The sequence below is a fragment of the Oncorhynchus masou genome, chromosome 14, assembly GCF_036934945.1.
Source record: "Oncorhynchus masou masou isolate Uvic2021 chromosome 14, UVic_Omas_1.1, whole genome shotgun sequence".
Classification (NCBI taxonomy): domain Eukaryota; kingdom Metazoa; phylum Chordata; class Actinopteri; order Salmoniformes; family Salmonidae; genus Oncorhynchus; species Oncorhynchus masou.
Window position 1 is genome coordinate 15,414,208 of NC_088225.1, and position 70,235 is coordinate 15,484,442.

Here is a 70,235-nt window from a genome sequence, read left to right on the forward strand (position 1 = left end):
AACATGTTCAATTTGGTTTAAATAATGCAAAAACAAAGTGTTGGAGAAGAAAGTAAAAGTGCAATATGTGCCATGTAAAAAATGTAAAATAAAAGGTCATTTATAAATAATCTCCACAATAACAGGTGTTTTCCACTGTCCTTTGGATAAACTTAACCCTATCAGTCCAGAGAACACAGCAAAATGTAGCTTTTCATTTAATTGACATCCCTTTTATCTGCATATCTGCTCAGAACATGAGAACATATGAAAGCTTTTAACATGAGACTTCAATATTCCAAGGTAAGAGGTTTTAGGTTGTAGTTAATATAGTATTTATAGGACTATTTCTCTCTATACCATTTGTATTTCATATACCTTTAACTATTGGATGTTCTTATAGGCACTTTAATATTGTGTAACAGGATAGCTTCCGTACTTCTCCTCGCCCCTACCTGGGCTCAAACCAGGAACACATCAAACAACAGCCACCCTCGAAGCATCGTTACCCATTGCAGAGCAAGGGGAACAACTACTCCAAGTCTCAGAGCGAGTGACGTTTGAAACGGTATTAGCGCACACCCCGCTAACTAGCTAGCCATTTCACATCGGTTACACCAGCCTAATCTCGGGAGTTGATAGGCTTGAAGTCATAAACAGCTCAATGCTTGAAGCATTACGAAGAGCTGCTGGCAAAACGCACGAAAGTACGTTTATTATTTCAGTGAAATACGGAAGCGTTACGTATTTTATCTAACGGGTGGCATTCATAAGTCTAAATATTGCTGTTACATTGTACAACCTTCAATGTTATGCCATAATTAAGTAAAATTCTGGCAAATGAATTTGCAACAAGCCAGGCGGCCCAAACTGTTGCATATACCCTGACACAATTTCACCTGTTTAATATTGCCTGCTAACCTGGATTTCTTTTAGCTAAATATGCAGGTTTAAAAAATATATACTTCTGTGTATTGATTTTAAGAAAGGCATTGATGTTTATGGTTAGGTACAGTCGTGCAACGATTGTGCTTTTTTCGCAAATGCGCTTTGTTAAATCATCCCCCGTTTGGCGAAGTTGGCTGTCTTTTTTAGGAAGAAATGGTCTTCACACAGTTCGCAACGAGCCAGGCGGCCCAAACTGCTGACTCTGTTGACTCTGACTCTGCAAGAGAAGTGACACCATTTACCTAGTTAAAATAAATTCATGTTAGCAGGCAATATTAACTAAATATGCAGGTTTAAAAATATATACTTGTGTATTGATTTTAAGAAAGGCATTGATGTTTATGGTTAGGTACATGTTGGAGCAATGAGAGTCCTTTTTCGCGAATGAGAGTCCTTTTTCGCGAATGCTCACCGCATCGATTATATGCAATGCAGGACACGCTAGATAAACTAGTAATATAATCAACCATGTGTAGTTAACTAGTGATTATGATTGATTGATTCAATGATTGTTTTTTATAAGTTTAATGCTAGCCAGCAACTTACCTTGGCTTCTTACTGCATTCGTGTAATAGGCAGGCTCCTCGTGGAGTGCAATGAGAGGCAGGTGGTTAGAGCGTTGGACTAGTTAACTGTAAGGTTGCAAGATTAAATCCCCGAGCTGACAAGGTAAAAATCTATCATTCTGCCCCTGAACAAGGCAGTTAACTCACTGTTCCTAGGCCGTCATTGAAAATAAGAACGTGTTCTTAACTGACTTGTCTAGTTAAATAAAGGTGTAAAAAAATAAATAATAAGAAATTAATTTAAAAATCGGCCAAATCGGTGTCCAAAAAAAGACAAAAATGTCCAACTGTTATGAAAATTTGAAATCGTCCCTAATTCCGATTATTTGGTAGACCTCTAGTGGAGACAATCACAAAGACAGGTGAAACAGATCAGAGCGTGACAGTCAATGCACCTTCCTCGTGTGTGGAGTTGGGGATTTCATTTTATGGAAATGCCCCAATTCACACCAACTGGCAGTTTAAAGAGGTGTGGCCATAATTATGGAAATTTGGGCTGGTTTGCCTTTCAATGATTCTTTATAACCTCTACCTTTTTAACTTGCTAAAACTTGTTTACATGATAAGAGTACAATTTGAGGAGAGCATAGTGTACATGTCATGCATTACATGTACATTACAGGTGCCATTGTAGCTACATGGATTTCTCAGTCCATCTGCAAATCTTTTTCCAGCATGACAGAATAGGATTGGGTTTTAATTGGTCTCCAGCTGATTACAGGACCCTTCAACGAGTAGACCCCATTTTCCCTTCCTTGACTAGATAAATAACCAACGGCCAGGGTGAGCACTGAGAGACCAACAGCTGATGTCAAGGTGATTCCTGTCCAGACCAGAAGAATGCAGCACAGAATGGGAACTCTGCTGCATACCAGAATTTATTTCATGCAGAGATGGGAATGAGTGGTGTTCCCATAGAAATGTCATTTGAAGAAGCCAGCTATTTATTAAACAATATTCCATGTATAAATCCAATAATGCTTAAAATTGGAATCCGTAGCGGTGAAACCTCCACGTTCATTTGTGATATTACAACAAAAAAGATGTTACTTCAGACAATGAACCCTGTTTTTTTTCGGCAGACATCATTGCACATCGCTGCACGTGCAATAGCACAGCAGAGCATGTTCTCTGATGTAGTTGTTTACCTTGATGTGGGAGCTCCTCCGCCGTCTGAAGGTCCAATGCAGTCCTTTCATCTCAATATCAAATCATTTCTGGGTCACAATTAAGTCCATTAATGTGGTTGTTTTCAATTAAAATGGTCAAAAGGGGAAGTAATTGCTTCTTAGCAAAGGGCAATTTTGCAAATAAGATTTTTGCTAGGACTGTCTGGGAGTGGGGAGAGGAAAACTGAAAATTTGCTGTTATTGGCAGAGAGGTTTGGAACTCTTTTTCTTATTGGTCTGTTAACTCATTTAATGCATGTTGACGTCACCATGGAAGGCCAAAACTCCATCCCACCAAAACAGGCTGAAATTTCAGGTAGTCTTTTCATACAGCTCTTACACTAAAGGGCATTATCATAATTTTCATAATTTCACAGTATTATTCCAACCTCATAGTGTGGAAATATACACTCACCGGTCAGTTTATTAGGTATACCACTCCATTCACAAAATGGATCGCTCCTACAGACAGTGAGTCATGTGGCCATAGCTTGTCATATAAAGCAGGCAGACAAGCATTGAGGCATTCAGTTACTGTTTGATTGAACGATAGAATGGGCAAAGTGAGTGACCTAATCGACTGAGCGTGGTATGCCAGGCGCGCCGGATCCGGTATCTCAGAAACGGCCACCCTACTGGGCTTTTCATGCATGACAGTGTCTAAGGTTTACCAAGAATGGCGCGACAAACAAAAAACATCCAGTCAGTGGCAATCCTGTGGGTGAAAACAGCTCGTTGATGAGAGAGGTTGAAGGAGAATGGCAAGAATCGTGCAAGCTAACAAACGGGCCACAAACGGACAAATAACGCTGCAGTACATGGTGTGCAGAACTGCATCTCGGAACACACAACTCATCGATCCTTGTCAAGAATGTGCTATTGCAGCAGACGACCACAGAGGGCTCCACTCCTAACAGCTAAAAAGAAGAAGTGGCTCCGGTGGGCACATGATCACCAACCCTGGACAATTGAGAAGTGGAAAAACATTGCCTGTAACATGGCAGCGAAATCAGTTTACTTGAGTGGCCTGCTCAGTCCCCAGACCTCAAGCCAGCATCTTTTGGATGACATGCAACGTGCTGTTTACAGCATGATTTAACCGCCGTTGAATCTGCAGCAACTGCATGATGCCATTGTGTCAGCGTGGAACAACATCCCTGTGGAGCGTTTCCCACACCTTGTAGAATGCCCTGAATAATTCAGGCTGTACTGAAGGCAAAGGGGGGTCCGAACTGGTACTAGATGGGTGTACCTAATAAACTGGCCTGTATATTCTTTATATAAAGCACAGAAAAATCATGTTTTTGCCTGCACTGGGGCTTTAATAAACAAAACAAAAACAATAATAAATGCACCTGGGGCTGCCAGTAGCCAGTGGTGTATTTAAGTAAGTTTTACTACTTTTACTACTAGACTATTTATATTTTTGCGAAATTGTACTTTTACCTCACTACATTCCTGAAGAAAATAATGGACTTTTTACTCCATACATTTTCCCTGACACCCAAAAGTATTCATTACATTTTGACAAGTAAATGGTCCAATTCACACATGTATCAAGAGAACATCCCTGGTCATCCCTACTGCTTCTGATCTGTAGGACTCACTAAACACAAATGCTTCATTTGTAAATTATGTCTGAGTGCTGGAGTGTGCCTCTGGCTATCCGTCAATAAAAGATTTAATACAAAATGTTGTGTCTGGTTTATACTTTTACTTTTGATACTTGAGTACATTTGAGCAATTCCATTTACTTTTGATACTTAAGTATATTTAAAACCAAATACTTTTAGACTTTTACTCAAGTAGTATTTTACTGGGTGACTTTCACTTTTACTTGAGTCATTTTCTATGATGGTATCTTTACTTTTACTCAAGTATGACTGTAACTTTTCTACCCCTGGCAGTGGCGCTGTTTCTACAAGTGCGGAGCTCGGCTTTAAGAGTAAAAAAATATGTTTTGAGCAAAATAATTTTTTCATGTTGCCCTCTGATGTCATCGGCGTCCCACCTTGATTAGGGAAAAATGGAGGAGCAATAGAGAACATTTGTGCCATGTCGGAGGACACCTGGACCACCTATGGATATATGCCTTTTGTTAAGAAAATCAGATGATAAATGAGCTGAAAAGGTTCTGTGGGTATTCCACTAAAACCCTACTTCTTCTCTGATCCAGACTTGGTGTCCTTAATCTTCTCACCTGTGGTGCTACGTAGAATGATGCCAACACAGCTTACAAATGTTATGGCAAGAGGATGAAGCCAATTTATACTAGGAAGTGATTACTAAACTACTAAAATATCTCCGTACAGTACGTACATCCATTAAAAACATTTGATTCAAAATATGGAGTGTATAGAATATATGAAAAGCATATACACTGAGTGTACAAACATTAGGAACACCTACCCAATACCCCCCCTTTTCCCTCAGAACATCCTAAATTTGTTAGGGCATGGACTCTACAGGTGTCGAAAACATTCCACAGGGATGCTGACCCATGTTGACTCCAATGCTTCCGACAGGTGGTGGACCTTGATACACACAGGAAACTGTTGAGCATGAAAAACCCAACAGCTTTGCAGTTCTTGACACACTCAAACCGGTGCACCTGGCACCTACAACCCATAACCCCTTCAAAGCACTTAAAGCTTTTGTTTGCCCATTCACCCAATCCATGTCTCAATTGTCTCCCGGTTTAAAAATCCTTCTTTAACCTGTCTCCTCCCCTTCACCTACACTGACTGAAGTGGATTTAACAAGTAAAATCAATAAGGGATCATAGCTTTCACCTGGATTTAACTGGTTAGTCTATGTCATGTTTTGTACACTAAGTGTATATTTCAATATTACCTATATTAACACTAAACATTTTCTTTACGACTGAAAATACATACATGTATGTGACTTACCAACAATATTTCATAAAAAATGTAAGTAATATAAACAAAGTGTGTTATTGATATACTTAATGTAAATATGTTACTGCAATTGTTTGTTCATTAAATTGTTCATACTCTAAGAACATGTGATTTTTAAAGCAACTGTAACATTTCCATACTTTATGATAACCAATGTTACCATGAACAGTGTAAAGACTTGTGTCTTACATTCAAGTATTGTACAATTTGTTTTGGTCTTATGGGTAATGCCATTTAACCTATCCCTCTACAGTATGTCAGAGTATTAAACCTATTGTCTTTGTCTGTTATGGATCATTCTGACCTGACATGATAAGTCAAACATAAATACAGTATTAAACATCGACAGTTGCTCTGCTTGACACCTGCACTTTAAAAAGGGGAACAGGCTATTTAGCCCTATACAAGGTTGACAATAACAGAACTGCCCCATTCTGTTACAGGGAGTAGAGTTTGAGCTGCTCCTCCATGTCTCCCTCAGTCACCTCCCCTAGTGCCTCCTGGTTCTGCATCAGCAGGAGAAAGATGGCCGCCAACTGATCGTTTTGCACCCTAGAACAGATACACACCGACATGATGGCATCACTTCCAATGCCTGGGTCTATATGACACACTTACAAACTCACACTCATCAATACACACAATAGATACATATAACAGAAACTCAGTGTACACAAACAACACGTGACATCCCAAAAAACACACACATGTTTGTTATCTATGTGTGCGTGTAAGACATACACATACAGTGGCTTGCGAAAGTATACACCCCCTTTGGCATTTTCCTATTTTGTTGCCTTACAACCTGGAATTAAAATGGATTATTGGGGTGTTTGGGTTATTTGATTTACACAACATGCCTACCACATTGAGGATGCAAAATATTTTTTTCTTGTGAAATAAACAAGAAATAAGACCCCAAAAAACAGAATTTGAGGGTGCATAATTATTCACCCCCCTTCCCCCAAAGTCAATACTTTGTAGAGACACCTTTTGCAGCAATTACAGCTGCAAGTCTCTTGGGGTATGTCTCCATAAGCTTGGCACATCTAGCCACTGGGATTTCGCTCATTCTTCAAGGCAAAACTACTCCAGCTCCTTCAAATTGGATGGGTTCAGCTGGTGTACAGCAATCTTTAAGTCATACCACAGATTCTCAATTGGATTGAGGTCTGGGCTTAGACTAGGCCATTCCAAGACATTTAAATGTTTCCCCTTTAACCACTCACGTGTTGCTTTAGCAGTATGCTTAGGGTCATTGTCCTCCTGGAAGGTGAACCTCCATCCCAGTCTCAAATCTCTGGAAGACTGAAACAGGTTTCCCTCACGAATTTCCCTATATTTAGTGCCATCCATCATTCCTTCAATTCTAACCAGTGTCTCAGTCCCTGCCGATGAAAAACATCTCCACAGCATGATGCTGCCACCACCATGCTTCACTGTGGGGATGGTGTTCTCTGGGTGATGAGAGGTGTTGGGTTTGCGCCAGACATAGCATTTTCCTTGATGTCCAAAAACCTTCTTCCATATGTTTTGGGAGTCTCCCACATGCCTTTTGGCGAACACCAAACGTGTTTGCTTATTTTTTTCTTTAAGTAATGGCTTTTTTTCTGGCCACTCTTCCGTAAAGCCCAGCTCTGTGGAGTGTACGGCTTAAAGTGGTCCTATGGACAGACACTCCAATCTCCGCTGTGGAGCTTTGTGCTCCTTCAGGGTTATCGTTGGTCTCTTTGTTGCCTCTCTGATTAATGCCCTCCTTCCTGGTCCGTGAGTTTTGGTGGGCGGCCCTCTCTTGGCAGATTTGTTGTGGTGCCATATTCTTTCAATTTTTGAATAATGGATTTAATGGTGCTCCATGGGATGTTTCTGATATTTTTCATAACCCAACCCTGATCTGTACTTCTCCACAACTTTGTCCCTGACCTGTTTGGAGAGCTCCTTGGTCTTCATGGTGCTGCTTGCTTGGTGGTGCCCCTTGCTTTGTGGTGTTGCAGACTCTGGGGCCTTTCAGAACAGGTGTATATATACTGAGATCATGTGACAGATCATGTGACACTTAGATTGCACACAGGTGGACTATATTTAACTAATTATGTGACTTCTGAAAGTAATTGGTTGCACCAGATCTTATTTAGGGGCTTCATAGCATAGGGGGTGAATACATATGCATGCACCACTTTTCAGTTTTTTTTTTAATTTCGAGTTATTCAAGTTATTTTTTTTCCTTTCACTTCACCAATTTGGACTATTTTGTGTATGTCCAATACATGAAATAAAAATACATTTCAATTACAGGTTGTAATGCAACAAAATAGGAAAAACGCCAAGGGGGATGAATACTTTTGCAAGGCACTGTAGGTGTACATAGTTGGACTGTCAGGCCCTGGTCGAAGTATATTGTGTTTGTCTGCATTTATTTGGTCAGGCCAGGGTGTGACATGGGTTTTTTGTGGTGTGTTTTGTCTTGGGGGTGTATAGCATAGTCTATGGCTGCCTGAGGCGGTTCTCAATCAGTCAGGTGATTATCGTTGTCTCTGATTGGGAACCATATTTAGGCAGCCATATTCTTTGAGTATTTCGTGGGTGATTGTTCCTGTCTCTGTGATCACCAGATAGGCTGTATAGGTTTTCACGTTCCGTTTGTTGTTTTTGTATTATTTTGTTTTTCATCTTCATTAAACATGTATCAGAAATACCACGCTGCATTTTGGCTTCTCTTCCACCGGACGAAAGCCGTTACATGGACACTGTGTGTCTTCTAATGTTCTAATAAACACAGCTATAAAACATCTCCTGGGGTAGACAGGTGCTTCACAGTTTATTATGGTCATCATTCACATACTGGACCTTTACAGGCTGCCCAATAAAAACACCTCAAAAGACCTTCTCGAGGGCTTCAATCTCAAGTCCCACTGAAGTCAGCATGTACCTGACAAAGGCACGTCAACTAAGGCAAGTCTTAAACATACAAAGCCCTACCAGTTACCAGAAATCATATGTCGAGTGGTGCAATGAGAACGGCTATATTATTGCTTATGTACATAGAGATATTTGAAGGTATGATATCATCATCAATCCATGTATGACCTTATCTGGCTTACATAGAAAAATGCAATACATGACATACTGATTAGCCTTGTGTTATATGTAAATGTACTACAAAATGTGCTACAAAGTAGGTGAACAAAACTCAATGATGAGAGGATTGTACAGCATTTAATTAGATGTGCTGATATGGAAAAAATGGTGGATTATTGGGTGGATTCATGGGTGTAATGATTAAGAGGCTTAAACAAGCATTGGTTTTAGACAAACTGGCTTTTACTAGTCAAGAGTTTACAAAAGCCCAAAAACATAATGTTTAACCAAAACATTTCAATCTTTCTACAAAAATCACTACGGGTTGTCATACACATATTCCACTTTAGCCATTCTAACTACCGAGCTCCAGTCCCATATGAAAAGAAGCCCATTCATTGTCAGTGTGCATTGGTTACATACTTATAAAGTGACAAAAGCCCCAGTGATCGTCAGAGTCAGGACAGGAGTGAGATATATGGTTTTCTCAGCATTCAGAATGCTATCATTAGGCTATTCGGATGTTATTGATTGGCATTTGTTACATTACTTAAAGTGTCTGGGACTGGCTCACAATGGACAGTGGCCGCACAGACCAAGACTTGGGTAGAGGGGGCCTTTGCATGCAAATCACTTTTCAAATCACAGTTCCATATTTTAAAACAATGAAAAACAACACAAACCTTCCCTACCCCTTCACCCATAATAGCTATTTAAACACATCCTTACTGTATTGGTATTGCAATGGTCATCCATTTCTTCTAAACCAGTGGTTCCCAACCTTACTTTTTTGGGGAACTTGTTTTGCACACGCCACACGTCATACTCTGTAATAAGCATGGATGTATTATCTTCAAACGTTCCTTTGCGACTATCGGAGTCTCAGAACCCAGAATGAATCATTCCTGCTCTAATCAAAAGGATAGGCGCCACTAGTAAGACAGCAGATAGAAAGCGAAGGGGGCGGGGACTAAAGATTCACATAGGCACTTGTGTGTTTGGTGTAATGCAGCATGCTATTCACAGGCAGAGTTGAGCAATAGCCTTTAATTCACATCCTTCAAAAGTAAGAAAGAAGGAAAGAAAAGGGGAGAGGACAAAAAGCAACACATATTTTCCATATCAACAGCAAAGTTGCCGGACAATCAACAGAAGAGATCGCTCTTCTCAGCAGAGGTTTCAAAGGTTCTTCTTCAGTGATCACTTTTCACAAAACAAAGTAAAGAATAGAAAGGTGTGGGTGTAGAGTCATTCCGTTTCTTCATCGCCTACTCAGCTGCACTGGAAAAAAGAGAGTACTAATATGTCAGTACAATGTGGTACAGTTTTATCTATTGACAAATATAGCTATTTCATTGATTTTATTAGCCAGTTATTGTTACTAGCTTAAGAGTCAGAAATGTTAAGTAGTTAAAGTATTGGAATTGGAATTGGAGTATTGGAATCAAGCTCGTGATTTGGAAAAGAGTGAGATCACTCACCATTGTCAGGGTTGTTATTTCAGCATGCATCAGGGTTTAGTAAGTTTCAAGAAACCTAAAGCAGACAGTGCTCTTTCCAAAGGTTGTTCAAAACGCACCCGGAAAATAGCATACCACCATAGAATACCCACCACCACCACATATCCCCCTCCCCCACCACCTCCAAGTGGTGTACGGTGAAGTTGCCCCTAGATGCTGATTTTGAGTCAGTTTAGCATGCTCCTTGCTAATTAGGGTTGTGAGAGGGGAAGCTAATCCTAGATCTGCACCTGGGAGAAACTTCACCCCGGAGCACCACAGAGTATCCAGGCAGGTTAGATTGCAATGTGTGAGATGCATGCCATTTCAAAGGTTAGTATGTCCTAATTAGTGCAATGTAACAAAGAGACCAGATTATCATATGCTTTCTAAATAGCTGCAGCAGGCATGTGAATGTGACAGCTTAACAATTAACTATGGAAACAAGCATTCCTCCCCTAGCAGCCTGGTCTCATAGACTAGACGTAACATACTAAATGTATATCTGGGACACTCCACTTATATGTTACGTTTCGTACGGCCTTTGCAGACTGTACAATTTTGGCCGTTTTATGCCACAACTTTGCCGTCCCAGACAAAATTTCCACGTGGCGGACAAATTCTTAGGTCATAAACGATTGTCGGAAGTCTTGGTTCGTTCAGTGTGACAGGGTCTAGGTCTGCCGATTAAGTGCCGATTAAGTACCGCTACATGCAATTGTAGGCTCCGAAAAAGTTCTAGCGGTGTCCACATAGTTTGTCCTTTATCGCGTAGTGTGGCTGGTGTTATCAGATGATCCCGTTGACTGACCAATAAGAAGACGGTCTTCATTGAGTACGCACACAACAATAAAATGATTGTGAATAGTCAGATTAATTTAATTGTTTGAATTAAATGTTTAGCCTTCAGATGTGTCATATAAACAAGATTATTTACAGGGAAATTGTTCTTCTTGCACAGCACGTGCAAGAAGAACGATTTCCCTGTAAATAATCTTGTTTATATGACATATCTGAAATTAGGCTACCTGGTGAGATTTCAATAAATGCACAAAATCGGCAATCAAATTAAACGTTAGGACATATAAAGTTTGTATGTGAAAACTATTTCTAAGATGCCTACTTGAATTTATTCAGAACTCACTTCACTCACGCATAAGCATTGAGTGAGGCTTGCGCTGCTGGTGCTGGCACATGCTCAGATCAAATACACCGCTGCAGGCAAATTGCAGAATGTGACGACAGAACTGAAGCAAATCATACAATCTGGCCAGGTTGATATCAAGATTTTAATTTGGTAACGTCGCACAGTGTAATGTGATAATCGTTAAAGACTGAATCTGACACAGAGTCTGGAAATGCTGTAGCCATTTCCTGCAGTCAAATGAAAAGTGGCCTAATGGGTGGAATGTTATTAATATGTTTTATAATTTAATAATGAATAACCTGAAAATCTGGTGTTTCTTTGTCAAACGGTTTTGATATATTTCAGTCTTCTGTGATGTATTTAAAGTGCAATATTGGGATGCAAACTCAAAACTTTATACATTTCAACTCTATATCTGACATGGTACAGGTGTCTTCTTTTTAAAGCCCATAACAATGTGTGTGATTTGTATATTTTGGGGCGGCAGGTAGCCTAGTGGTTAGAGTGTTATGCCAGTAACTGATCAAATCCCGGAGCTGACAAGGTAAAACTGTGTTGTTCTGCCCCTGAACAAGGCCGTTAAACCCACTGTTCCCCAGTAGGCCATCATTGTAAATAATAATTTGTTCTTAAACTGACTTGCCTTGTTAAATAAAAGGTAAAAAAAAATCAATTTTTAACGTTGGTGTCAAAGAAGTTTTGTTTAAGACTACCAATAAGCAATCTGTGTGGCCCTGTGTCACACCCTGACCATAGTTTGCTTTGTATGTTTATATGTTTTGTTTGGTCAGGGTGTGATCTGAGTGGGAATTCTATGTTGTGTGTCTAGTTTGTCTGTTTCTGTGTTTGGCCTGATATGGTTCTCAATCACAGGCAGGTGTTAGTCATTGTCTCTGATTGGGAACCATATTTAGGTAGCCTGTTTTGTGTTGGGTTTCTTTGGGTGATTGTTCCTTTTCATGTCCTTTTGTCTGTCGTGTGCTAGTTTGCACCAGTATTAGGCTGTTTCGGTTGTCGTGTATTGTTTTTTTTTTTCCATATTGATTTTTGTTTACTTCAGTTTTATTAAACATGGATCGTAATAGACACGCCGCATTTTGGTCCGACTCTCTTTCACATACAGAAAACCGTGACACCCTGATTTAGCCCACTGCAGTAAAAGGTTAGTTAAGGCAAAAACAAAAGTAGGGTTGTTGGCCGGGGTGGATGGGTGGGAGTATAACGCGAATGTCTAGCCACCCAAAGGTTGCGTTTTCAAATCTCAGCAACAACTCTTGCATTTTAGCTAATTAGCAACTTTGCAACTATGTACTACTTTGCAACTACTTAGCAAGTTAGCTTACCCTTCTCCTAACCTTAACCCTTTAACCTAATTCCTAACCTTAACCCTAACCTTTAGTTTAGCTAACATTAGCCACAACAAAGCCACAACAAAGCCACTCATGAGTTACTTCTCATTTAGAATGTATCTTGTTGTACTATAGTGGTAGCCATTTGCAGTTATCCTTTCTCTGTCCTGGGTTCAGTTACTTGGGCCGCAGAGAGGGGAGAGGTCAAGCTTGTCTTCATATGTAAACATATCTTTTAAACCGTGTGAAGGGATGATTGAGGGGGAACCAATTATCTCTTGGTTCCACAATGTCTGTGTGCCAGTCACTGTGTCTCTGTGATCTTGTCCAGGAGGGGTGTATTTGATATATGCCTGTTGATGAGGTTTTGTTTTATGGTCCTGAGTGGTACCAAGAGCGAGATAAGAACATAGTTTAGGAGACAAAGCTGAACGATAATTTATAGCCAATGTGTGTCTTTGCTATAAACTGGTAGTGGTGTGGGGGCTGTGCTTTGGCAAAGTGGGTGGGGTTATATCCTTCCTGTTTGTCCCTGTCCAGGGGTGTCCTCGGATGGGGCCACAGTGTCTCCTGAACCCTCCTGGCTCAGCCTTAAGTATTTATGCTGCAGTAGTTCATGTGTCTGGGGGCTAGGGTCAGTTTGTTATATCTGGAGTACTTCTCCTGTCCTATTCGGTGTCCTGTGTGAATTTAAGTGTGCTCTCTCTAATTCTGTCTTTCTCTCTCTCGGAGGACCTGAGCCCTAGGACCATGCCTCAGGACTACCTGACATGATGACTCCTTGCTGTCCCCAGTCCACCTGGCCGTGCTGCTGCTCCAGTTTCAACTGTTCTGCCTTATTATTATTGGACCATGCTGGTCATTTATGAACATTTGAACATCTTGGCCATGTTCTGTTATCTCCACCCAGCACAGCCAGAAGAGGACTGGCCACCCCACATAGCCTGGTTCCTCTCTAGGTTTCTTCCTAGGTTTTGGCTTTTCTAGGGAGTTTTTCCTAGCCACCGTGCTTCTACACCTGCATTGCTTGCTGTTTGGGGTTTTAGGCTGGGTTTCTGTCCAGCACTTTGAGATATCAGCTGATGTACGAAGGGCTATATAAATACATTTGATTTGATATAAAGGGTCTCAGTTGCAATGTGTAAGGACTCTCAGATAATTCATTTATAGACACTGAATTAATCTGAAAGTCACAGGGTTGTGATAGAATCCCTGAGTCTGTTGCCTCTAGATGTAACAATGTTGTAATTGAAGATAGGACAGGCATACAGTAATACACATTCTAGATAGACCTACAGACACTGGTAGGCTGAACATAAACAGTTTATGAGCAAAACATTTGTTGGGAAGATACCTATATTCCAGTGAGTCGGCCTTATTGCAATAATAATGTTGATCTTTATTTGTCAAGTAGAGACAATAAACGTGGCTTGCAAATAGTGGCCTGATTTGCCTTTTCAGGCTACACAGATCAAATGCTGTCACCATCTGGCTATTAGCTAGCTGGCAGTGCATTATACACTGTACAATCTTGAATAACTGTCTGACACTCTGACTTGGCAACATATCGTGGTAAAATAAGTCCCAGCCCTGTTCCTCAAACCTTTTCTCAACAACGTGGAATAAAAATGCAATTATAGTGAAAGCATTTCAGCTCACACAGACACAGTAAAAAAAATCCCCAATTTAAGTGTCTCACTACCTCAATATCGCCTGCAGAGGGCCCAATGGTATAGCAGCAAAGGACTAAGGTTCAGGGCTCAGCTATAATTCAACTTCAAAACTGCTCTCTGCAAGGCCCCCTGAGTGTGTACAAGCGCAGCTGTTGGCACAAGATTAGTTCTAATTTTGCAGGTGGCTCCTAAAATCAGAGTGGTCCTGATAAAAGTCCCACCCAACCTCCAAATTATGAAACTCTTTAATACTATCATGGCAGCCATTTTGGGTGTGCAGTAAATGAGTAACTGATTCTCTCTCAGGCATTTGTTTAGCAGGTGCCACGCACCACCAACCAATTCCAAATGGATTCCCCTCTGGCACCAGCATTAAGAGGTAAAGAATGTGCCTTTGTGAATGATTCATGACAGATGTCATCTCAATAGAAGGTGGGGGGGTCTCCCCTGCAGCACTGATGATGACCCACATTGGTGTCCCAGTGCAGTATTTCCCATGATCGCTGGGCCCTTTGTTTTCGAAGGCCGTGAGACAGCAGCATATGATAACTATTAACTGTATCCTTTTAGAACCTGAAGCTCCAGGATATTAGACTGTCTGAAGACACAGGGGGACGTAGATGGCGGGATGGGGGAGGGAAGTGATGTACGGTGCATTCGGAAAGTATTCAGACCCCTTAACATTTTTCACATTTTGTTACGTTACAGCCTTATTCTAAAATTTATTAAATTGTAAATAAGGTATTTCTGTTTTTATCTTTTATAAATTAGCTAAAATGTCTAAAAACCTGTTTTCGATTTGTCATTATGGGGTACTGTGTGTAGACTGATGAGGAAAATAAATGATTGAATCCATTTTAGAATGGCTGTAACGTAACAACATGTGGAAAAGGGGAAGTGGTCTGAATACTTTCCGAATGCCCTGTAGTTCTGGTGGTCGTTGGCGGGGATCAAACAGAAAGTGTCAAATAGAAAGGATAAAGCAAGCTCTGCCAGAATGTGCCCTATCAGACCCAGATGTGTGCTCTACCACATCAGTGGAAGCCTATCAGCGGCAAAAAGGTCCCTTCAAAAACAAACAAAAACAATAGCCTACAGCCCAATCTCCTAGTGGCAAGGTACACTGTTGGTGATGTCATACTAGTGTAATCAGGTAAATGGATCGATACACACTGCTTTCACCAGAGTCATATATACAGTGCCTTCGGAAAGTATTGAGACCCCTTGACTTTTTCCAAATTTTGTTACGTTACAGCTTTATTCTAAAATGTATTAAATTGTTTTTTCCCCCCTCATCAATCTACACACAATACCCCATAACGACAAAGCAAAAACGTTTTTTTTTTATATTTGCAAATGTATAAAAAACATAAAACTGAAATATAACATTTACATAAGTATTCAGACCCTTTACTCAGTACTTTTTTGAAGCACCTTTGGCAGCGATTACAGCATAGAGTGTTCTTGAGTATGACGCTACAAGCTTGGCACACCAGTATTTGGGGAGTTTCTCCCATTCTTCTCTGCAGATCCTCTCAAGCTCTGTCAGGTTAGATGGGCAGCATCGCTACACAGCTATTTTCCAGTCTCTCCAGAGATGTTCGATCATGTTCAAGTCCGGGCTCTGACTGGGCCACTCAAGGAAATTCAGAGATTTGTCCCGAAGCCACTCCTTCGTTGTCTTGGCTGTGTGCTTAGGGTCGTTGTCCTGCTGGAAGGTGAACCTTCGCCCCAGTCTGAGGTCCTGAGCGCTCTGAAGCAGATTTTTATCAAGGATTTCTACCCTTTCCCAGATCTGTGTCTTGACACAATCCTGTCTCGGAGCTCTACAGACAATTCCTTCAACCTCATGGCTTAGTTTTTGCTCTGACATGCGCTGTCAACTGTGGGACCTTATATAGACAAGTGTGGGCCTTTGCAAATCATGTCCAATCAATTTTAAAAAAGCAACAAAATTTAAAAAACTGTTTTCGCTTTGTCATTATGGGGTATTGTGTGTAGATTGTATTTTTATTTATTTTACCCATTTTAGAATAAGGCTGTAATGTAATAAAATGTGGAAAAAGTCAAGGGGTCTGAATAATTTCCAAAGGCACTGTACATATGTACTGTATGTGGCTCTGCCCTTCACCAGTGATGTAGTGCCAGTAACACAGTGTGTCACACCCTAGGTAGTGGGTGACAGGAGCAAGGAGTGTAACGGCGTTCTTCGTTAGTCGCAAGAAAGTCGGACCGAAATGCAGCGTGGTGGTTACTCATGTTTTTAATGAATGAATCGCGGTACATAAAATAACTGATACAAAATACAAAACAACAAAACGGAACGTGAAACCTAATTACAGCCTATCTGGTGAAACTACACAGAGACAGGAACAATCACCCACAAAATACACAGTGAAACCCAGGCTACCTAAATACGGTTCCCTATCAGAGACAACAAGAATCACCTGACTCTGATTGAGAACCGCCTCAGGCAGCCAAACCTAAACGAAACACACCCTTAATCAACCACAATCCCAATGCCTACAAAAACCCCAATACGACAACACAATAACATAAACCCATGTCACACCCTGGCCTGACCAACTAATTAACTAAAACACAAAATACTAAGACCAAGGCGTGACAGAACCCCCCTAAGGTGCGGACTCCCGGACGCACCTCAAAACCATAGGGAGGGTCCGGGTGGGCGTCTGTCCATGGTGGCGGTTCCGGCTCGGGACGTGGACCCCACTCCATAAATGTCATAGTTCCTCCCCTTCGCGTCCTGGGATAATCCACCCTCGCCGCCGGCCATGGCCTAATAGTCCTCACCCAGAACCCCACTGAACTGAGGAGTAGCTCGTGACTGAGGGGCAGCTCGTGACTGAGGGGCAGCTCAGGACTGAGGGGCAGCTCGGGACTGAGGGGCAGCCCAGCCAGGCAGTTGAAACCGGCAGATCCCGGCCGGCTGGCTGTTCCGGCAGATCCCGGCCGACTGGCGGATCCGGAAGAGTCTGGTTGACTGGTGGATCCGGAAGAGTCTGGTTGACTGGCGGATCCGGAAGATCCTGGCTGACTGGCGGATCTGGAAGAGTCTGGCTGACTGGCGGATCCTGGCAGACTGACGGCTCTGGCTGCTTCATGCTGACTGACGGCTCTGGCTGCTCCATGCTGACTGGCGGCTCTGGCTGCTCCATGCTGACTGGCGGCTCTGGCTGCTCCATGCTGACTGGCGGCTCTGGCTGCTCCATGCTGACTGGCGGCTCTGGCTGCTCCATGCTGACTGGCGGCTCTGGCGGCTTCTTGCAGACTGACAGCTCTAACTGTTCCATGCAGACTAACAGCTTTGGCAGCTCCTTGCCGACTGGCAGCTCCTTGCAGACTGGCACCTCCTTGCAGACTGGCAGATCCATGCAGACTGGCAGCTCCATGCAGACTGGCAGCTCCATGCAGACTGGCAGCTCCTTGCAGACTGGCAGCTCCTTGCAGACTGGCAGCTCCTTGCAGACTGGCAGCTCCATACAGACTGGCCGCTCCAAGCAGACCGACAGCTCTGGCTGCTCCATGCAGACCGACAGCTCTGGCTGCTCCATGCAGACTGGCAGCTCCTTGCAGACTGGCAGCTCTGGCTGCTCCATGCAGACTGGCAGTTCTGGCTGCTCCATGCAGACTGGCAGCTCTGGCTGCTCCATGCAGACTGGCAGCTCTGGCTGCTCCATGCAGACTGGCAGCTCCATGCAGACTGGCAGCTCTGGCTGCTCCATGCAGACTGGCAGCTCTGGCTGCTCCATGCAGACAGGAGGCTCCGGCAGCGCTGTAGAGGAGGAAGGCTCTAGAAGCGCTGAACAGGAAGCCTGGTGCGGGGAGCTGCTACCGGAGGGCTGGGGTGTGGAGGTGGTACTGGATAGACCGGACCGTGCAGGCGCACTGGAGCTCTTGAGCACCGAGCCTGCCCAACCTTACCCGGTTGAATACTCTCGGTTGCCCTGCCAGTGCGGCGAGGTGGAATAGCCCGCACTGGGCTATGTAGGCGAACCGGAGACACCGAGCGCAAGGCTGGTGCCATGTAAGCCGGCCCAAGGAGACGCACTGGGGACCAGATGCGTAGAGCCGGCTTCATGGCATTTGGCTCGACGCTCAATCTAGCCCGGCCCATATGTGGAGCTGAAATATACCGCACCGGGCTATGCACCCGCACTGGGGACACCGTGCGCACCACTGCATAACACGGTGCCTGCCCGGTCTCTCTAGCCCCCCGGTAAGCACAGGGAGTTTGCGCAGGTCTCCTACCTGGCGTAGCCATACTCCCCGAAAGCCCCCCCCCAAGAAATTTTTGGGGCTGATTCCCGGGCTTCCATCCACGTCGCCGTGCTGCCTCCTCATACCAGCGCCTCTCCGCTTTAGCCGCCTCTAGTTCCTCCTTGGGGCGGCGATATTCACCAGGCTGAGCCCAGGGTCCTTTTCCGTCCAGTTCTTCCTCCCATGTCCAATTTTCCAAGTGGTGCAGCCTCTTCCACTGAAGCGGCTTCTGTTGACTCTTCTGTGGCTCCTGCCTGTTAACAGCTTGCTCGGTCCGTGTGTGGTGGGTGATTCTGTAACGGCGTTCTTCGTTTGTCGCAAGAAAGTCGGACCGAAATGCAGCGTGGTGGTTACTCATGTTTTTAATGAATGAATCGCGGTACATGAAATAACTGATACAAAATACAAAACAACAAAACGGAACGTGAAACCTAATTACAGCCTATTTTTTTTATCTTTATAAAAAATAATTTATTATCTTCAATACCATTCATTCTTTACAACTCATAATTTACATACATACTCAAATAATGGTATTTTAATTAAACTAATTAAACTAAACATAAACCCCAAACAAAACCTCAGGGGAGCATCTTCCCTCCCCGTCACCCTACAAAATACCTTTCCCTATCTCCCCGTCCCTAATCTATCCTCTTACAAATCTAAATGAAACCCAGCCCTAAACCCCCCTTCCACCTCTCCCGAGCAGCATGCTGCCCCCACTTCCTCTCCTCCCTCTTCATCCTCCCCCTCAAATCTCCTTCCACCCTCCTCACTATCCCTTCCACCCCACAATCTCTCCCTGTCTTCACCATGTTCTGCCTTGCTTCCCACAGCCCCCGTTTAAAGAGACTCAAGAGAAGCCAGAGCAGAAACCTGTCCCTAACCGTCCCTCTCGCTCTCCCTACACCCCTTTCTAACCTGGCCCACGTCAATACAAAATCCCCCTTTACCAAACCTAACAACACCCGTGCCCTAGCCCATACTACTCCGGCAAAGGCACAGTCCCAAAAGACATGGCGCACAGTCTCCTCCCTGCCACAAGAGGATCTTGGACAGGTGGGGGATTGCACCAAACTATACCGGTACAAGATGGAACGTACCGGCAAACACTTATGAAGGCTCAACCAATTCAGGTCCTTGAGCCTGTTGTCCAGACCCCGCGCCTGCACTCCCTCCCAGACCACTTCCGAGATGCTCACTACAGGCGCCGGACTCCCTGCCTTTCTGACCTCCTCGCACAGGTGCCTATGATCTAAACCTACTCGGGCAACTTCAACCTCAGGGTGCGCACGCAGCCACTTGGCCGCATGACCAAAGTGCCACGGCAGCTGTTCCGCCCGAGGACCCGTGTTAGACCACACCGTTATGCTTCTCGCCTGATACGAGAAAAATACCCGCAGGAGGTAACCGGACGGGTATCACTGGCTGAGCAAGCTCCGTTAACAAGAAAGAAACAAAAATTGTGTCCAGCTTGAGGGGGAAATGTGGTACCCCCCTACCTCCCTCCCCGATGGGACAGATCATGCGTGCCCTGGCGACCCACTCGCACCTGCCACTCTACATAAACTGAAACACAAGCCTCACTAGAGGCCTCCTCAGACAAGCCGGCAATGGGTAGATGTATGCCAAATACAAAAGAGACGGCAACACATCCACCTTTAGGACCAGGACTTTTCCCATAAAAGACAAATACCTAGCTTTCCACATTGCTAGCTTCCTCTGTACCACTGCGATACGCATGTTCCAGTTTAGTGTCGCTGAGCCGGAGGTCTCAAAATGGACCCCGAGAATCCTCAGGGCCCCCTCACAGAGAGATAACCCCCCAGGCACATCCGTTCTACCGCGCCATCTTCCAAAAAACTTGACGGAAGACTTTGCATGGTTCAGAACTGCTCCCGACGCGCGGGTGAAATCCCCAAAGATGGCAAGGGACCTTGTCAGGCACGAGTCCTTGCACAACTTCAAGGAAGTGTCGTCGGCGTACTGCGTCATCTTAACACGCAGCCCACCACTTCCAGGGATCAGCAAACCTTCCACCCCTGTGTCTGCCCTAATGGCAGCCCCCAGAGGCTCCATGTACAGAACGAAGAGGAGAGCCGAGAGTGGGCACCCCTGCCTGACCCCAGACGAGAGGTCAAAAACGTCACCCAAGTGACTATTTACACTAACTCGGCACCCCGCTCCGACATATAATGTACGAATCCATCCTATAAACTTCTCCCCAAATCCTAATCGACCTAACACTCTGAATAAAAAGGATCTATTCACGTGATTGAAGGCTTTCGCCTGATCTAGCGCTGCTACCATAAAAGGCAGTCCTCTATCTTCAACCCAAGCGATGGAGTCCCTGATTAACTGTAGGTCCCATCTAATAGAGCGGCCCTCTACCCCGCACGTCTGATCCTCATGAACGACGTAGGGAAGGGCTGTGCGCAACCGGTCTGCTAAAACCTTTGCAAGTAGCTTGTAATCTACACACAGCATGGTCAACGACCGCCAGTTGCCAAGGTCTGTTACTTCCCCCTTCTTATATAAAAGTGACAGCACACCAACAGCCATTGATCCCCCCGGGACCCCCGTCTCAAGGATGGCCTTCAAGACTCTGAGGACCACTGGTCCAAGTATACCCCAAAACTTGAGATAAAACTCAGCCGGCAGCCCATCCATCCCAGGCACCTTCCCTTTTCCCATCCTCCTAAGAGCGCTCTCAACCTCTTCTAGTGAGATCTGGGCCTCCATCACTTCTCTAATGTCCTCCGGCAACCGCCTGGACAAGTGTTCTAAAAACACATTTCCCTGCACTACATCTATTTCCCTTTCCTTAAACAAACCTTGGAAATGATCAGTTGTCACCCTGACCATATCCTCTGGTTCTCTAACTATACTACCATTTTCTTCCCTAACACCATGCATTACCTTCCTACTCTGTCTTGCCCTAACCAACTTAAAGAACATAGCAGAACAAGTCTCATTATGTTCTAGAAAGCCACTATGCGCACGCTCCAGAAAAGCTCGAGCCTTCCGCTCCTGCAACTCCCTGAGCTGCGCCTTTAGGGTTGCGGATCTCTCCCAGTCAAACGACCCGCCGAGGTTGCCTGCCTCGTATTCGAGTTCAATTAACCTTTGGATACGATCCACCTCCCTCCTCTCCTCCCTTTTTTTCCTCTTGCAATACCCTATTATAAAAGCCCTAATCCTCACCTTAACTAATTCCCACCACTCTAACACCCCCTCGCACATGGACCGGAGGCCCTCAAGCCTCCAAAAGAAACCATAAAACCCGTCAACAAAAGCCTGCTCCTCCAGCACATCCCGATCTAGCTTCCAGTACCCCCTACCAAATAGGCAGACTGGCGACCCCACCTGCAGGAGCACCCCGTCGTGATCCGAAAAGAAAACAGGCAACAGCCGCCCAGACAACTTACCCAAAGACCTGGGTACAAAAATATAGTCGAGCCTCCGCTCAACCCCCCTGGAGTTGCGCCATGTAGGACCGTCCATTTTCTGAGTAGTGTGCAGACCACCATCTACCAGACCATGGCAAGCCATTAGCCTGGCAATGGCGCCTGCACTGCTATCCCCCCTCTTCCTAAACCTGTATTAAAATCCCCCCCTATCACTAATTTCCTATTTGTGACACACAGGGGCATCAGACAGTCCACCATCTCCCTCCTGTCTGCCACCACCTGTGGCCCATACACCACTACTAATCTAAATTTACAATCCCTTATCGTGACATCCACCCCTATAACCCTCCCCTGCATTACCACAAAAGAATCCTCCACTTTTACCTCCCTGTGCCCACACAAAATCCCTACCCCCGATGAGTGCACCCCCCCAACACCCCAAACCGACTCCCCCTTGTCCCACTCCCTCTTAAACCTACTAACATCCCCTCCATCCCTCAGGTGAACCTCCTGTAAAAAACAAAAATCAAACCCCACACCCTCCAAATAACTAAAAACCGCCCTCCTCTTAACAAAATCCCTTAAACCCCTTACATTTAAACTAACAAAAGTAAAATTAGACTCCATGAAAAAATAAAAACATGTAATACACTCAAATTCTAAACCCAGACAGAAAAAAAAAAAAAACAGGAGACTCACCCGATGCTCCCCTGCTCCATATCTACCGGTGAGAACACCATCCGTAATCCCGACATCCCCCCCTCTTCCTCCATCACACCATCCCAGGATGCAGGAATAGTGTTTGGCTCCGGGGTGCCCTGCACCCTGGGTCTACCCCCACAATCCTCCCCTCCCCAGTGTTGCAGCTGGTTTGGAAAAAAATTGGGAAGGCTGAGTCCCCAAACAAAAAACTCCCCACCTCCTCCTGTACCCAGTCCTGAGTCTTGTTAGGTGTGTCCCCACCCAACAGAAGTTGAGGGCCTGGGGAAACCAGCAGCAACCCAGAGGTTTCTCCCACCCCCATCACTCTCTTGGCCATCCCCTCCCCCTCACTGTCGGCCAAGCGCACCCTCCTCTTCAATCTCTTCTTTGGTGATGGCGGCAGTGGAGAGATACCACCCTCCCCCCCCGCCAGCTCCTCCACCATACCCCTCATCTCTTCCACCAGGGCACTTTCCCCCCAGTCCACTTGCACTTCCACCGTCTCCTTCTCCACCACTCCTCCCTCGCTTTCTTCTCTCTCATGCTCCTCCACTCGGTTGCCTTCTTCCGCCGCTTTTCCTGGTTCTCCTACTCCCGTGCCTTCCGTTTCCTTCTCTCTTCCATCCGCCGCTTCTTGCTCCTCTTCCTTCCTTGTGGCCTTCCCCTCTGGACTTGTACTCTTGTCATGAGGCGTGCTTCCTTCCCCTCCTCTTCTTCCCCCATCCCCCGCTCCTGCTCCCCCCAGCCGCAGACGCATATGACCTCTGACGGGTCGGGCACCCCCGCCACAGGTGTGCTGACGAGCCACACCCATGGCACGTCTTAGGCTTGTCACAATCCCTCGCCTCGTGATCCTCAGATGCACAAAATCTGCATTTTCTTGTACTGCACGAGGCGAATATGTGACCGTAGGCCATACAGCGCCTGCAAAATGGGGGCTGACGTGCATAAAACAACGTCCCCCTGTCAGCCCCTAGGGAGAACATAGCAGGAGGATGGAGGTAGCCACCATGTCCCTTTGGTTCCTCTCTGAGGGGGGCCTGGAAGCCTCTCCTCCCATTCCAAAACCCAAGGGAGTCTTTGAGGTGCCTTGCTGAGGAAACGTTATCCATGTATCTCCCCAGAAAAGCCCTCACCTCTTCGTCCTTAACGTAAGGGTTGTAAATGTTGACAGTTACAACCCTAAAGTTATTCTTCGCCGGGCTTGTTATTTCGTAGTGGCACATTGGCCTCTCACCTCCCACTGCTCTTGCCCTTCTCAGGATATCATTGTGTTTTTTCTCTGTATATAGCGCGACGTTGTATGCTCCCTCCAACGAGTTGCCTTGGAAACAAAACACGTCCTTCACCGTCAGCTTTAGAATCCCCATCAATATTATCCTTCCAAAAAAATTCCCGTCCTAAAGGCTCCAACTCCTTTTCCTTCCAAGCAAAACGAATCGTGTTGGCCAGCCCAATCCCAGGAACCGACCGTGTTGATGTATTTAGCACCATCTCCGCAAGGAGAATGGCGCTCGTTCTCTTCTCTTCCAAAACAAGTAAAAAGAAAAACCAAAGTGACCGAGCCTATCTGGTGAAACTACACAGAGACAGGAACAATCACCCACGAAATACACAGTGAAACCCAGGCTACCTAAATACGGTTCCCTATCAGAGACAACAAGAATCACCTGACTGATTGAGAACCGCCTCAGGCAGCCAAACCTAAACTAAACACACCCCTAATCAACCACAATCCCAAGGTCTACAAAAACCCCAATACGACAACACAATAACATAAACCCATGTCACACCCTGGCCTGACCAACTAATTAACTAAAACACAAAATACTAAGACCAAGGCGTGACAAGGAGAGGGAGGTGAGGTGGTATTTTTGAGACTTGGGAGAGGATAAGAGGCTTTGGGGGGGGTTAAAGTTTAATGATACCTTATCCATAATCCTTCCTAACTCACAGTGTGCTTGTCGATGTTGCTTCTAGAGAGGTAAAGTCAGGTGTGAGCTCTATCCTGAAAAGATAAAGGCAGGGTGAAAGCTGTTATGTACATCAGCACAGAACTCTACACAATTCCACAGCTTGGAAACAGACAACTTAACCACAGCTTTGTCCCCAACTTTGGCACTTATGACAATGCAAATAGGTTTTACATGCTTACATCTTTCCACATAAAACCTAGTGCCAAAAGGAAAGCATTCCACTGAGCTTTATGAAATCAAGTTTAGGCCAAAGTTGTGGTTGAGTTTAATTCAGGCCCAACGGTTGGTGTGGTGAGCAAGTACATGCTGTGCTCTTGTGTGTAAACACATAAGTGAACAGCAGAAGGTACAAGGCACAGGGATTTAGTAATATATAGCTGGGTTTGGGGCTGGAATGGGACTATAGTTAATCCTATAAAGATGTATTAATACATCGTTGGTCATTTAAATCCATGAGTCACTGCTCAGGTTTCAAACTAGAGTGGAAGCATACTCCCCAAAAAAGACAAAGGAAAACATTCCTGAAACTCAGGGCCCACATGCCTTTCCTCCCTTCCTCAGCTCACAACTCCATGGGAACATAACAAACCAACAGAGCCAAGCTTGGCAGATAATTTAAGACCTTGATTAAATTCCTGTGTTAGAAGGCACAAGCCACCAATCACATGGCGCTTAAGACACCCACACCCCTCGCTATAGAAACTGGGGAACCCCCCCCAAAAAAAAACGGTAAGTGCTGCTATTAATCCATGTTATTGCCTTGTTGTCACACCCCTAAACAGAGTCCACATCCGCCCCCTGCACGCTCACTCACTAAGTCATTCCAACCCCCAGCTAGCATTGGGCCCCAGGCTCACTGCACTGCTCCTCTAACAGAGAACAGGACTGGCTAAACCAAAAGATATGAGGCATCTTGAGGTGTTACATCACTTAACGCCTCCCTCCCTCTGCTTATGCAAGTTCAAGCCCTAGGATGTGAGAGAGAGAGAAAGAGAGAGAGGCTGTTTGCTCCCTATGCCAGCCTCCTACCACAAGCTCACCACAGTCTGTAGGATGATGTTTAGCATTACAAACTAACAGTAACCCCTAGGCTTCAAAACAAGCAGACTTTGTTGTTGTTTTTGTCTCCTTCCTTAAGTGACCCTCAATTTTCTTCAGTGAAGTTTACTAATCTTATTTTACAATCTGGTGACCTATAAAGATACAGAACATCCCACCGCACACACTGGTTGAATCCGCGTTGTTACCACGTCATTTCAATGAAATTACGTCGAACCAATGTGGAATAGATGAATTGACGTCTGTGTGTCACGTCCTGACCTTAGTTCCTTTGTTATGTCTCTATTTTAGTTTGGTCAGGGCGTTAGTTGGGGTGGGCATTCTATGTTTTTGTTCTATGTGTTATAGTACTATGTGTTTGGCTTGGTATGGTTCCCAATCAGAGGCAGCTGTCAATCGTTGTCTCTGATTGAGAACCATACTTAGGCAGCCTGTTTTCCCACTATGGTTTGTGGGTAGTTGTTTTCTGTGTCTGTGCTTTCACCATACAGAACTGCTTCGATTTTCGTTGTTTCATGTTTGTTATTTTGTGTTCAGTTGTAATAAATTTAACATGGACACGTACCACACTGCATATTGGTCTGATCCTTCCTATTCCTGTTCCTCAGATGAAGAAGATTGTTACACTGTGGCCAGTGGGATGTCTCAAGTCTACATTTCTTTTGAGGGAGTTGGTAGCTACAGGTACAAAGTCTGGAAAGTTCCTCACTGCTTTGGTGGGTTATTGGTTTAACTGTCCATTCTGTGATCAATCCCCTCCGATCTGCAGGGGATATGTTGTCATAGATGTTGTCATAGCACCTAAATGCCAGGTCAACACACAAGGACAGGATAGGGGAGGGAGGAAGAGGGATAAGGTGGTTGCATTGGCGTGCAGTAGGAGGATAGGTTAAACTAGAGTCATGCTACAGTGCCAGGAGAAGGGGGGCAGTAGGGAGAGAGAGGGGGGCACTCACCTCTGCTCCTACTCCATCTCCTCCTTGGTCATCAGCTTCTCTAACTTGCTAATCTTCATTCCTGGGGTAAAGTGCACCTCCTCAGCTGATGACACGTCAGAGAAAACAGGAGGGACCATGGTCAACACACACTTACACATCATTCATACATACAGTACACACATGTGCATGTTCACACGAACGCACACATGCACACACACAGATAAACGTTTGAAGGATTTCTAAGTCCTCTGGGACCTCTGTGGCTGTTAGTTACAGTCCTGTTGCTACAGTATATCAGGATTACAGGAAGGACACACAGTAGTAGAGTACAGTCAAAACAGAGCCAAGAGTGACTGTGTGGCTGTAATTAAATTCAAAGTCAGGTGGCAGATTCACTTTTATGTGTGCCAACGTCACTGATTCAATTTACAGTACACAGAGTGACATTACAACCCGGTGCAATTGGTGGAACCAGACCCCAACAGTCCCATGTCTTAGTGAGCCAGTTTGTCTCTCGTTTAGAGGAATACACTTTACTGATACAGACAGAGGTACAAACCAGGCCATGTCCTAAAGACAGGTCTGATAGTGAAAGAGACACTGATCAGTTTACTGGTTGGTAGGTGATCAAATACTTATGTCATGCAATAAAATGCAAATGAATTACTTAAAAATCATACAATGTGATTTTCTGGATTTTTGTTTTAGATTCTGTCTTTCACAGTTGAAGTGTACCTATGATAAAAATGACAGACCTCTACATGCTTTGTAAGTAGCAAAACCTGCAAAATCGGCAGTGTATCAAATACTTGTTCTCCCCACTGTATATTTAATTTTTTATTGCTGGACTTACAAAACTGTAAAAACAACAGCAATCAGTTCCAAGTTATTTTAATTTTGAGAATCTGTGCCAAAGTATTGCCACGCATAATAGAGATATACAGTTATGTGATCAGTATACAGTTATGTGGCTTTTTGCAGTCAATTTGCAGTCTACAAATAATTTGCAACAAAAGGAGGCGTCCAACCAAAACCTAGTCAGATATATACGTGACAGTATAAAAGGCCATGTAGGCACAAAGCTCTTGTGTTTGTGTGGCTCTGTGTGGTTGTATTGTACAGTATTCCAGGGAGGCCTGACCTCTCACCTGGAAACACTTACTGTAATCTGGCACAATGAGACCTGCCTCAATGGAGACCTGGGGCCTCGAGGGATCAGAAAAGAAAGACAATGGTGGCTGGTTTGAATGCACGACTCAGTTCCAGTGAAAGGAGGGCAAGTCTCAAGACTGTAAGGGGATGTGTCAGTGGAGGATATACCCCCACAGCGTATATACAAGCCAGTGTATCTGCTAGCCACCACAGATCCAGTTTTAATGAGGATTTGCTGGGTATGCAGTGATGTGCATCCAGTTAATGCTGGCTAATGCATTAGGGCCCTTTGAGGTTGGTTTGATGCAGTTAGTCATTGCTAAAGTCAATCCATTCAGGGAGTCAAACTTGATCTGCTTTTGGACGACTGACTGTACCCACAGCTGACAATTAGCTGACACCAAAAACCGATTAAAACATACTACCGTTGCTCTCAAGGTCCTCTGGCTCTGGCATGAAGATGGGCTCAGGGGTGGGTTCCCTCGCTGTCTTGGGGTTGGGTTCCCTTGCTGGCTCAGGGGTGGGTTCCCTTGCTGGCTCAGGGGTGGGCTCTCTGGCGGGGACCTCCTTCACCACAGATACAGGTTCAAGTTCGGCGATGAGCTCAAGGATGGGCTTCTCAACAACGACTGGGATGAGGTCTGGCTCAGGGATGGGCTCAGGCACGGGATCTGGCTCAACCACGGTCTCTGGCACAGGCTCTGGCACAGCCTGCAGGGACAAAGTGTATAACAGATATAGTCAACTGTACACCTGAAATGCTGTTTAAAACAATGGAATTGTGATGAATATTGAGCAAAAAATCTGACCACGAACATGACTTTGTTTTCCAACGGACTTCAATGGTCAGTGTAGCGGCTAATGGAGGTTAATAGGGAATTGTGTTGTATTCCCAACCTAGCAGTCCTAGGTTCTAAATATAGCTGAGCTTTAGGCTAGACTTGTTTCTATAGTACCTGAGACAATTACATTAGTGGAACCAACTGCTCACGGTAATAACAATAAGAACGGATGAGTGTTGTTTGTCATGCATAGCCTCCTGGGGAATATAAGACAGAGATGACTGAGCCCAGTGACTGCATATGAGAACTCATCAGCTCAATCAGTACTGACTTTGGGAAACTGCCAAGAATAGAACCACTGAACAGAACTCATGCAAAAATACAGAGTGAGTGTCTGTCAAATTGTCACTAAAGACAGCAATAGGACACCCCCATAGTATCCAAATTGCCCCAGTCTATAAGGAGTAGGTAGGTCTATGGTGGGGAAATATAGCCATATACTTAAACGGTATCGCTTCCCACATTCTATAAAAAGTAGAAAAGGCTTTTTTCGGCTCTTAAATTGGTGCTGGAGGGACATAACCCTTCGCATGCTGAAACGTAAACCCTGCATATTTTATGCAAACCTCGACAAATTGCTGACTCAACTGCAGAGCCCTGTGGACATGATAACCTCTTGACCCATTGTATTGGTTCTTCTATGAGTGGCAGCTGTCATTTTCAGCTCTCTCTCAGGTTCTTGTTTAGTGGCTGTGTCCTCTCTGTGTGCCGCCTGCCAATGACACAGGCACAAATAAACCCCCCTTAAATCCATCTCCTCCCTCTCCAGACCGTTTCCTAGCCCTGACAGAGCTGGATTCGCAGGAACTCACACACATACACACAACTCACCAAAAATATATTTTAATGCAATGGTGTCTGATACATGGGAGAACTAATCTCACAGTGAGGACACAGAGAGACAGAGAGGTCACATATGGGGACACAGTGGGCTCAGGGCTTGACGCGCTGCCAGAGGCCTCCTGTCATCTCTGATCAGAGTAACAATGGCTAAAGCCTAGAACTAAGAGTATAAGTAGGGTGCTCATTTACAGTAAAGTCCAGCTCTAAAGTAGTTTTAAATTCTCCAAATGTAGAAGACCAAAGTGACAAAGTGAAGGAAAGAGGCTGAAGGTGATTTAATCAAAATATTAAATGTTTTGTTGACATTTCTGCCTGTGGCTGTTCATATTTGTGTCTATATAAATTGGCCACATGACTTTAATGTATATATTAAATTTAGCAGAGGAAGCTCACGACCACCTGTGTCACAACCCTCCCCCTCCTCTTGGAGCAGACTTTATGACGATGGACATGTTGACTAACCCACCACAGTAACAAATGGTAGTAGACAGAGCAGGCCAGGGGCATGGATTCTACCAGGCATAACTGTGTCTCATAACCTAATCCCTGAGCAGCCCTCTTTAGATTACTCACACCCAACCAATGGAATGGAATCCATTTAGCAGACCTTCCCACCAACAGCCTCTTCCCCTCTGCCACTGAATTCCTCAGCTATTATACACCAAAATACTCCATGCATAGGACCCAACTCACACATTGCTTTTGTGAATCTTATTCAGGGTCATAAAAGGGCTGAATGTAGGTCTATAGAATCCCTTTAGAGCAATGGTATTCAAACCTTTTCACCTTTTCAGGACCATTTTTGCCAGAATTACTTGCGACCCCTACCCCAAATCTAATGAGACAATCTTAAAATCGTTAAATGTAGATTTTATATCAACAAATAAACTTCCATTCATTGCATTTTGATCTCTTATCAAAATGAAAATAAACCAATAAATAAATTTCCTCAAAAACCCCATTGACGTTCCCCTGACCTTGAATACCACTGCTTTAGAATGAGATGATGCATTGCTCACAGTTTGTAAGTCTAAGATTCAAAATTCAAAAGGCACTCGCACATCTGAGCAATTTAATTTGCAGGTGCATGGCAACAATTGAACAAGATGAAGGAAAAAGGAAATCGCACACTGCTCTTGATAATATCGCTGATATTTAATAAGCTTTACGTATCGGCCTCACGGCCTTCGTAAGAGCTTTTTTTTTAACATCATCACCAACACTCCCTTTTTACATCTCCTAATTTGGCCAGAGAGCTCTCTCTAGTAGAAGTGTATGAGGTCATTATTCCATTCTGCATCGGTCATCATCTCTCAGGCTCCTCAAGTAACTTTCATTTTTCTCAAGGTGTCTGTACCACCCAGACACTAAACGTAGGCCAAGAGCTTTAGGGTGGCTTGTAGAGGATTTAGGCCCTGTTAACAACTGCCTGTCCAATTAACCCCTCACTCAGCTCATACAGTGACATTGACCTCTGACCTCATTCTGTAAATGTGGCATTCACTGACATGCACTCAGCCATTTTGGGTCAGTACACTCTTAGAAAAAAGGGTTCCAAAAGGGTTCTTCGGCTGTCCCCATAGGAGAACCCTTTTTGGTTCCAGCTAGAACCTTTTTTTCTTCGCATTTATGGGCCATGACCTCACAGCATGAGCACATCAAATCAAATTGTATTTGTCACATGCTTCCCAAACAACAGGTGTAGACTAACAGTGAAATGCTTACTTAGAAATAGTTGTAGCGGTATTTATTAGAGAGGGGTAAAGAAATAGTTTGTTTGGGCGCCAGGCAGGTATTAACCATGCCAAAAGGAAAAGAGTAGAATAGAGAGAGTACCACTACCAGACCCACACACATCAGCAAAAGAGACTGCCTAGAGTGTAACCTGTTTACCAGATAGCCAGTGGAGAGAAAAGAGAATACACACCATATAAAACCCACATCACAGCACAGGGGTAACCCCAACAAGAATACCTCATACAATAATACTAATACTAATAATGGCAGAACAATTAAACAGCAACTTCATACAAGAACGAACCCAGTCATCAACAGAGGATTTGCAATATTCTGTATTATTTTCTAGTGGATGAGTGCAGAGGGTATGAATGTGGGGAGTGTTCATCGACACAACAAAGGCCTTAAAAATGTCCACAGTCTTCTCGGCCACATGTCATTAGTACACCTCACCTCAATACAGTTCACATAACAATACACAGCCTGCAAGCAACCTCCCTTTTAACTAAAATGTCCATCAAAATACTTCTGGCAGGGCAATAATAGTCCAGCTCTAATGAACTTCAATGGGAAGTGCATTTGAAAAATAGAGAGTCTGTTGCAGGTAAAGCACTGGAACGAGAGGGAAGAGAAAGAGAGAGAAAAAGAGAAATCTTAGCTGTGGTCTTCAGGCCTGCCGGTGTACGGTCTGACTGTCCGATGGTTTGTTGGTTTGTATGGTAAAGCTTCGCAACAATGTTGCTACTAATCCATGCGATCCATAACGGGCGCGGTCCCAAACAAAAACAACCACGATCTAAAGCGATCACACCGATGATTGAGTTAAATACTTTATAAACTACAAACGCTGAAAAACAAACAAAACTTCTGCAGCACAGCACACACAATCAAACTGTTGCGCCAGCCAAGAGCCCCTCCCCAAAGAGCTGAATGAGCTCTCTTTATCTCCTCCTTCCTTACTGCTCATGTGCTCTTAAAGTGGCAGTGCACGGTGAAGGCTCCGTGCAGATTTCGCCACACTCCTCCCCCCATGAAAAAACAATGCCTGTAGAAACAAAGAGGATGCAGACTTTGACAAGTTCATGTTCCTGCTACACAAAACCAGGGAAGTCCTCCTCATCAGAGTCCTCCACGAAGAGGTCCTGCAGGTGTTGCTTTTGCCTGCGATCCAGCTCTTCTGCCGTAGGGTAGCAGGGCTTTAGGTCAACAACATGCACTGTCTGACATCTTCCCCAGTGTCCTCCAAACAGACCAAGTAGTTCACTGGTCCCAACTGCTGCACTACACAGTATGGACCTTTCCATCTCGAAGCTAGCTTGGCAGTGAACTTCTTAGATGCCTTTGACAGATGATGTGAACGTACCCAGACACGAGACTGGGGTGGGAAACACACGTCTCGTCTATGTTTGTCATAGTTTCTCAGCTGTCGGTGTTTGGCTTTGGTTTTGCTGGCCTCCACTCTGGCTAGCAAGGTGTGGTGGTGTTGTACGGCATCAAACGCTGGGCAGTCAGGTGAAACATTCGAACTTTGCAAGACCCTGTCCATCGGACCTTTTAGTGGAGAAGTCTCCTGCACGGCAGAGTTCAGTGCAAAGCAAAATTCTGGAAGATGCTGATCCCAACTTGTGTGCTGATCCCCCACGAATGAAGCAATCATCCCCTTCAGGGTTCGGTTTACCCTCTCGGTCAGGTTGGTCTGAGGATGATAGGCTGTGGTCAACTTGGCAATTACACCCCAGTAGGTACAGAGCTCTTTGTAGATTCCTGATATGAACTGCGGACCTCGGTCAGAGAGGATTTGGTCTGGAATCCCGAATCTGGTAAAAACCTCCCTTCTCAGAATTAGAGCAATGGCTGATGCAGTGGCTTTGCGGAGGGGAAACAACTCCACCCAGTGTGTGTAGTAGTCCACTACCACCAATAAAAATTCATTCCGTGTCCCCCGGCTGGGAGGAAAAGGTCCCATGAGGTCAATTCCCAACATTTTATTTGGATGATTCACCACGGTCTGCTGCATTTTCCCGGCAGGTCTGCCAATGTCTGGTTTGTATTTCTGGCAGACTTCACACTGCTGTACAAACTTCCGGGTATCAACCCACATGCCTGGCCAGTAAACCACCTCTTGTAGTCTTCGATAAGTTTTAAAAACTCCAAGATGGCCACTCATGGGATTGGCATGATAAGCTTGGATTATCTGGTCACACAATGTAGAGGGAATGAAGACGTGATAATGGGTGCTGTGTATTCCATCTCCTCTTGGAGTTTTTCGATACACTTTATCCTGAATTATGCTATACTTATCATTGAAGCGACTCTTGGAGTCTTCTTCAGACAGACTCTTATGGATCGCCATTATGGCAGCATCCTTCTGCTGTGCTCTCCATACACTCTCATCATCCAGAGGAAAGGAATCATCCAGACATTTAGCGGTAGTATAAGTACTGCACAAGGGAGGACAAACATTGGCAGTCTCTGTAATCCGAGAAAGGGCATCTGGTACAACGTTCAGTTTTCCTTTGCGATACTCAATGATGAAGTCAAACTTCTGCAGTCTGATAGACCAGCGAATAAGGCGGCTGTTGGTCTTGCCTGATGCCAGAACCCACTGCAGAGCAGCATGGTCTGTGACAACGGTGAAGATCTTTGCCTCCAAGTAGTAGCTCCATTTCTCCAAAGCCCAGACCACAGCGAGGCACTCCCTTTCAGTCGTTGAATAATTCCTCTCGGCTGAATTAAGGGTGCGACTTGCATAGGCAAGAACTTCTTCTGTTCCACGTCCTGTTTGTTGAGCCAAGACTGCTCCAAGTCCTGTTTGACTTGCATCCGGGTACACAATGAAATGAGCACTCAGGTTAGGATGTCCAAGCACTGGAGGAGTAATTAGACTGTTTTTGAGTGCTTCAAATGCACTTTGGCATGCAGGGGTCCATTGGAATTTCACACCTTTCTTCTTAAGGTGGTTGAGGGGTTCAGCTACCTTTGAAAAGTCAGGCACAAACCTGTGGTACCATCCAGCCATGCCCAGAAACCGCTGAACAGCCTTGAGGGATGTGGGAATTGGGAATTCCTGCACGGCTGCAACTTTGGCTGGAACTGCATGGATACCTTCAGCATTAACCACATGACCAAGGAACTTGAGTTCTGGCAGACAGAAACGACACTTCTTCAAGTTTAAGGTCAAACCTGCAGCCTTTAGTCTGTCGAAGACGGACTGAATGTCTTGCAGATGATCCGCGACAGAGGAGGAGTAGATTATGATGTCATCCAGATACACAAGACAATTTATACCCCTCAGATCTCCCAGGACAGTCTCCATCAACCTTTGGAAGGTTGCTGGAGCATTCTTCAAACCAAAAGGCATGACTTTGAAGGAGTACAAACCAGCAGGGGTGACAAAGGCAGTCTTGTCCTGACTAGCGGGATCCATTGACACCTGCCCACTGTTCAGATCCAGATTACTAAAGATGGATGCTCCTGCCAGAGATTCCAGTATGTCATTTATGTTTGGTAGAGGGTAGGCATCGCTCTCTGTTATGGCATTCGGCTTCCTGTAGTACACACAGAATCGATATCCACCATCTTTCTTAGGAATCAGGACAACCGGAGAAGCCCATCCGGAAAAAGAAGGTTCCACAATTCCATTCTCCAACATGCTTTTGAGCTGTTCATTGAGAATTGCCAGTTTGGCGGGGGACAGCCTGTAGGGACGCTGCTTAATGGGGACCTCATGCCGGGTATAGATTTTGTGTTTGAAGACGGTTTATGTCCAACATCTGGGAGAGCTGCCACCTTTCATCATCTGACAGACATGCCTGTTCCACTGCTTGTTTGATGTAGAAATCCGCATCAGGTTTGTTTTTGCTCTCGGATAGAAGGGGGGGGGGGGGGGTACGGCGGTAATCAGGGTGATAGTTGGGTTCTTGGACTTCACTGGTGGAACATGTTTTTGTCTTTTTCTCTTTAGATTTTCTCTGTCTCTGACTTGACCTTGTCCAGACTCTGCATAATGTAGCAGGCTCCAGCCTGAAATCAGTGCATTACCAGGTTGAAATGGATGAGGCTGAGAATAGTCAGAGTGCAGCCGATAGGAGGGTTCGGACATCGAGATGGTCAGTCCACTGAAGAACAGGAAGTCTAGGCCAAGGACTACAGCAAATGCAAGGCTTGAATCTGCAAGAATAGTGACACAAGGAATAAATAGTGACACAAGGAATAAATACACAGTTGATAACAATAATGAGTAACAATAACATGGCTGTATACAGGGAGTACCAGAACCGAGTCCATGTGCAGTGGTATGAGGTAATAACATGGCTATATACAGGGAGTACCAGTACCGAGTCCATGTGCGGTGGTATGAGGTAATAACATGGCTATATACAGGGAGTACCAGTACCGAGTCCATGTGCGGTGGTATGAGGTAATAACATGGCTGTATACAGGGAGTACCAGTACCGAGTCCATGTGCAGTGGTATGAGGTAATAACATGGCTGTATACAGGGAGTACCAGTACCGAGTCCATGTGCAGAGGTATGAGGTAATAACATGGCTATATACAGGGAGTACCAGTACCGAGTCCATGTGCAGAGGTATGAAGTAATTGAGGCAGCTATGTTCATATAGATAGAGGTAAAGTGACTAGGCAACAGAGTAGATAGACAGTAGCAGCAGTGTATGTGGTGTGAAAGTGTGTGTATGGGTGTGTGAGTGTGGCGTCAGTATGCATGTGTGCACGTGTTATGTTTGGGTGGTGTATGTAGTGTGTATGTGTGTGTGGGGTGTCAGTGTAAGTATGTGTGTGTGGGTAGAGTCCAGTGTGTGCATAGAGCCAGTGCATTTGATTAGCAATTCAGCAGTCTTGTTTAGCAGTCTTATGGCTTAGAGGAGGGTCCCCTTTCTCTTCAGGGTCCCCTTTCTTCCAGACTTGGTGAACTGGTACCGCTTGCTGTGTGGTAGCAGACAGAACAGTCTATGGCTTGGATGACTGGAGTCTTTGACAATTTTATGGGCCTTTCTCTGACACCTCCTGGTATAGAGGTCCTGGATGTCGGGGAGCTTGGCCCCAGTGATGTACTGGGCCATACTCACCACCTTGCAGTTATCATACCAAGCGGTGATGCAGCCAGTCAAGATGCTCTCCATGGTGCAGCTGCATAACCTTTTGAGGATCTGAGGGTCCATGACAAATCTTTTCAGCCTCCTGAGGCTCATGCTCTGAGTACTCATTCTGGTATTCCGTCTGGCCCATCGGCCTTGTAAATGTTATCCTGTTTAATGGTCTTACATCGTCTACGGAGAGCTGATGCTCTCATGCATGGTTCAGTGTTGCTTTCCCCGAAGCGAGAATAGAAAATAGAAGGCATTTAAGCTTGTCTGGTAGGCTTGCGTTGCTGGGCAGCTCACAGCTAAATTTCCCTTTGTAATCCGTAATAGTGGGCAAGCTCTGCCACATACATTGAGCGTCAGAGTCGGCGTAGTAGTATTCGATCTTAGTCCTGTATTGATGCTTTGGCTGTTTGATGGCTCATCGGAGGTCGTAGCGGGATTTCCTATGTGTACAGATGAGTGTTCCGCTCCTTGAAAGCGGCAGCTCTACCCTTAGCTCAGTGCGGATGTTGCCTGTAATCCATGGCTTCTGGTTGGGGTATGTACATACGGTCAATGTGGGGACGAAGTCGATGCAGTTATTATGAAGCCAGTGACTCATGTTGTAAACTCCTCAATGTCATCGGATGAATCCTGGAATATATTCCAGTATGTGCTAGCAAAACATTCCTGTAGCTTAGCATCCGCTTCATCAGACCACCTTCGTATTGAGAGCGTCACTAGTACTTGCTATTTTAGTTTTTGTTTCAAAGCAGGAAGCAGGAGGATAGAGTCAGGATCTGATTTGCCAAAGGGAGGGTGAGGGAGGGCCTTGTATGTGTTTCTGATCAAGAGTTTTGCCGCCTCTAGTTGCACAGGTGACATGCAATTATTATTTTTTAATGGATTTCAGTTTCCCTACATTAAATCACCAGCCACGAGAAAGGCCGACCTCTGGGTGTGCATTTTCTTGTTTGTTTATGGCCCTATACAGCTCGTTGAGTGTGGTCTTACTGCCAGCATCGGTTTGTGGTGGTAAATAGACAGCTGCATAGCTGTGTACACCTGATACCTGCCATCTGCAACATTGACAGTGGTCCGTGCATAGAAGGAGGCAGAAGAGAATGATACCTCTCTGCAAGTGGATACTGAATAATGTGGCTACTTTTATAGCAACAATAAACAGAAGGGTGATAAAATGCATTGGTCTCACTGGAGAACCTCTTAAGAGCTGTCGGGGTAGGGCCCTTGGCCCGCCAAGTGAAATTCTAGCTGCCCCAGGGAACTTATAGTGCTACCGTGCCCCTTGAGTGGGTGGTGGGCAAGGTTGGTGTTGATACCACACCTCTGATGTAGCAGGATGAACTTTTTGCATTTACTGTCCACATCAAAACTGCATCAGCTGAGAATTCAGCTGAAGCCCCTTGGGTGTATTGTACCCTCTCCTTTACATTGTCCTTGCCAGTTCTCTTCTCTTCCTCCATTGAGATGACCAGGGGGTACCAGGCTGTCTGTGTCATGTTGTTGCAGTCCAGACTGTCCCCTGAAAAGAGGCTCAGGGCAATGGGCCAAGGCATCTGGGGTGGAATAGTGTCCTGTTGTCTCAGCAACCTCCCACCCCTGCGCTGTGTCTGTGTACACACAGACACATTGTTCCCCCAAGCCACTGCCTTATCGGTGGCTGATATTACCAATGAATGAAACAACGACAGACATACCTCGACAGTGTGTGGAGCTATACAGCGAGGAACATCCAGTGGGGTAGCATGAAGCCAATTAGTGTTCAGAACTCTCAAGTGCAGAGCTCGCCATAGGGTGTTGCTAATAGAGGTGTTGTTAACAGGCACAGACACACACAGCTTTGTGTCCTGGCAGTCAATGGTCACAGTGTGCTGTGGCGGCCTGCAGGAATGAGATCCTACTCCATTGTGCCATCGATGACATCACTACTGGACTGGAGACTCTGAATTTTGATTCTCATGAATAATGATTGACTTGGAATATGTTGGATTATTACTAAAATTATACAATAGTTTAGCCCTGGTTCTGTTATCCGAAACAGCTGACTTTTATTAAGTAAGAACATCCTCAATGATTGAGGCCACATGACGGCAATCAAAAGAGTGAATCACATGATACAGTTTATCTGTTGTTTTGGCAGAACAATACACAGAGCCAGAGCAACAACACTTCTATAGGAAACAGCTCAACCCACCATGACTTCCTCCATACAGACCAACACTGTATAGAAAGCATGTACTGTACTGTTTAGACATACAGTATACAGCACTGCAGTTGACGGTAGCTTTTAAGAGGAACTACCTGCCAAGAGGCCTGTGCAGGCCTGGCCAATGAATTTGCAAAGAGCTGCTGTTTCTTAGCTATTCACTGGGGGATTGGCTAACCTTTTAAGAATGGAAATGACTCCCTCATGCTTCCTCTCTCCCCCTCTCACTCCGGCACTGGGCAGACCTCCTCCATTCCTCTGTGTTGACTTGTCTAGTGCACAGCACAGGGCCCAACATGGCCAGAAAAGACACCAGGGTTTCAGCTCTATGGTGAGTCAAGCTGGGGAGAGAGGGAGTCAGTGCCCACTACAGTGTCAGTGCCAACTGCCAACTTCTTGTCATGGGCCAATGCCCGTGTTACAGAGGGGAATTAGCGGTTGAAATGTGATGTGAAGCCATGGCATTGTCTTCTCATGGGGGTGGGTGCCTGCCTGGATCTGGTTGTGAAGTCCAGCTGGGAAAGTGAAGGACAACAGTCTGCCCAGAGCAGACTGTAGCTCCAGCGTGCATGCAGAGTTAGGTAGGCAGAGAAACAAGGGGAAATACCAAGAGAGGTAGGTCAGTGGAGAGCTTGACCAATGAGTAAGCAGCCCTGCAGATTCCATCACAGGCTACTGTTAGGAGTCTGACGAACACACAAGAGAGCAGAGAGCTGAGGAATGTTCTGAGAAACACTCCCTAGTCTCCTCTTGTAGTCTGTGTACTATACACATAACTCCCACTGTGTACTGTCTTAAGATAACTCAGATATACTTATGAACTACCCTCATGGGACAACTGAAAAACATTGGATTTACACAATGAACACTCAAAGGGTACCATACATTGGCCATTAAATAATAAGAATGTTTTGCCTGTATAAAAACACGTTAACAGCCTTCGACAGCAAACTACTTCCGGATAACAGTGTCCTCCATGTTGCATCTGACAAAAGAACAGCTGGCTCCAGCTGTTGCCTGTATGTGTCTCTGCCTTCTCAGCGTGAGCAGTGAGTTAGCTAGCAGGCCCAGACACATTCCCATTTATAGTGTGTTTCAGCATGGTGGAAGAGGTTAGAATGGAAGGTGCAGAGAGGTGCAAACAATTTCTTGAGTGTTTTACATATATAAATAAAGCAAAAAAGTCACACTTGTGAAAAGACACAATCAACATTTGTGTTGTTCCTCCCTGATACAGTAATTAATGGAAGATGTATCGCTAAAAGAGGTGAGCAAATACAACACTTGATTAACATGATTACATTCAAGCCAGAGGCAGAGAACGCTAGCTTAACTCTTTCTGACTGTACAACAAGAAAGGATGGGTATGGGGGCAGGGTGTAGAGTGTCGCAGCCATTGGAACATGTAAAACAAGAATGATGTTTTACTGCTCATCAATCTCAGCCAGAAGGATACTACAGTATCTCTGCTACCTTAAGGCCAACCCTGACACATATACACATCTATAGAGTCCATATATCACCAGATAGTTAAGTGGGGAGCATTGAGGAGAGAAGGGGGCAGTCTTAATCTCAGAACACAATGCAGACATTGACTTGACAAGGCCTGGATACTGGGAGTTAATAAGTCATGGCCCCTGATTTGTCACTATAGGCTGACGTGTCTGTGTACATGTATGTATGTTATGCTGTGTGCTCCTCCATGACACGTGTGCGCACACACACACACACACACACACACACACACAATGTTCCAACACTGCTACAGCTTGAGTATGGAATAATGGGCTTTAGTGGAGATTGTTTCCTTTCTGGTTTTGACGGGGCCACGATAACATATTCACAGACTACTAGAGGTGTAGGGTACCGTTAAAAAGGTTTGCAGACCTGACCCATAACAAGCAAAAAAAGACTGCTGAATATTCAATACTCTCTTTCCTTGTTTGTTACCCTCTGTCTTGGCAATGTGCCATTGAACATTTGATGGAGAAAGTACTGTTCAATACTGTTGATGGAGTATAGTGAGGATATGGAAGAATGACTGTGGGTTGGCTTCTGACCTTAATGTTTCTCTTTACATTTGTCAGTGGCTGCTCGAAAGTGGCTGCTCTATAGGGTCTATACTAGTCTATAGGGTTTGAGAAGGGGGGTGTCCAGGACAGTAACACATATTTATGAGCACCTTACACTGACCCCCACACCCAAAACAACACAGGAGAGTGATAGTGAGAGAAGATTAAGGAACAGAAATGTGAAGTTCAAGCAGAAGGAACTATGGACGTGACACAGAGCATGCCTCTGCTGCTAAGCACACACAGACATACAGGAGAAACATGAGCAGACAGAGGGAATGAAGGAGAGGAGAGGGAGGAGAGAGGGTTGGGGTAATGATAAGGGAACACCTTCAGCAAAGCAAGCAGCACGGGAAGGAGCCCCAAATTCCACAGCTCCAAGATGTAGCCTCGGTCGCAGAGCAAAGGTTCAGTGATTTTAGAACTCTATACCTCCAGTTAAAATGTAAATATGCAGTTTACACCGCTGCTGACAACGGTTATGCATATTATGCAATTACAGTACAGAATTGTATTGCATACCACCTATGGATCTATCAAGATGTTACTCCACTTCAATTGTATTACATTTGTGCAGAGTAGAGTAGTGCAGGTTAGTTACCAACGTGGTAAATGAGAGGCCAGATCAATGAGGTGAAACCGGTCAAACATACACACACGTTTTACATACTGTAGATAATATTAGACTTCAAACTTGTGCAGAGTGGAGCATTGCATGGTGGTTTTCTGGTGTGCTAAATGAGAGCCCAGCACCAGATCATTAATGTGAACGCTGATGGTGATAAAAGTGGAGAGATAAAACAGACAACATGTTATTCTAATCGAGCCCCTTAGAAAGCCAGCCACACGAGGTGCCATGCCATTCGTACTGTGTGTAGACTCGCCAGTGAGCTCCCCCAGCCCCAGGGCTGCAGCAGCACAACTTGGCTGGGTCCCATATAGCAGGCAACGGAGAGAAGTTATGTCTCTCATAACAGAGGAGGCTGTATGGGCTGGGTTTCTGTATAAGCACTTTGTGACATCTGCTGATATAAAAAGGGCTTTATAAAGAAATTGGATTGATTGATTGTTTCACCTTGAGGGAGGAGAGAGAGAGAGAGCACTCTTAAATGTGCACTTTAAATGCAACTGTAAAAAATAAACATAATAGTAAAGCTCAGCATTCACGTGCTAGCCCTAACTAGGAAACTCAGAAATGTCTGACTTGCTAACTGGTTGTAGTTATCCACGTGCCACGTTCAACCAGTTAGGAAGTCCGAAATGTCTGAGTTCCGACTAGCATGTGGAGCATGTGAACGCGGCAAAATGCACGGCAGGTGGTAATGTACACACAAACCACCCCAACTTAGATGGAATGGTGCCACTAACATAGTGATATAGTCAGTCTAGCAAAGAGGAGCATAAAAATAAATACTATAATAATAATAACTAACGGTAAATAATGTATTGTGTCATTTTGGAGTCAAATTCATTGTAGATAAGAATATAATATGTTTCTGAACACCTCTACATTAATGTGGATGCTCCCATGATTACGGATAATCATGAAATAATAATGAATATTAATGAGTGAGTAAGTTACAGAGGCATAAATATCATACCCCTTCCAAAAATGATAACCTCCCCTGTTATTGGTAATGGTGAGAGGCTAGCATGTCTTGGGGCATTATTATTGTGCCTCTGTTACTTTCTCATTCATCATTATTCATGATTCATTCAGTATAATCTGAAACACAACCAAAACAAACTGAAAATGCATCCAACAAGTTTGTAGAGTCATGAGCTTGATGTAGTTATTGTTTTGCTAGAAATATGGAACCAAATACTGAACTTTTGACTACTTTAATGTCCAGATACTTTTGGTTCCCTACAATGGGAGACTATGTACTAAACGTGCAGTAAGTTTTAAACGGTTTACCCCATATGGATTAAAATACCCTCAAATGAAAGACGACAGTCTACACTTTAACCTCATTGACATTGTATCACTGTAAATCCAAAGTGGTGGAGTACAAAGCCTAAACAACAAAACATGTGTCACTGTCCAAATACTCTTGACCTCACGGTCGTTAAATATAGAAAATACTGTATGTTGGGGACCAAACATAGAGGGTGTCTCCAATGTATTCTCTGTGACATGTGTGTCAGGTTAAAGCTCATATAGGCCTGCGATGGAAAAGGTCAATTGCACTATAGTATACATGGGGGGCAGGTATGGGGGTCAAAATGCTGAGTGCCTTTGGGAGACAAGGTACATTTAGTTCTGCTTATTGTGTGCTTTAGAGCATTGGTTCTGGAACGCACATAACACAGTCATTAGCTAAATGGGCATTATAAATCAAGTACTGTATTAACCGCCTTGGAGACACAGATGTTTTTTCCTTGTCATTTTCCCTTCTGTGACAATATAAGCTGGGCTCATTTTAAATCCATCTTGAAATGTAAGGATGTATTAACTGATTAAACACATTTCATGTTAGATTATCAAACGAGACAGCAGCTTTTGGTGGAATTCGTATTTGATGTGAAATAGCCTGCAAGAGAAACGCATCGATGTTGCAAATGACGTGCTTAAGCAGTGCGTCAATGACACAACTCTACACAAAATTTGATTTAAAACGATATTGATTTCGAATATTTTTTATTTAAAGGTAGAGCAATTGCAGTGTTTTCTGGCCAGGTACTATGCAACAAAGGCTGTGGTCATTTCACGAAGTTCTGGAGAGTTGCCAAATAGTCACTTCATCATCTTCAAACCAATTAGTCAAATAATGACCTATGCCCAGATGTTCTATTCATAACAGGTCAATGAAGCTAAACAGAATATCTTACCTGAACATCGGGGATCATTTCAGGCTCTTTAACTGTATCTTCTTCTACAACATTGATCTCTTCAACTACTGGGGCAACTGTTACTGGTTCGGTTATTACTTCAGCTTCTACGACTTGTGGGGGTACCTCCACTTTTGGTACTATCACCGGTGGTGGTATCTCCACTTTTGGTACATCCACTACTGCTACTGCTGGTGTCAATGCTCTGGCAGGAGGAATGTCGTCTCTGTTGCCTACTTTAATCGTCTTCTTCTTCTCCTCTGGTTGTTTTTTGGGGATGAATTTGGCAGCCAAGACAACAGCAAGAATGGTAAAGAAGAGCGCAGGGAGAATGATAGACGCGTCAAGTTCCATGATGGTAGAACTATTTAATGGTCACTTGACAATTGTTGTTTTCTGCAGATGTAATAAATAGTATTTTTATGTGTACATGCAAAAGTGTCCTTCTTGTTGCAGATGCCAGCTTGTGTGTAGGTCAGAGTGTAGTCCCGCGGGCACTGTAAATCATCTCACCGCGCTTCCACTAAACACGAACGTATAAACCTGCTGGTGTAAACGCAGGCTATAAAACTGAGCGTAATATCGGTCGAGTTCCCCTCCTCAGACTTTGTATTCATCAACCAATGGTTGCGTGCTACGTCATAGACTGTGTGGTCGGACACCAGCTTGCTATAATGGTTGTTTCAAGACAATTTGGAACCTGGAAAAAACAATTTTTCTCAGATGGAGCTCGTTTTTTCACAGTTGTCTTGAACTCACTGAACTCGAAGATTGCCGAGTTTCCAGTTGTTTTGAACAGCAATTTTCATATGATTGTATTAGCTGGGTCATTCCTACATTGCGGTGCCTTCCTTTTCTGTCCCTAGGAAATATCACTTCTTATTTAGGTCAAAATGTGGATTCCACAAGGCTTTAAATATAAGGTCAGGTGTCCTTTACCTTAAAAACACAAAAATATGGGTATTGAAAGGGAATTTGATGCATTTTGAACACTGTTTCAGTGGAGGTAAGCGTTTTTGCCATGACCCCAGGTGTTGTTCGTGAAGTTCCACGAAAAATACAAAATATATAAAAAAAAAATATAAGCCATAACATATTTAAAATCTTTCTTCATTATTTTATAGTCCTAATTAAATTCTCTCTTATAAATAACGTTTTTATTTCATGATTATTGTATTTATTATTTTATATTTTCTGTGTGTCCCTGATATTACCTTCCACCCTGTTAGTTTGTTGTAATTCTCCATTTAAGAAAACAACTCCTTCCTACACTGCCACCGCATTCAGGAAGTGTCATCATGTCTTTGGTGGGAAAACAATGGTGCAAAGCTAAATATAAACACTCAGTTTTATATATTTTTCCACATTTCATGTTAGTCTGTATGGGACATACATACTCATACATTTCCACCCTGTTGGGCTAAATTATAGAGAAATTTAGCAAAATTTCTAAATGTTAAAAAATGTTTGATAGAGAAGTTAAAATCCTGTTCCAAGTGGTCACCATTATGCTAGCTCAACCTTTCTCACTCGCAGAGCTATGTCTAATAGCTCGAGGCTCCAAATTTCCACCCTGTTAGGATTATGCACCTTACAGGTTAGAAAATACATCAAAAAAAATTAGGTGCCTGAGCTTGACCAATATGTTTTTTCAAAAAGTCAAACATTTAATTTTTTATTCCAAAGGTTATGAGGTCCAAAAGGCACCACATTGTAGGAATGAACCAGCTAATAGGTGAGAAAAAAGAAGAAACTTGCACACCGCTCTTGCTAGTATTGCTGCTCTTTATTAAGCTTTTCGTATCGGCCACAATGCCTTGATCAGAGCTTTTGTGAGGGTTTACAATTTGTACCCTTATGTAGACATTGCTCCACGCACATTGGTCCAATGCATAAAATGGGGTTGGAGTCGAGGGAAAATAAGCAAGTGTACAAAATATAACCATGTGCATTTCATAACTATTCTAATAAAGTCTGAACATAAAACATATTATACACGTCTATAAAACCACAATGAGGACAAGTAGGTTTTCATAATTCATTTGGTACAGTGCAAGAAAAAACATAAGTAGTAATCTGAAGTGATGGCATTAATTCATGTTCACATTTACAACATAACATGCATGGTCATTTCATAAGACCTTTCAGGAATAATTTCTGGAGGGTGAAAATCCAAAAACACTCTTTTGCTCAGAGTATTATTTATATCCACCTCCCCCAGTGATGCATTGTGCAGACCGCACCACCCTCTGGAGAGCCCTGCAGTTATGGGCAGTGCAGTTGCTGAACCAGGCGGTGATACAGCCCGTCAGGATGCTCTCAATTGTGCATCTGTAAAAGTTCGTGAGGGTTTTAGGTGACAAGCCCAATTTCCTCAGCCTCCTGAGGTTGAAGAAGCGCAGGGCGTGACAGGTCATGAGTAGATGTGCATGTTTTGAGATTTAAGTTGTGCCTTCTTCACCACATTGTCTGTGTGGGTGGACAATTTCAGTTTGTCAGTGATATGTACGCAGAGGAACTTAAAACTTTCCACCTTGTCCACTGCTGTCCCGTCGATGTGGATGGGGGGGGGGGGGGGGTACTCGCTCTGCTGTTTCCTGAAGTCCACGATCATCTCCTTTGTTTTGTTGATGTTGAGTCTGAGGTTATTTTCCTGACACCACACTCCGATAGCCCTCACCTCCTCCCTGCAGGCTGTCTCGTCCATGTCGTTTCTAATGATTTAACTTTTATGTTCACTGATTCTGTTTGAGAGAACGAGAGGTTTTACCTACATAACACAACCCACATGGACATTTAATCATGTAGATATCATGAGTGGTGGAGTACGTAACAATGTTGTTAATTTGGAACCGTTTTCCTGTATGTCGGTGGCAGAAATAATTCACATGAGCGGTCATGTAACGGCTTTCTTCTACCTCCTTCTCTGACGAAGAGGTGGAATAAGGATCGGACCAAAATGCAAAGTGGTTCGTTCGTTACATCTTTAATTAAGAAGAACACGAACAACACAAAACAACAAACGTCGAAAACCGAAACAGCCCTGACTGGTGTAACAGAAACAGGAACAATCACCCACAAACACACAGTGAAACCCAGGCTACCTAAATATGGTTCCCAATCAGAGACAACGATAATCACCCGACTCTGATTGAGAACCGCCTCAGGCACCCATAGACTAATCTATACACCCCACACAACCCCAAGACGAAACACACTACAAATAAACCCATGTCACACCCTGGCCTGACTCAATAAATGAATATAACATAATATAGACCAGGGCGTGACAGGTCATGAGTAGATGTGCATGTTTTGAGATTTAAGCGAGAGCTACATGTAGCCACGTGTGCACATTTGTTCATACCATTTGATAGTGAGTTATTAGCCCAGTTATAGATGATTTGAAATGGGGGAGTGATTACTTCCTACAAGAACACAACACGTGTGCATTTCTAGTAATCTTTGAAAAGTGAGTCAAGTAAATAGCTTTTTTCTTGTCTTAAAGGGGCAGTGTTGTATTTTCAGACACGGTTGAATAAACTAAGTAGCCAATAGGCAGAGGGTAGCATAATTTGTCTGAATCTCTGTAATAACGGTATGGTAATAATGATGCATTTTATTTTGTAAAGTGGTTCCTTGCATCAAACAGCACAACAACATTTTCAGTCACATCCTTGTCTGAAGGACATTAAACAGATTCATGCCAAGCCCTGCACGTTTTTTTTCAAGTCACATGGAATATAGGCCTACAATGAACACCACACATTGGCTGCTACTGTAGGCTGAATGATACCTATTTCCATGTTAAAATGTTACAGGATGCATTTTCTCCATTCTTTCTGATGATAGGCCACTCTGGTAGGCCTAGCCACAGTAGCCTACTTGATTACAGCCTCAGTGTTCACAGTAAACGCAGCAACTCAATTAGGAAGGAAGCCTGTACAGTATATTTGTATTGACTGGGTTTATTAATACACCATCTAAAGTGTAATTAATAACTTTACCATGCTCAAAGTGATTTTAATTACATAAAAAAAAACCATTTAAATGCCCGAACCTACCAATAGGTGCCCTTCTTTGCAATGCATTGAAAACCTCCCGGGTCTTGAATCTGTGTAGGTTACAGAAATTAGGTGGTCACTGTTTTCCTCCTGAAATTAAGGATTGCCATAATAAAAGGGTCTGAATATTTATTGACAAGACATTTCAGCTTTCCATTTTTTAAATTAATTTGTAAAGATTTGAAAACATAATTCCACTTTGACATTACAGGGTATTGTGTGTAGGCCAGTCACAAACACATGTAAATGTAATCCATTTTAAATTCAGGCTGTAACACAACAAAATGTGGAAAAAGTCAAGGGGTGTGAATACTTTCTGAAGGCACTGTATTACCCTTATGATGTTCACAATGTCCATGAAAACAAACTGTGTGTACTCAGATCACTGAATATCCCATTGCCAAATACCCTGCCCAATTTGACACTATCACAGGCAAATTTCAGCCAGCCATACTAGTGACGTACTGCTTCCTCAGTATTTATGATTCACTGGGGTTTGCTTTGGCAACTACCATCACAGGTACCAGTTTAGTAATCTTACAGATACTAAAACTATTAAACTAACAACTGTAACACTACTGATATGGGGTTAAGGTAAGGGCTAAGGGTAGGCCAATGGTTTTGGATAGTTTTGGAACAATTTATTGATTTAGTTGAGAATCTATAAAACAATCCGTAAAGGGATTCTGATAAATTGAGATGAAACTATGGATAAGTAGAATGAAACATTAACACGTTGCTGCATGGAAAAATAATTTATTAACTCATGAATAATTTATTAACTTTGATCTGGTTAGCGTCAAGGTATGTCTGGGTGTACATCTTAAAATGGCTTCCTCTCATCATTCTCCTTTATCTGCCCTGATCTGGCGAGACAGGATAGGTGAAACCCCTGATCTGGCCAGACAGGACAGGAGAAAGCCCTGATCTGGCCAGACAGGACAGGAGAAAGCCCTGATCTGGCCAGACAGGACAGGAGAAAGCCCTGATCTGGCCAGACAGGACAGGAGAAAGCCCTGATCTGGCCAGACAGGACAGGAGAAAGCCCTGATCTGGCCAGACAGGACAGGAGAAAGCCCTGATCTGGCCAGACAGGATAGGTGACAGCAATTTGACGGAACCCTAATAGAGGGCTTCCTTTTTCCAGTCCTGTAGATTTGGATCAGTGCGGCTGAAGGGAAGAGGTTGACCAAAGGAAGCCACATTAGACAACTGAGTTGTACCCACATAGGCTCCTGGTTCTCACCATTCCCCCATCAGATCCAAGGCACTATGTGACCGACCCCAGGGACCGTAATAGTGCTAAATGCTTGACATGAGCACCCAATGGGTTAAAAACAGCGCAAACACCAGACGCATTGACCACAAGTAGCAACACAACCTCTCATCTGCAGGCCAATGACAGTATCAATTGGTGCTTATAGGCACTTTTGTCTAGAGGCAGTGGAAAACACCTACTGCACAGACATACAGCAATTCACATATTTCAAAGTACTGTCAATCATTTTAGATGACAAAGCCACATTTTAAAGCACAAAAAAAAACAGTATTCACTTGACTCCATGTTAACTCCACAGAACAAAGTTATACACGCAGAATCTGCATTCAAACCATTAACTTGCATTTGCTGAATAACAGTAATGTATTAGCTAGTTGCTTTTGTTTGAATTTACACTAACGAAATACAAAGCAGTTGAATCATTGTAGAGCATCATATGCCACATAACCTAGAAGCCACTTGAAAGAACCATGAATTTAGCCTGTCCAAAATATCTACCTATCCCCTCACATAAAATGTATTTGCAACATTTCACAAACCCCCTTAGCTGTACTACACAGAGAAATAAGATCAAGATGTGCAACTGCAAGGCCTACAATATGTTTAAACTTTTCCCTGTGCCAGCCCTCATTTCTACTTTTAACACAACTGTATCTTCTGGACTGTAACCCCCACACACTAGTGCCACGCTAGTGTGAGAACTCTGGCATTGGTGCCCCCTTCTGTATGTGATGGAGAATATAAAATGGGGTCTCAGAATGAGAACACAAGATCAAACACCTAGGGCTCCTTTCCTGGAAAGAGGTTAATTCTAATCTTGGACTAAAACGCATCCGTGATAGACTTCTCTGAAAGTGCTTTTTGGAACAGGAATAGGCATGATTTGGGTCTGGGAAACCAGCATCTACAACAGGGGTGTTATACTCATTTTGCCCCAAAGGGCCACATTCTGTCTTCACTGAGGTCCACTTCTATTGGTTATATTGCTTGCTGGCAAAATTGGCAAAAATAGTTCTCTATCCATCAAATTTTCTATTTGCCTCGACGGTCTAGCTTTCATTTCGATGACTGTTAACAAGCTGGACAGAGTTTAGAGACTATAAATTATGTCCACTATAATTTCTACGCAGTTTCGATTTGGTTTTAGGCATGTCAATTGAGATCGGAATAATTTTTTCAATTGACGCCCCTGATCTACAGTATAGCCGTGTAATGTCAAATTATTTGAATAGTTTGATTTCATTAATCTTAAATTGTTGATTAATAAGCAGCAAAGGGCTCACTTTTACGAGAGACAATAACAATTGTTATCATACAAATTTGAAAATTGTTTGAGTAACCCATATGTAATTAAATTAATCCCGAGTGGTGCAGCAGTCTAAGGCACTGCATCTCAGTGCAAGAGGCTTCACTACAGTCCCTGATTCATATCCAGGCTGTATCACATCTGGCCATGATTGGGAGTCCCATAGGGCGGCGAACAATTGGCCCAGCATCGTTCGGGTTTGGCCAGGGTAGGCAGTCATTGTAAATAAGAATTGGTTTTTAACTGACTTGCCTAGCTAAATAAAAGCTTAAAATATATATATATAATAATTAAAGTCATAGAAATGTTACATAACCAGGCAATATTGTTGTTGTTTCTTGGGTGGAATTTTGTTGTTGATAGCCCAACATTCATTTGTGGCACCTGAGAGTGATTAATCTTACCCAACCTGGAGCTAAGGGAGTGTAGTATAGGCAATTTCCTCCTAAAAGGTCAAGCTTTTGAATGTCAAGCTGAACCGGCTAAATCTAAGTCAGGTGGGGATCCCTTGGCCTTTACAGTTGTTGCTGGATGACTTGGGCTAAGTCTTGAAAAAGCTGTTGTTTCACTAGACATGTGTGCATTAGTTTGCACTACAGATGTCAACAGCAGATACATCTGCTATGAAAGAGAAATGCCACTATGCAATCTTTTCATTGCTTTTTAGATCTGTTAAATGGTCTTGCCTGGATTGTGGACTGTTCATTTGCTAACCATTTATTTGAATTAACTGATTCTGAATGAACTGTTTTGATTGCAATACATATGCATATCAGTTCAACTGTTACTAGCAAAAGAAGCCCAGAGGATGAAAGTTAATTAAATAAAAAATATAAATCAGTGGCTTTTTTGCAGACTAAGGCAGCAGCATTTCCCTCCACCCTTACCCTGTCATTCAGTATCAACATACAAAACTCACAGTACACTTTAATATCTAAAGATGGTCAACTCTGCCATGATAAAACTCAACTGGCATCCCATGTACTGCAAAGTGAAGTCAATCCAAAGCACACCTATCTATCCATCCAGCCATCATCTCACTGTGAATAGAAAACTTTTCCCCACTGAGCAACATAAGACCATGGCACTGTAGAGGAGACAGGCCAGCCAGCTCCCTGCCTCAGCCCCAGTACCTGGTGTACAACAAGGCAACAGCCCACCTCTCTCCAAAGGTCAACACCCCTCCCTCGCACTGAAATACTGCTCTTCCCACACCCCACAAGCAACAGCAATATAGATTAACATTTGACTAGAAGCTGAGCGGTGGCAGATAAATCTCCAAGAGGTCAACGCCTCAGGGGGAATCTCCTTTATCACAGCCTAGGGGTAGGCTGGCCCTCTTATCTATCCAACAGACTGACAGAGGGCCACCAGACTCTCCTTTGGAGACACACCAATGAAAACAAACAAATTGGCTGCTCTTCATGCAAAAGTCCCCCTGGGTGTGGCCTTTTGGCGAGGCGGAGCGAGGGGGTCACCGGGAGGAGCTGCGCTCTTTGCTGACACAGTCGTCCTTGGTGCTGCTGTCTCCGTTGGATATCATACCGCACGTCTTCCTCTTCTTCCGCCTGTGAGACATGGCGTCCCCCTCCGAGCCCGACTCAGCCTGTAGGAGAGAGGGGCAAACCAGAGGTGGGGGAGGTCTTGGATACATCTCTACATAGAACATACTACATATCTATTACATTCCATTTACATATTGGGGGGGGGGACTAGGTGTCACTGTCCCTCATACACACGGTCTACTCACAAACACCCGTCACCAATTTATTATGCTATATACAGACAATCATCTGATGACAGTAGTGTTCTTATTCAACCAGTAGAACACGCAAGTCAGCAGAACAGAATATTCTCTCCAGGGGGAAGGCAGGGCCTACCAACCATTACACAAGGGTAACCCCCAACCTCCACCCAACAGTCCAACCTGATATGGATGTATATGTAACTGGAGGGGCATGCTGACCACCAAGCTATTCAACACCAGTTCCCCCAGTACCAGAAACCCAAGACCCGTGGCCACGTTTCTGTGATCCAGCAGGACAACTTAGAGGGAACAATAGTAACTTGTAATTTCTTCCATCTAGACTTCCGTTATCTCTGACTGCCTTCTAAATGTAATATCAAGGCATGTTGTTGCCTGCATGCAGTAGTGAGAGAGACAGGACATTTGCATTACAGCCTTTCAAAGTGAGGGGACGTGTGGCGCTATACAGTATGTGTGGCCGTTTCACATGCACATGTGTGGCAGACCCCGTGACATCTGCCCGCATGTGAACAGGTGCCTGCTGCCCTCTATCTTACACCCAGCTCAGGGGTCCCTAGAGTTGGAGGCTACTGTATATTCATGTGTGTGAATGTCACACTGTGTGTGTGTGTGTGTGTGTTTTTTGAGGGAAGAGGATGTACCTCTGAGTCTGAGTCAGAGGAGCTGGAGGAAGAGGAGGAGGAAGAGTCACTGGAGCTGTCCGAGGCGATGCCAGTCGATTCCTGGAGGTCCACTTTGTCTGCCAGGGTAGCCATGTCTGGCCTCTCCTGCTTCAGGATACTAAGAGAGAGATTTTATGCATGAAAATAAATACCCTCCTTGTGGAAGTTTGTGGATCTGGGTGCAAATATATTAGAGCATTATCATGAAAGACCACGCAAAGGAATATCAGAGGCCATTCTTCTACAATGTATTTTCCCATTGAGGTACCTACAAAGGTAGCTATGGGTGACATTTTTGCAAAAAGTACTATAAACCTCAATCTGGCAGTATGATTTAATTTGAAACATCTCTTCAGCAAGGTCCATTATAAGGAGGCGACTATTTATGTATTGCTTGGATATCAAACTCTAGTTAAATAATCACAATACAACACACATTGTTGAAGTTTAATTTAATTACGCTGCCAGATAATAAATTAATTTGCAGTAGTTTTTGCACAAATCAGTGCCCCTTTGGACCCCGAAAATGTTGCCCAATGTATGGACTGGGGCTTTTGGTCCTCGCTGCTCCCGGGTCTCGTGGGTGGGGAAGCAGCATCAGCACTTGTGCCTTTGCACTCGGACATCCCAGGCACTCGTACCCAGAGGTTCCATGTGGATGCCAGTGCCAGAGCGGGCATGACCCATTATTTACAGAACCTGCCAACACACTTTTTATTGGTTCCCATAAGTTTGGAAGCCCAGAACCAAATCTTACATGAATGCTGCCCTCTGACCAGCTACTGGATTTGATGGGAGGGGGTGGTCATGACATATTTGGCCTGGTGCGATTGGCCGAACCAGGGGGGATCCTATAGACCAGATGTATTCAACTCTTACCCTGTGAGGTACGGAGACTGCTGGTTTTCTGTTCTACCTGATAATTAATTGTAATCATCTGGTGTCCCAGGTCTAAATCAGTCCCTGATTAGAGGGGAACAATGAAAAAACAAGTTTGGGGGTTCTAGAGGTTCACATCACCTCCTCTGTAATCATCTCGGTCATCTATGGGCCAAACTAACCCCTTCCCATCCGAAAAATCTAAAGATGCCAGGTGAAAGTTCACCCCTGCTAAATCGTAATTAGTCCAAATAAACAGTGACACAAAACCCAGTGCGTGCAGAATTGTTCCTCATATTCCACAGCCTCCCGACAGTCAAAATATTTTAAAGTTTCTTCTTTCACGAGGTGTTCCTACAGCTGTGGGGGTTCTGTTAGGAGTGCTTACCGATACCACTTCCTTGATAGTTTGGGCCGGCCCCGCACAGTTTTATGCCACACGATGGGGAAGTTGGTGGTGCTGGCAAAGTTCTGAGTGATAGCGATGGTGGTGTCCATGTTGAGAACCACATGCCACCAGCCTCCTAGAGAACAAGCAACAGAGATGACCAGGATTAGGTTTCGGATCACCAAACCACAGAAAAGAAAACACAGAATGGCCATGGTGTATTTTTGTACATCTGACCTTCTAACATGGCAGAAAACATACTCTGTCCGGGGTATTTTGATGAAAATCTTAGTTATTAGTTTCCAAGACCTTTATGGAGTGGAGGAAGAGGTGGGTGGAGAGACAGAAATAGTAAGGTATGGATGGACATCTTCAGAGGAGACAGAACAGCCTGTCCAACAGGGTTCTGCTCTTGAATAAAACACACTCCCTCACATACTCTCTCAACCATCAGGACCTAATACTCTGGTCTCCAACTTGAGTAAACAGGAAACGTTCAAGATCTGGACCAGATCCAAAGGAAACAGAGTTTAATCCCATCTTATCAGTCAGTTAACGCAGGAGGGTGCAGGGTATTAGGGTAGGTCAGTAACACTGGATTAACCTCTGCAACCATGTCGATCACTTAGCCCTACAATAAGTGTGGTTGTAAACAAGGTGGTGGCTACACTTCTTGTTGATATTCATGGAGAGAGCTAGCAGAAATGGGATAGCTAGGATAGCCCAGCTACATAGTGAAAGTAAAAAGCTGTGAATACATACATTACATATGACCGGACAGTTTATTACATACAAAATGGATCGCTCCTACAGAGTGAGTCATGTGGCTGTGGCTTACTTTATAAAGCATGCAGAGAAGCATCAAGTTACTGCTCGATTAAACATTAGAATGAGTAAAATGAGTGACCTAAGCCAGAGTTTGGTATGATCGTTGGTACCAGGCACATCAGTTCCAGTATCTCAGAAACTGCCACCCTCCTGGGCTTTTCACGCACGACAGTGTCTAGGGTTTACAGAGAATGGTGCGACAAAAAAAAAAAACATTCAGTCAGCAGCAGTCCTGTGACCTCTCCCATGGATGAGAGGTCGAGGGAGAATGTCAAGAATCATGTAAGCTAACAGGCTGGCCACTAACAGACAAATAATGGCGCAGTACAACAGTGGTGTAAACGGCATCTCAGAATACACAACTCGTTGGTCCTTGTCACGGATGGGCTATTGCAGCAGACGACCATAGAGGATTCCACTTCTATCAGCTAAAAACAAGACGACACTGCTGCAGTGGGCACGTGATCACCAACACTGGACAATTGGAAAGTGGAAAATCATTGCCTGGTCCTATAAATCCCGGTTCCTGTTGCATCATGCTGATGGCAGAGTCAGGATTTGGTGTAAACAGCATGAGTCCATGGACCCATCCTGCCTGGTACAGGCTGGTGGCAGTGGTGTATTGGTGTGGAGAATGTTTTCCTGCCACACGTTAGGGTCCCTTGATATCAATTGAGCAACAAATGTTTCCGCTATTTTGTAGAATCCATGCTCCAAAGAATTCAGGCTGTTCTGGAGGCAAAGGGGGGTCCAACCTGGTACTAGATGTGTGTATCTAATAAACTGGCTGGTGAGTGTATGGCACACACACACATATACAGTACCAGTCAAAAGTTTGGACACATCTACTCATTAAAGGGTTTTTATTATTACTATTTTAGGCTATCTTCAGTATACCACCCCTACCTTGTCACAACACAACTGACTGGCTCAAACACATTAAGGAAAGAAATTCCACAAATGAATGTTTAACAAGGCACAGCTGTTAATTGAAATACATTCCAGGTGACTACCACATGAAGCTGGTTGAGAGAATGCCAAGAGTGTGCAAAGCTGTCCTCAAGGCAAAGGGTGGCTAATATAAAATATATTTTGATTTGTTTAACACTTTTTTGGTTACTACATGATTCCATATGAGTTATGTCATAGTTTTGATGTATTCACTATTATTCTACAATGTAGAGAATAGTTAAAATAAAGAAAAATCCTTGAATGAGTAGGTGTGTCCAAACTTTTGAGTGGTACTGTATATATGCGTATATATAATCACAGCTATAATTTATGTATTCACAGCACATAACATTGGTATATCACTTCTCATCAAAGACCTTTCATACTCATTGTATGTTCTGCCCTACTTTTATATATTTCCTAACTAACTGAACCCTGGCCTTTTCAGATCTTGACAAATGATTCAAAATCGCTGAAGATTAAAACTACTTCTCTCTCTCCAGTCAAACAGTGAAATACAGACCAGACATGTCTATAAAGTGGCAGCGGTAGCCCACTGACCAGGAACAAACACGGTCTCCCCTGGTCCCTGCAGAATCTCCAGGGGTCTGAACTCAGCAGGCCAGGTTGGCTGCTGGGTGCGTGGGTACACCACGTTAAACCAGGTGATGGCCTCGTCCTGCTGGTTGCCCCCGTCATCCCGGGTCACCTTGATCAGCTCCCGGGGTGTGTGGGTGGGGAACAAGCACCAGCGCTTGTGCCCCTGCACCAGGGCATTCCAGGCACTCGTACCCAGCGGGTCAATGTGGATGCCAGTGCCAGAGCGGGCAGGACCCATTACAAACCATCTGAGAAAAAATAAAAAATAAAGGGACAGGTGTTACCAGAGTTAGTTCAACTTCACAGAACATACAATAACATTGCAGCTATTTTAGTTAACAATGTTACTGAGAATAGCTCTTACCTGTAAGGGGGCCGACGCTTCTCCCCGGCGAACTGGAAGAGGTCGTCCCTAAAGTAAACTGGCACCTGGTAGTCCTCCAGCAGCTTACGGCGCTTGGCGTGCTCGCCGTAGCTGCTGTCGAAAATATAGAGTGGGCTGTCGTCCTGTGTGGACTCCAGGTACTCCACGTAGTACTTCATCTTCATCTTCACAGAGTAACCGTCGTTGTCCTCACCACACTTGAACTTCTGGTTGCGGTACTTACGTTTGAGGCGCTCCATGGTCCACTTCTCACGGGCGGGCCAGGTGTCCTGACAGTTGAGCAGCACCACAGGTTTGTAGGGCCTCTCAAAGCGCTGGATGAACTCCTCTGCGCTGAGACGCAGGGTGTCCACACGCTCAACATTGTCCTGTGAGACGCATATGTCAAGTCAGTTTGTGTGGGTGAAAAAGAGAGGGTTGAGGGCTATATTTCATGAATGTACGACTATTTTAATCAATAACCTTTCTACCAATATAAATGACTTTGTACTGAATTCGAAGGGAACACTAGTCATTTCTGACTTAATGCTTCCCAGTCATTTAGCCTAGTATTGGTCTCACGGATTGAGGTTGAGTGTTTTACAAAACTGCATCACAATAAAAGATCAATTGTTTTTGAATGCAATGCAACCAACTGGAACATTAAGGAGTAAACTTGGAGGAAGACCATTTGATCTGGGGCAAAGGGAATACAAAGGGTAATGGGCATTTTTGTTCTGCTTTTACATGGAATGACAGGGTCTGAATGTCAACTTTATTTATTTATTATTTTCAATGACAGTGGGTTAACTGCCTGGTTCAGGGGCAGAACGACATTTGTACCTTGTCAACCCAGGGTTACTAGTGCAACGCTCTAAACACTAGGCTACCTGCCGCCCCAGGTTGAGGTTAAGTTCAGAAACTCAACACCAAAAGAGAAGGAATGAAACAAAAATGCTGAGATGAGTTGTTAACCTATAGGACAACTCTTGAAACTACCTAAGTTTTGAGTGTCATGGGTATTCTTAGCAACCCAGAGCAGCCCTTCTTATCTCTTGTGATGAAAACAAATCTGCTGAACTTGGCAATAACCCAGTGTCCCACATGGAGCAAAGAAAATGCCCTCCATTGGGCTTTTTTCATACATACAGTTAACAATGAAGTTGGTTGTAAGATCAATGCATTATCAATCATATATTGACACAATCACTACAACAACGTAACAGTGTTTTATCAGAACGCACTATGGAAAAGGTATGGGCCTTCCTAACCATGGTAGTTATTTATCTCCGAGGACAAGGGCAATAATTCCTACAGGCATAATACAATTACAGTCGTCTTATAAAATATAAACAATGGATCGAGGTGGACAAAATACCTTCAGCTGTCTATTGGGTCTGAGAACATGGGTCAGTAGGCTGGCTACCTGTTAGTGGTGACAGGCTAATATAATATTAACATGTAAGCCTCAATGAAATACAAATGTAACAATGTCACTATTTCACAAATAAATAACTATACACCGTCAAACTAATGTGGTCAATAATTAACGGAATGGGATGTGGCACAGTGTTCGAGTCCAGACTGACCGATTTGACAGTTGCGCCAATGAAGTCCGCTGCGCGCTGAAAGTGCAGCAGCAGCCTACGTGACCAACCGCACTGGTTTTGTAAGGTGAAACGTGTTGAAAGAGCTAACATGGCTGGCTAGCCTAGCATGGATAGCTTGCTACCGACAGTTTACCTTCACTGAGCGGTGTGACACATCGAAAGTCTCGCAATAGTCATGTTTCGTCCAGTCTGAAGAGTCCTTCAGCTCAGGTCTGGCGCTCCGCTTCGCCTCTTTGATCCTCTTCTTACTTTTATGGTTCATTCCTGCGAATTTAGGCACTTGAGCTAGCTAGCTGGACTGGGGTGCATAGACAAACACATTTGCTAGCTTAACTTGCTAGTAACTATAGTGAAGCGAACGTTAGTTGAGTGGCTAGTCTTTAGTTAAAGTTAACCGGTAAGCAACTTAATGAGTACTTTGTTGGTGTTACTGAAACACGACACGTTGGCCTTAAAATTAAAATGTTCTAAGCGCACTTTTAATAGCGAGGAGGAAGCTGCCCAGATGAAATTAGCTAAGCAGCTCACTACAACAATGCTCTTGCAACCAAACCCGGGTCCCTACAATTTGAAGCCCGCCCACCCAGTGAGCCGTAGGACGCTCGTTGGTCACATATAAGAGCGAGCCATAAAACCGATTGGATAAAATGTAAAATACGCCTTCCAACCAGTGATTAGCACATGTCATTGGCTGTATACGTTCTACGTTTTCCCGTCCTCCAGCAGACAGTCGCAAGCGTGTTTTTTTTAGAAGAGACGGGTTTTATGACAGTAAACGTAATGTTTTACCACTGAATTTATTTACTAACTCTCACTTTCACAATTGGGATGGTAAATAGAAAACAGAGCAACTGAGATGTCCAACATAGTGCAGAAATCGTTCACATTCGAAGAATACGAAGACCCGAAGCAATCACTGAATGTTTCCATCCCTGAGGTTGTTGTGCACTTTCTCTACACTTTTTCCATTTGGAACCAGCGATGTTCCTGTAAATAATATTGTTCGCCTACAACTGCATTGTGGTAATTGGCCCTGAAGCCTGCCGAGTTCCTTGGAGAGATGTACAGAATATATGCTGCCAGGCAGACTTTTCTGAATCAATGGAAGTTGACATTCATCATGTGAACTGTAATCATGTCGTTTCTCCCCTCTGTACTAGGTCCTTGACCCACAATATGGGATGCATGTATGGCCCTCTGCAGTGGTATTAGCACAATATGTGTGGACACATAGGGAAGAGCTGATGCACAAAACAGTGCTAGAGGTAATTTACTGAACCAAACGAATTCAGTTTACTCCAATTCACGTATTTACCATGTAAATTGTTTCTAAACCAAACTATTGAATCAGAATGCACTGCTGTTTGTTTACAGCTTGGCGCTGGCGTGTGTTTACCTGGTGTGGTGGCAGCAAAGTGTGGGGCACAAGTGATCTTGTCAGACAGTGCAGAACTTCCACTGTGCCTGGAGAACTGTAGGCGCACCTGTGAAGTGAATGAACTGCCCAATGTGCGTGTGGTGGGTATTACCTGGGGAGAAGTCTCCCCAGACCTTCTGCTCCTCCCTCCATTAGACATCATCTTGGGATCGGACGTTTTCTATGAGCCTCAAGGTGAGTTCAGACTGACCAGTTAGTATGGAACATTTTGAACAGATCATTTAGATCTAACTGTGAATTTACAACTTTCAGATTTTGAAAATGTCCTGGTGACCATCTCCTTCCTCTTGAGAAAAAACCCTGAAGCCCAATTTTGGACAACTTACCAAGAGAGAAGGTATGCCTTTCAGGACCAGTCCATGGCTGTCAGGTAATGTCAAGTAAACATTACTCATTTTGATATTTTGTCTTCATGTATGTTCAGCGCCGACTGGTCCATAGAGGCATTGCTGCACAAATGGAACTTGAAGTGTCTCAACATTCCACTGGAGAAATTCCATGCCAACAAAGATCAACTAGCTGGATCAACACTTCCTGGAAGCCATACTATACAAATGATTATAACTGAGGACAAGGAAAGCTGAATGAAAGAATTGTCAATTTATCCTTCAGTTACTACCAGCAAGGCACATTCAAAGTCAAATAGTCAAGACGCAATACAAGATCAATGGTTCAAAATGCAATGAATTATAAAATAGTTTAAGTTGTATAGTGTTCTGTTAAAGTTTTAAAATAAAATGATAACCCAAATGTTTTTGAAGACAATTTTTATTCGCTTTCACATTGGACACCTATACAGACTCTTGCAAGGGGGAAAGATATGCACAAAGGGCACGACAGAATGCATTAAACAAAATTAGCACACCATACTTAGTGCTCTGAACATTTTAACCTGTTGAAAGACAGGCATTCTACCGATGGTGAATTTGTAGCAATCATTTAAGTTGGCCACCATCACAGCATTGTAGCCACAGGGGCATTCCGAGGAACACTGGAAACAGCCAAGCACTGCAACACGCCACCTTAACAGCTAACCAGCAATACTCAACTGCTACACAACTGCGCCTAGTGCACAAAAAAATACAGGAGAGAAGATTAGAGTCACAATGAAATGAAACAAAGCTACATAGCAAAGATGACCTGCAAGTAAATCCGTGCCTGGTTCTTTGCATACTTATTCTAAAAGCCCTATCCATTTGAACTTCTGTAATAGCCTTATACCAACCCTATAACAGCTGTCTTCATGAAACCCAAAATAAGTTGTAAAAGCTAGGCCATCAAATCTTCACTATGACAAATAGCCGTGCAGTCCAACAAATTGAAATCCCAGCAGTTTTAGCCCATTTACCTCAAAAGCACATTAAGCATAGTTTTTAATTTTTAAACATTGCACAATGAAAGACAAGCAGTCTGGGCAAACAAAAAAAGAAAAAAAATACACAGCCTTCAGATCAAGATACAATAATAACCTTTTACAGAGAAATCATTGTATGGACAGGGTCGTCAGTCTGAAGTGTGATGTCCTCATTGGCATCTCATCTGAAAAAAATGTTTGAAAGACAAGGATGTAAGAAACAGGTGTTGGAAAAAAAACTCAATTTTGTTTTCAACCTCTAGTAAAAGAAGTGGCGATGACTTGTTAATTTTACCACCCCTCCCTCCAGATAGACATGGAGACACCTCCAGGCCATATGTATGGGGTAATCAGCTGGCAATGTAATGCCAACTTCATGTGCATAGCACATTTCCCCCACATTAGCAGGAAACTAGTCTACATTTGAAAGAGCCAAATCAAAAGCTATGCAAACCCATTTCTGATGGTTGAAATGTTTTGGTTCAAGGAAGGAACCAAACGTCTTGAGACGCCCGGGCTTCACAAAAATTAGAAATCTTGTCATGAGAAACCAGTCAGACAAACCTTGGTTCCCTCCTGAGCACAAGTCTTTGCCCCCAAAAAGCAGAGAGCATGACCTGGAGGACAATGCAAGGCTTCTGTCCCTTGTCCTGCAGACGTACCTCAACACCACCCCAACACTGACTGCAACCGGCCTGCTCCATAGCAACCCCCACAGCAGCAGGTGCCCGGACAGCTCACACACCCAGCTCACTAACTGCTCATACTGCCTCAAACTCCTCTTTTGCAAACAGGATTCCGCAGCTTGGAGGAGAGAATTCCAGATTTTTTTATGAACATTTTATTTTTACGGTAAAAATGTATTCTCAAATGCCACACATGTACAATGCAAGAATGGACCTAAATTTCCTCTACACTGATAATGAACTGGAACATTGGGCAAGACAGAAAAATTGTGACCATGGAATAGTCCTCAAAATCCATCAAATGTGTGTTTAAGGCAAGCACAATATGGGAGTTTTCCATTCCTCTTTGCCATGCCCAGTGTTACAGTAATATGCATAACCACTGAGGTGGAAAGACTTAAAGTAGTTCACATTGTCAAAACATCCCACAACCAACCCCCTTCTATTCAACCACAGATAACCATGGAAAAGGGAGACTTAGTGCAAATCCATCCCACACATAATATCCCCATATCACCCTCCCTATGCTATTCATACAAACTAGTGTAACGCTAGACTTCGCCTCAAAGACGTCCCATCTCCTTGTCCAACACTTACCATTTTGTCAGTCATCTATGGGGTTTCAGCTCCATTCTCCCCAGGTGACTTGGGCTGGCTCTTGGATCTTGATCTTGAGGCTCTTTCTGCAGGGGTGTGGCTCCTGGAACGGGACTTTGACTTGGGAGACTTGGATCTGGAGCGGGACCTGGACGGGGACTTGGCCTTGTCTCTCTTGGGGGAGCGAGATTTGGAGCGAGAGTAGGAACGAGACCTTGATCGGCTGTTACGGGAGCGGCTGCGGGAACGAGATCGGCTTCTGCTCCGGGATCTGCTGCGTCTCCGACGCCTCGGACTGGTGAAGAAAAACGAGTGTAAGTTCGTTATGTCGAGTTATCACTTATCTAAAAACAGTTATAAACGTAAGGCCTCAAAACGCTGCTAAGTTACCAGGTCAATGAACCATGCTTGTAATGGTGGCTGATTGACGCTACATAATCGAAACAAGGGCCATAAGGTACCGTTAAAACATTCAAGTTCCTAAACAAACACTATACATCATAGCTAAGGTTAATAAAAAAATGATCACATAGCTAACAATGAAAAACGACCCAATCGAAGGAGAGCTAGAGCAACTACTTAACCATGTGCTCAGCTCTTACCTCCTACTTCGTCGGCCATCACCCCCGTACCTCCGGGGTGCACCTCCACGCCGACGGTCACCACGATCTCCACGGTCACCACCGCCTCCATGATGAGAATCTGGGGGACGTCCGTAACGGGCCATCTGGACTCTTAGTTCGCGTCCGTCCAGCACGGCACCATCCATTGCGTCCATCGCATCCTCTGCGTCCCGCTTGTCATGGAATCGCACAAAGGAGAACCCTCTGCTCTCTTTCGTATAACGATCTCGGGGGATGTAAACATCTCCTACCCTACCATACTTTTCAAAGACACGGCGAAGGGTCTCAGGTGATGTTCGGTACGTCAGATTATCCACTTTAAGAGAAGTCATGCCCTCAACATCGGGCGGGGGCCTACCATAGCTCATGTTGCAGATAGGGCCTTAGTTAGCCTAACTAACAAACACGCAACGGTACTACCAGAAAATGTGGGTGAAAGGTCAACACCCGCTTAAAACTTTTGATTAAAATTATCGTACTTAATCAGCCTGCTCGCAATATGTCGAGTTTTTCTTAAAAAAATGCAATATAGCTTTCCAAATTTATAACGATTTCCTTAGCACCGACCATTTGTTAGAACGAGATGTTATCCCTTGCTCCTCCTCGTTGAATGAGGTTGAAGAGTAACGCTGCTGCGTATTTATTTGGAGGGAAAAGCAACACATCTTCAAATTACAATTTTTTAAATCATAATTCAATGCACCAAAATATATTATATTATATACAAACAACTCGGAGGGGGGACACATGGAAAATACCTTTAATTTAATAATGTTTTTTTTTTTTGACCCGGAAACGAGATCAGCCGTCAGACTACAGCAAATAAACTCAGTTTCCCAGTGGGCTTTGGGCTGTACGTCTTGAAATGTCAGCTGACTATCTCACATGACGAACAGTTTTGGTCACTCACTGTGAAAAATATTCAAAGACCATTTTTATACTAGACGGGAGAAAAGTATCGTATACTAGGATTGTAGTATTGTAGGATTCTTTCTAGGATTTGAGTCCGTATGGTATCTCCACAAGCCCTAGCTTGCACAAACAAGGACTATACAGTGCAGCACCCGACTCGGTAAATTGTTTTCATCTCAAGTGGCTAAACAGACAAAAGCAAGGAAATACTTACTATAGTGATTATTTGGTAGCATATCTACCTAGATACATGTATTGTCTTGACAATAGCTAATATTCATAGCATAGCATCCTTTCTCTACAGATATCCACCAAGGGTTGTTTTGATTCTGTTCTTTTTCAGATGAGCTGTGGACCCCTTCAGAAGTTTTTTTAGCTAACCCATTTCGTCAAGTAATATTACAGTGACACCCTGTAGCAAGCATGGGTCCAGAGGGAAAGACACTCTTGAACATCATAATCCTGGGTTTTGGATTTATGTTCATGTTTACTGCTTTCCAAACATGCGGCAATATAGAGGTATGGTTGAACTGACAAATTATACATACAAATTCAAGCCACACAACTGTAAGGTACCTAAAGGGGACGTTAATATTGATGGTGTCAATTGTTTGTCTCATTTCAGCAAACTGTGATCAAGAGTTTCAACAGTACTGAATTCCATGGGAGTGGATACACAAGGTAATTCATTGTGATGCTGAAATACGGTGACTTTGACCTATGTGGCTCCTATGATATAGATTAGAACTGTTGGAAAATTGTAATCCTGTCTCTCTCTCTCAAAGAGGTCTCCAAAGTAATTGAACCTGCCCAGTTTTGGCAACAAAGTTGACTTTCAGTTCTCTACAATATCCCAGTTTCCTGAAGTATTTTGTAAATAACATGCATATGACTGTGGGCCTCGTCTGTGATTTAATTGCTGCTGTTGGCCTTTATGGACATCTTAATGACACCACCCGTGGCAGGCAAACACCAGGCTGTTTGTTGTTCAAACACATCCTCATTGAATAAAGTTCCTGCACTTTTAGCCATGTTGCTAACATCTTCTATGAATAGTGGTATTACATTGGCGCAATATCATCTAATTAGTTTTTACACGTGTCTTTACATGTAGCATGGCCATCATCTATGGAGTTTTCTCTGCATCCAACCTGATTGCTCCCTCAGTAGTGGCTGTTATAGGACCCCAGTTGTCCATGTTCTTTAGTGGACTAGTATACAGGTGAATACACTATTTTGACCTTTCTTTAAATCAACCCACTGTAGCCTATACCTGTTTACAGAACTGTTTATCTATTCTCTCTGAGTGTGCATAAAGTACTTGTTTTCATTAGCTTATTCGTTATGTTAATACTGTCCAATGTTTTATTTCCAACAGTGGATACATTGCCATGTTCATCCACCCCTACACCTGGAGCTTCTACACAGCGTCTGTAGTTGTTGGAATAGCAGCTGCAAGTAAGAAGACTGTGGTATTCTTACTTGAGAATTAACGACTTGTATTTCCTATCACCCCATAACCCTCTTTCTTTTCTCTTTCAATCTCTTTCCATCTGTGGCCTAGTATTGTGGACAGCTCAGGGGAACCTACTCACCATCAACTCTACAGATGCCACCATCGGCAGGAACAGTGGTATTTTCTGGGCCTTGCTACAGTTCAGGTACTTCTTCTTATCAGCATAACTGTATTGATTGCATCACTGTTTACCACAGCTTTTTTACTCTGGGACTGAATCCATGGTGTTGGACTGCCTAACATGTATCTATCCCATTTTGCAGCTTATTCTTTGGAAACATGTATATTTATTTTGCCTGGCATGGCCATGTTCACATATCAGGTATGTCATCAGTTTTGGTTAACTTTTTACTATAACAATGTAGATATCTTTTGAATGTATTCTACTTAGATTCATGAGTCTGTTCCCCTTTCCTTTGTATAGTATCTAGCATTCCCTCAGTTCCCTTGACATAATGAGGAAATCTAATTTTGTCCATAAGTTACTGACGCGTGCTGTGTGTGTGTGTGTGTGTCTAGATGAGGATCGCCAGACTGTTTTCATCTCACTCACGGTCATCAGCCTGGTGGGCAGCTTTCTGTTCTTCCTGATCCAGAAGCCGGATCCTGAGGCCACACCCTCCGAGGCGTCTGAGTCACTGCTGCAGACTGAGTCCACAGAGAGTGCCTCTATCGTCGTGTGAGTGCAGTCTGCAGACAGGCTGGGATGGAAAACATGGTCTAGGTCTAACGTTAGAGTAAACTAGCATGAGAAAAAATGTCCTTATCTACCCTTTTATTGACCAGAATCACGCATGTTGTCATGCATACATACACATGTAAAATATTGATATACTAATAGATATGCCATACAAATAGTGTTTGTGCATTCTGCACCTGCTGTTGTATGTAAGGTACTTTATATTCCTCCATAGGCCTGGGTTGAATCTGGATAATCCTGTATTCCTTTGTCTGGAAAGGCTGTACTTAAGTTTATTTATGGATTTCTCTTCCTTGCAGAGCGACTCCAGGTCTCGGTTCCCAGGCTCTGGATGCTTTCAGTGAGTCAGAGTTCATTGGTTGCTTTTTACTTCAATCTGTCATGTCAGCAACAAAGGCCCATAGCTCAGCTGACTGATATGTGCCCTCTTCTTACAGAGAAAGCGTTGCAGTTGTCTGTCACTAAAGAGATGCTACTGCTGAGTATCTCCATATCATACACAGGTGGGCAAATTCATTCCAATTAATTCAGGAAAAAAATGGTTTGGACTATTTCCAATATGAGGAACTTCTTTCAGTGGATGCTAGTATAGAAATATAAACGGATGCATATTCAATTGACATTGAGTATGTTTGTTTGAATGCGTAACCATAGGTTCTATGTGTGTAACTCTTGCTCCTTCTCCACCTTCAGGCCTAGAGTTGACATTTTACAGTGGGGTATATGGGACATGTATAGGAGCCATGACTCAATTTGGGGAGGATGCTAAGAGTCTGATCGGGCTCTCTGGTATTTTCATTGGCCTGGGAGAGATCCTGGGTGAGTCAGTCATTTTTTTATCTTCAGTGCTGTTTCGGATCACATGATACACGTGAGGTTTTGGAGGGCAGATAAAATGGTTGACAGGAAGGGACTGATGATTCGAAGAAGTCAATGATTCTGTTTCTGCTGTGCCTCTTTGTCCAGGAGGGGGTGTGTTTGGGATGCTGAACAAGTGCAACCGGTTTGGGAGAAACCCGGTCGTGCTGCTGGGGCTGATCACTCACTTCGTGGCCTTTTACCTGATCTTCTTGAACATTGCCAGTGATGCCCCTATTGCCCCAGAAGTGGGCACACACCTGCAGGCATACATCACCCCCAGGTACACAGCAGGGCTTACTCAGTTGGCCCATAAAACAATGACCATGGATTACTATTACAACAATTCTATGTACTTTGCATAAGAATACAGCAGGTCAGGACATGAGCATTATGTTAAGTGTAGCAGTAGTGCATAATTGCATTTCAACTCTATCAGGTTACTGCAGATTGTGTAAGGTTTCATGTCTGTATTAACCTGGGATGTTGAGGTGGCGTGGCATTGCCTTAATTGCTTAACCTGTTGTGTTGTTTGTTCAGTGTTGAGGTGGCTCTGCTGTGCAGCTTCCTGCTGGGCCTGGGGGACAGCTGTTTCAACACCCAACTGCTGAGCATTGTGGGATTCATGTTCCGGGAGGACAGCGCTCCTGCCTTTGCCGTTTTCAAGTTTGTCCAGGTACATTGATATCTGTTAGGCCTACACACACAAGATAGTTTGCTGTCTATGGTGATAATGTATTACTTTGAATGATTTGAAGAAATATCACATTGAGCTATTTGCTTGGTATATCCCTTGATGATTCCCTATACTTGCTAACCACAGTTGCTGTATTACAGTGGTGTAACTTGGTGCTCTTGTCCTCCACAGTCCATCACTGCAGCCTTGGCCTTCTTCTACAGTAACTATCTCCTGCTGCACTGGCAGCTGCTCATCATGGTTGTGGTGGGCTTCCTGGGCACGCTATCCTTCCTCGTGGCTGAGTGGGTGGTGGTCTCCAGCCGACGGGACACTGACTATGACAGCATATGACAACCAATGGGAGGAGGGGGTCACGGTGAGAGGTACTATTCACAGCTGGACGGGTCATCCGGGGAAGAGGAAGGTGTTACACCGACTATCAACCTAGCTATCCTTTGGAATCCTTCAACTGACCGTTTGACTGGCCCACCTCAGCCCCAATAAGCAGAGACTGTAGTAACGCTGTTTTAGCACAGTCATGCACAGCTCTATTGATTCTAATAAGCAGAGACTAGTAACACTGTTTTAGCGCGGTCATTCACAGCTCTTTTGATTTTTGCCTTTCAAGTGGAAGATACACTTAAATAGTGTATATTTACTTGGAGTGAATCAGTTGTGCACAGAGGAGCCTTTATTTTCATGTTCAATGTCATTCACTGTGCTTCTGTCTTCATGTAGATGTTCAGCAGGTTGGTTTCAATGTGCACTAGTCATTGACTAAGGTTTGGCTAGACTGCTATTCATACCAAGGTTTCCAGTCTCAACATGAATCTTATTATACTACTTAAATTTGATAGAAGAAGAAAACGTAGTACAATTGATTCTTGATAAGCGCACATTGGATATGTACTAACTCTGTTTACATGCAGTACAGTGTATCAGTTCAAATTCAAATAGACTTTTCACTTCTGCATGCTCAGATTTAGGATACACATTTAGAATACTCCCAAGCCATTGCATTTATCAGGACTCTACTGCATCCAGATGTCTTGTAAGATGGCACTTGTCATAAAGGGAGAAATTATCAAGAAGCATATACACTAGCTTATTGCAATTTAAATTATTTTTGTTATAGTGATATATGTACGAAGTTGTTGAACAATGCTCTAAATGTTATTTCTTTGTCAATATTTGCATCACACTTTCAGAGTATCTGTAGTATTCCATAGGTTTTGTCAAAAGTGGGATCCAAAAGGCCATAGATAGTGTATTGAGGATGATGGCATGGCTGTTGGATGAATGGTGAATTACAAAATGTAGACCAGAATTTTTATGTCTAAACTGCTCTAGGTTATATTGCTCTGTTTTAAAATGTCACATTGAATAACTCTTGAGCTTATGAGTTTATAAGGCTATGGTTTTATTTAGAACTCACATTGAAACAATGGCCTTTGCACTCTTCAAGCATTTATTTTTTGTTCTATATTTTCATCATGCAATTTCGATTGAGATCACAAACTGTTTACAGTGTTTGTGCTCCTCCTTGCCAAAAATGTGTAGTCTAATTCATGAATCCTTTCATTTATTGTGTGGATTGCTTAATGTAGAGTTCAGTTCTGTGGCACATGAAAACTGAGTTTGAAGATTGTTCAGAGCCAGAGCTATTGGATGTGATGCAATAAATAGGATTTTGAGGGAATAAACTGTGTTTTGGATTATGAACTAGATTTTTTTTATATACTTGAATGTAGTTACTTAGAAAGGCTCCAGGATATGCATGCTTGTTTTTTAAACATTTTTTTATTATAAAATTGTTATTTTGAGCCTTTTTTCGTGTCTGTATGATCCTTTTTGCATACATGGGTTGAGAACAGGTGATGCTTTGCATACTTTCTCAACAACACAACCCCTGTGCTACCTGATGAGGATTTGATGCCCGCCGCTGCCTTGTTGCTCAGCAACCAGGGACGCTGTGAGTCACAATGTGGGATGCAATTATGGTGTAATGGAAGGAGGTTACATCCAATCACAAAAGAGAACTGTACTCACTGTCATTGTTACGTCCAATACGGTTCTATGGTAGGCGTGAGAGATTAGAACCAAATTGAAACCATTTCTAAAACAAGGTTAGAAATGGCATTGGAATAAGAAACAACCGAGATTGAGTAGCAACGAACAAGTGTTGAAAAGTAACTGTTTAGGGAATATTTAATTCTAATTTACAGACACTTTTTATTTAGTATAGAAGAATCTAAGAGTATTTTTTTCTATAATTTTACATTTCTATTTTTTTGCGTTCGATCCTGTCGATTAAAAAAAATCTTGTTATTTAATTGAATCATTCTGGCGTTGAATTTTTACAAAATAAGATGGCAATATTGGAAGAAGATATAGTTTTCATATCCCTCGTAAATACTTTTTAATAACTAAGTCAAAAGTAGTGTGAGACAAAATGTCAGCTGACATTAGTTTGTTCGATTTGGTGAACCTGTCGATCGGGACACCTGAAGTTGGAGCTGTCAACTTCAATGCGTTGCATACCCTCCTCCACGCTATCCTGGGACACCTGAAAATCCAAAATGTGACCACAGGCTGGAGAGAGCAGGATGCCCCGCCACAGGAGCCCCATGGCCCGCATCTGACTAAGTCCTCTAGCCCGTACCATCACATGGAAGACAAACTTCGGC

The 70,235-nt window shown here is 43.7% G+C and overlaps 6 protein-coding genes across 14 annotated transcripts in view; 3 read left to right on the forward strand and 3 right to left on the reverse strand.

Annotated features, from left to right (window-relative positions):
• Positions 1-4,356: 4,356 nt before the first annotated feature.
• LOC135554364 (E3 ubiquitin-protein ligase RNF12-B-like) lies at positions 4,357-44,081 on the reverse strand. Of its 4 annotated transcripts, XR_010457685.1 has the most exons (5): positions 43,487-44,081; positions 28,273-28,558; positions 26,714-26,798; positions 24,677-24,730; positions 4,357-6,135 (listed from the first exon to the last, which is right to left on the reverse strand). XR_010457685.1 is itself a non-coding variant. In XM_064986636.1 (4 exons), the coding sequence occupies exons 1-3, from the start codon at positions 43,838-43,840 to the stop codon at positions 26,722-26,724; spliced, it is 717 nt and encodes a 238-aa protein (XP_064842708.1). In that variant the 5' UTR covers positions 43,841-44,081; the 3' UTR covers positions 4,357-6,135; positions 26,714-26,721. The 4 variants fall into 4 exon arrangements, 3 of the variants coding, with proteins under 3 accessions (XP_064842708.1, XP_064842707.1, XP_064842706.1); XM_064986636.1 differs by lacking the exon at positions 24,677-24,730; XM_064986635.1 differs by lacking the exons at positions 4,357-6,135; positions 24,677-24,730 and adding an exon at positions 8,781-9,937.
• A 3,581-nt stretch (positions 44,082-47,662) lies between these two features.
• LOC135554366 (bifunctional arginine demethylase and lysyl-hydroxylase JMJD6) lies at positions 47,663-58,706 on the reverse strand. The gene is made up of 6 exons (XM_064986637.1): positions 58,319-58,706; positions 56,576-56,964; positions 56,173-56,459; positions 53,833-53,968; positions 52,545-52,683; positions 47,663-51,741 (listed from the first exon to the last, which is right to left on the reverse strand). The coding sequence occupies exons 1-6, from the start codon at positions 58,445-58,447 to the stop codon at positions 51,610-51,612; spliced, it is 1,212 nt and encodes a 403-aa protein (XP_064842709.1). The 5' UTR covers positions 58,448-58,706; the 3' UTR covers positions 47,663-51,609.
• Positions 58,707-58,798: 92 nt separating this feature from the next.
• On the forward strand, positions 58,799-60,367 carry mettl23 (methyltransferase 23, arginine). Its single transcript, XM_064986638.1, has 5 exons — positions 58,799-59,122; positions 59,346-59,450; positions 59,560-59,797; positions 59,876-59,960; positions 60,048-60,367. The coding sequence occupies exons 1-5, from the start codon at positions 59,042-59,044 to the stop codon at positions 60,205-60,207; spliced, it is 669 nt and encodes a 222-aa protein (XP_064842710.1). The 5' UTR covers positions 58,799-59,041; the 3' UTR covers positions 60,208-60,367.
• A 6-nt stretch (positions 60,368-60,373) lies between these two features.
• LOC135554369 (serine/arginine-rich splicing factor 2-like) lies at positions 60,374-63,506 on the reverse strand. 5 transcript variants are annotated; one of them, XR_010457688.1, is made up of 5 exons: positions 62,863-63,506; positions 62,261-62,555; positions 61,640-61,781; positions 61,093-61,162; positions 60,374-60,688 (listed from the first exon to the last, which is right to left on the reverse strand). XR_010457688.1 is itself a non-coding variant. In XM_064986643.1 (3 exons), the coding sequence occupies exons 1-2, from the start codon at positions 63,249-63,251 to the stop codon at positions 62,276-62,278; spliced, it is 639 nt and encodes a 212-aa protein (XP_064842715.1). In that variant the 5' UTR covers positions 63,252-63,506; the 3' UTR covers positions 60,374-61,162; positions 62,261-62,275. The 5 variants fall into 5 exon arrangements, 2 of the variants coding, with proteins under 2 accessions (XP_064842715.1, XP_064842714.1); XR_010457687.1 differs by lacking the exon at positions 61,640-61,781; XR_010457686.1 differs by having other exon boundaries at positions 60,374-61,162.
• Positions 62,492-69,376, forward strand: LOC135554368 (UNC93-like protein MFSD11). 2 transcript variants are annotated; one of them, XM_064986641.1, is made up of 14 exons: positions 62,492-62,574; positions 64,139-64,314; positions 64,421-64,476; positions 64,910-65,017; positions 65,174-65,253; positions 65,360-65,456; positions 65,575-65,633; positions 65,831-65,990; positions 66,311-66,351; positions 66,449-66,514; positions 66,705-66,830; positions 66,978-67,152; positions 67,410-67,545; positions 67,738-69,376. In XM_064986641.1, the coding sequence occupies exons 2-14, from the start codon at positions 64,219-64,221 to the stop codon at positions 67,897-67,899; spliced, it is 1,362 nt and encodes a 453-aa protein (XP_064842713.1). In that variant the 5' UTR covers positions 62,492-62,574; positions 64,139-64,218; the 3' UTR covers positions 67,900-69,376. The 2 variants fall into 2 exon arrangements, with proteins under 2 accessions (XP_064842713.1, XP_064842712.1); XM_064986640.1 differs by lacking the exon at positions 62,492-62,574 and adding an exon at positions 63,746-63,955.
• A 505-nt stretch (positions 69,377-69,881) lies between these two features.
• LOC135553807 (uncharacterized protein C16orf96-like) overlaps positions 69,882-70,235 on the forward strand; it is a 6,474-nt gene continuing 6,120 nt past the window's right edge. Inside the window, exon 1 of the mRNA XM_064985749.1 lies at positions 69,882-70,235. This exon is cut by the window's right edge and continues 152 nt beyond it. Coding sequence (XP_064841821.1) covers positions 70,001-70,235 — 235 coding nt within the window. The 5' untranslated portion in view covers positions 69,882-70,000.

Coding starts and splice junctions, on each gene's coding strand:
- LOC135554364 (XM_064986636.1), bottom strand. CDS start 43,840: ATGGAACTTGACGCGTCTATCATTCTCCCTGCGCTCTTCTTTACCATT. Junction 28,559..43,486: donor AAATGATCCCCGATGTTCAG/GTAAGATATTCT, acceptor TTGTCCCTGCAG/GCTGTGCCAGAGCCTGTGCC. Junction 26,799..28,272: donor AGAGGACCTTGAGAGCAACG/GTAGTATGTTTT, acceptor ACGTGTCATCAG/CTGAGGAGGTGCACTTTACC.
- LOC135554366 (XM_064986637.1), bottom strand. CDS start 58,447: ATGAACCATAAAAGTAAGAAGAGGATCAAAGAGGCGAAGCGGAGCGCC. Junction 53,969..56,172: donor GGAGACCGTGTTTGTTCCTG/GTCAGTGGGCTA, acceptor CTTGTTCTCTAG/GAGGCTGGTGGCATGTGGTT. Junction 52,684..53,832: donor CTATCAAGGAAGTGGTATCG/GTAAGCACTCCT, acceptor TCTCTCTCTTAG/TATCCTGAAGCAGGAGAGGC.
- mettl23 (XM_064986638.1), top strand. CDS start 59,042: ATGTCCAACATAGTGCAGAAATCGTTCACATTCGAAGAATACGAAGAC. Junction 59,798..59,875: donor CGTTTTCTATGAGCCTCAAG/GTGAGTTCAGAC, acceptor TACAACTTTCAG/ATTTTGAAAATGTCCTGGTG. Junction 59,961..60,047: donor ACAACTTACCAAGAGAGAAG/GTATGCCTTTCA, acceptor ATGTATGTTCAG/CGCCGACTGGTCCATAGAGG.
- LOC135554369 (XM_064986642.1), bottom strand. CDS start 63,251: ATGAGCTATGGTAGGCCCCCGCCCGATGTTGAGGGCATGACTTCTCTT. Junction 62,556..62,862: donor GATGGCCGACGAAGTAGGAG/GTAAGAGCTGAG, acceptor TTTCTTCACCAG/TCCGAGGCGTCGGAGACGCA.
- LOC135554368 (XM_064986641.1), top strand. CDS start 64,219: ATGGGTCCAGAGGGAAAGACACTCTTGAACATCATAATCCTGGGTTTT. Junction 66,831..66,977: donor TGGCCTGGGAGAGATCCTGG/GTGAGTCAGTCA, acceptor CTCTTTGTCCAG/GAGGGGGTGTGTTTGGGATG. Junction 67,153..67,409: donor CAGGCATACATCACCCCCAG/GTACACAGCAGG, acceptor TTGTTTGTTCAG/TGTTGAGGTGGCTCTGCTGT.